This window comes from Urocitellus parryii, chromosome Y (genome assembly GCF_045843805.1).
Source record: "Urocitellus parryii isolate mUroPar1 chromosome Y, mUroPar1.hap1, whole genome shotgun sequence".
Classification (NCBI taxonomy): domain Eukaryota; kingdom Metazoa; phylum Chordata; class Mammalia; order Rodentia; family Sciuridae; genus Urocitellus; species Urocitellus parryii.
The window spans coordinates 22,186,538-22,258,626 of record NC_135548.1 but is presented as its reverse complement, the minus strand read 5'-3'; the positions used below and the strand labels follow the sequence as shown (position 1 = coordinate 22,258,626).

General features: G+C 42.3%; 1 pseudogene; it reads left to right on the top strand.

Moving 5' to 3' along the window:
• Positions 1 to 14,414: 14,414 nt before the first annotated feature.
• Positions 14,415 to 48,324, top strand: LOC144250977 (inactive hydroxysteroid dehydrogenase-like protein 1; annotated as a pseudogene).
• Positions 48,325 to 72,089: the final 23,765 nt, after the last annotated feature.

The following is a 72,089-nucleotide window of genomic DNA, read 5'->3' as shown; positions in this document are numbered from 1 at the left end:
GTCTCACTTACTCTGACGGTGAGAGATGATTTGGCCCAGCTCATAATCCTCTGGATTCTGCTCAGTAAGGAAGTGTAGGTCGAGGGCGCTGCGGATGACGACAGGAGCCCTATCATGGCAGGTCACCTGGAGCAGCATGGGAGACAGGCCTTCAGGAAATGGGCCATGAAGTGACTACTCAAGGACAGTGGGAAGGGGCATTCTGGAGGCATCTCCACTCTAAATACAAGGGAAACATCCATGACCCTACTACCTCAGGCTGACCTCCTGCTCATCATGTGGGCTCTTCCCATAGGCTACTAGCCCAATCCTTGTATATAGGACTTCCTGGGCTTGCCATTGCTCTTTGTGGAGCTGCACTCCTCTTGGAGTGAAAGGACCCCACTACCTGCATACAGATGCAATCTCATCCCACAAGTTGGGAGGAATGGGACAATAGCCTCCAAGATCCCAGGTCTGCCCGAGGATGCAGGCAGAATTGGGAATGGCCTAGGCACAAAACCTAGAGGCTTTGGTCTGGATTGCCAGGGCCAAGAACAGACCCAGGAACATGACCACACACAGGAGTGCTGAAAGATAGCCACGAGAGCTCCTGGCCTCCAGAGGCTCAGTGCTGGCTGGGATGAAGGAGAGCACCTCATCCGGCAAGGGTGGTCATTGGGTTACCTGGACATTTAGTGTGCTTGCTCCACATCCATATCAACTCTGAAGAGAGACTCTCTCAGCTCCTTGTTCAAGGAACATGGAGAACCTCACACTGCTGTCCTCCTCCATAGATGTCAGCATCCCATACAGGGGAACCTGCAAACTAGGTCCTATCCTATTCTCATCTGTCACCCATACCTGCCCCTGCCCTTCTGGACTACATGCTGCCACCTGACACACAGACTCCCTCAGACATGGCAGTGGACAAGCTGCTGCTCTGCCTCATCTCAGCTCCAGCCCTTCACACTGCCCTCTCCCTTCTTGATTCCCCTCTATCCTCCTGATCATCCAGAAGCTCCAAATTCAAGAGGGCATGAGTAGTTCATGGTATTGGACCAGTGTCTGCTCCTCACCCAGGTGTAAGCACCAGGGGACACCCCTGCTCCCAGGCTTACCAGAACACTCTTGGCCATCTTTGGACTTTGTGTTTCTAAGTGGACACGAATTAAGCAGGTGTCTCCCACCTGCTTGTGGGAAAGCGGCCTGGAGGACTTGCAGTTTGATTCTGAGAACTGAGGGGGATGGAACATCAGCAAACCCAGAAACAGAAAGCCACCCCAGCCTGTCAGTTGGCTCTATGGGCTTCTAGCACATATGTCCAGGTGCTGAGGCTTCTTATTTCCTCAGGTGGGAGTGGAATGGCAGCACAAGTACAGCTTGAATAAGGTAGGTGTTTACCTCCTTTCCCTTGACCTGGGGGCATTTCATCACGATGAAATATTTTATTCCTGGATTCATGGACAGACACACGAGTGAGTGGTCAGAGACCTTGATTTCTGCAGAGTGAAGTGGAGAGAATTGTTAGGTGGCACTCAAGGATTATACCACAAAACACCCACAACCCCTGAGAGTCTCCCAGGCCCATCACACTTTGGTATTTTGGGGCTAAGGCCCACCTTCTCTTGGCTGTGAGTTATCCTGAGCCCACTGTGGATCATGTCTCCCCACTGTCTGATTGTCCTACTTACTCTCATCCTCAGACATCATACTCAGCAGCTCAAAGTTGTCCACATCCTCATGCTGCAACAAATTTTGGTCCAAGGCCCTGCGGATGAGGCTTGTCACCGTCTCCTGACAGGTCATCTGGATCAGGGTGGGACAAATGTCATCAGAGAATGGCTTTTAGAGGAGCTACCCAGAAGCCTGTGGTCAAACATTCAGGAGAAATCTCAGCTACATATACAAGGGCACAATCTTGTTATCCTGCTACCCGAGTGTGTCCTCCATATACCCTCTGGGTTCTTGCAATGTGCTAGTAGAACAATCCTGGTACAAATATCTGCCTGTACCTGCCATCTCCCCTCCCCCTTGGGAGCCACATTCCACTCAGGTCAAAGGACCAAACTGTCTATGCACAGGCACACTCTCATCTCACTGAGATGAGAGCAATGGGCCAGGGATCTGCACACCAAGTGTACTCTGGGATGCAGGCTGCCTTTGTGGGTGGAAGAGGCAGATGCACTGAAAATTTGGGTCCTGACTGCCACGACACAAAACAGACTCAGATACAAGAGTGTGCACTTGAGTGCTTCATGATAGCTTTGAGAGGCCCTGGCCTCTGGAAGCTCGGTGCGGGTCTGGTTGTAATGATGTACTTGACTCAGCACTGGCAGTCACTGAACATGTCTCCTCTGCAGCTGGACACCTGCAGCATTAGCGTGTCTACTGCACATCCATAGAAATTCTGCCAAGAACCCCTTTAGCCCCGAATTTACATACATGCTGAAGCTTTGGCATGACCCCCCAGGTGATCCCGACCCCAAATTCCTACTCCTAGTCATGCTAAGGAGGTTCTCTTCCCTGCCACCAGGAACACATCCCCTCTTACACATGTGACAAGTCACTGCCACCTCCTCTGCTCCAACTTCACTCATTGAGAATACAAAGTTCTAGGCACTGCAGCCTGCACCCTGGACATATCTCTGCCTTCATCTGTCCACAGCACTTCCGTCTGTACTTCTGGCCTGCAAAACCCACAATACACAGGCCCACTCACCACTGGAGCTGGGCATGCTGATGCTCTCCCTCCTCAGGTCAAGCCCTTAAGATGGACCTCTCTCTTCTTTATTTCCCACCACAGCCCCTGGGTTGGCTGTGTCTCCTGCCTTCCACTGTGTGGACACTCAGGAGGCAGCCCTGCTGTCGGGCTTACCAGGATGCACTTCGTCTCCCTCAGGCTCTGTCCCTCTAGGAGGACGTGAACAAAGCGGCTGTCTTCCAACTGCTCGCTGGAGTGAAGCAGTGAGGAGCTGCTCCTGGTGACTTTTCTCATGCACCACTCATTGCTTTGGGTGGCGTGGGGCAATGATCCTGCAGCCACTGCAGAGCTGCTGCTCACAGCTGCTGGGGTCCTGGATGCCACTGCCACAGAAGGCTCCAAGAACTGTGGGGGATGACAACATCAGCAAAGCCCAGCAACTGCACCCCACCCAGCCTGGCAGTTGGTTCTGTGGGCGTTCTACAACATCCATCCAGAACCTGAGGTTCTTGTCCCCTTGGAGGATGTGGTGTGGCACCAGGAGTAAAGAGTGAAGAAGGTGGCTGTTTACCTCATTTGGCTTGATCTTCAACGACTTGCTGGCAGCTGTTTCCCGAAGAAGAAAGTTATAATCCACTCCTCCATCCAGGGCGTAATATACTTTCCCATCAGCAGGGATCCTTAGCTCTGGAGAGGCAGGGGCAGAGGCATGGTAGCTGACACTGAAGGAATACAATACCCAACATCCCCCACAACTGAGAGCCTCTGCCAGCTCAGGTCTCACACACAGAACTGAGAGCCCCCGAATCCAGCTACTGTTCCACCAAAGACTCCCCACTGATTCCTCCCTGAGGACCCTCTATGCATAGGAGGTCCACTACAGGAACACCTTTGAAGGAAATAGCCCCTTGTACCCCAGAACCTCTTAGTTCATGTTGGACCCACCAAAGAGAAACAGCTAGACTTTGTATCTGGATTGGTCCCCAAAGACTCATGTGTTCAAGGTTTTCTCCCCACTGCAGCAATGATCACAAGTGGGTTTGGGGAAAAGCACTTGATGGTGGGTGCCTCCACCTTTCCAGTGGATTCATCCACTCATACAGGGCTACACTAATTTGAGGGGTGTGGTTTGGAGGTGTGTTGAGCTTGGGTGGAGGATGTCCACAGCAGGGCTGTGCCATCCAGAGCAATATATTTCTCTTGAGTTCCCCACTTCTGCATTTCCTCCTCATGAGTATAATTCTCATTCACATTTTTAATCAATTTATTGTTATACTTCTTGTTCGGCTTGTGCTTCTCCTTCTTGTTCTTGTTCTTCTTCATCTTCTCTTCATGCTTCTTATAGTCATCTTGACCTTCTTATTCATGGTCTCCTCCTTCAACTTATTTTCATTTTTCTACTCCTCCTTCTCCTCCTCCTCCTCCTCCTCCTCCTAATCCTCCTCCTTCTCCTCCTCCTCCTCCTCTCATCCTCCTCCTCCTCCTCCTCCTTCTTTTCTCTCTCTCTCTCTCTCCTCCTCCTCCTCCTTCTTTTTCTTTTATCTCTCTCTCTCTCTCTCTCTCTCTCTCTCTCTCTCTCTCTCTCTCTCTCTCTCTCAAGAGTTTACAAGCTGTGAAGGCTTCTATTCTACCACATACTTCTCTCTAGAAATGGCCTCTGGTCCTAAGTGGACTCAGTTTGCAATGAATAGAAAGATTGGAAGCCAGAAATGATTCTTCATTGAACTGCTTTTCTCATGTACTCGTCTAGGTCAGGAAAGGCTGCCAAAGTAGGCACCCTGTGGTTGTCTGTCTTCTTTGACACAAGACAAAGAAACCTCTCTTCTTGGCCCCACGTGGATAATAGCTTTGCAATGCCTCCTCAGGCCAAGGAAAGAAAACATGATAGGCAGGTCCACAGCCCCTGGGGAACATGAAGAACCTGTAGATTTATGCCCCATCATTACACTTTGTTTTGTGCACAAGTCCCACCATACTCTTCCTGGGCATTGGGTCAATGCACACTGTGTTTTCGCTCCCAGTTATCGTGAGCCCACTGTGACTCACTGCTCCCTACCCTCTGATGGTTCCACTTACTCTGATGGTTCGAGACAATTTGCAGAAGCTCATAGTTTTCTGGATCCTCCTGCTGGAGCAAGTGTGCATCTAAGGCCCTGCGGATGATGACTGGAGTGCTGTCCTGGCAGGTCACCTGAGCAGGGTTGGAGAAAGCTCATCAGAGAGGGAATTTGGGAGTAGCTACCCAGAGGACAGTGCTCAAGGACAATCAGAGACAAGAGAGCTCTCAACACAAGGGCACCATCTTGTTACCCTGCTACCTGAGGCCTTCATGTGATCATGTGGGGTCTTCCTATGAGCCTCTAGTCCAATCTTGGTACAAGAGTTTGCTTCAACCTGCTATGCCCTACAGGGACAAGGGAATAAGGACCAAAAGGCTTTGTACAGACACACTCTAGTCCCATCAAGATGGGAGGAATGGTCCAGTGGACTTCCATATCCTTGCTCTGGTCTAGGATGCAGCTGCATTTTTGTGTGGACCAGGCACAAACCCTAGGTGCTTTGGTCCTGACAGCCAGGGCACAACACACACTAGGACTCTTTAATGATAGGCATGGAAGTTGCTGGGCTTGAGAGTGTCAGTGCTTGCTGGGGTGTCAGGAGGTTTGGACCCAGCAGGTGCAGTGGTTCAACATGTCTCCCCTGGTGGTGGACACCAGAGTCTCATGATGGATACTCCACACCCAGGAAAATTCTGCAGAGAGACCCGCTAAATCTCTATTCACATACATGCAAACTAGGACACTAATGGGCCCCTCCAAGGTACCCAGTTGTCTGTGACCCACACCTACCCACCCTAATCATTCTACAATAGCTCCCTTCAACAACCAGCAACATATCCCCTCCCACACACAAGAAAATGACTGCCAACTCCTCTGCTTCAACCTCCACGGTTCAATATACTCCTCCTCAATACCAAAATCAGTAGAGGATGGCCTGTACCCTCGATATTTCTCTGACCTCCTCTGAACCCAGCACTCAATCCTGCACTTCTGACGTGCACACCCCAAAACACGCAGGCCCACTTGCACCCAGACCTGGCATGCTGCTGCTCTCCCACCTCTCTCTTCCTCATTTTATGCTCTCCTTCCTGACCTTCCAGAAGCTCCAGTTCAAGAAGACAGGCCTAGTCCAAGGTGTTTGCTGTGGTCTCGGTCTTCCCCACTGTGGGCTCCCAGGAGACTCCCCTGCTCGAAGACTCACCAGGATGCTCTTATACTGTGTCGTCCTTTCATTTTCCAGGTAGACGTGAATGAGGCACCTGCCTCTCACCCACCTGTTGTACTGGGGCCGTGGGGAGTACCCAGTGGAGACCCTTGATGTCCTGGACTCTGGCTCTGCCTCTTCCCAGGGAGAAGGCTCTGGCTCTGGAGTTGGCTGAGGAGCCATGGCAGGAACTGAGCTTGTAGCTAGAGGAGAAAAGATGCCAACATGACTGCCTTGCCCTGAGCTTCTCACAGACAGACAATACCCCTGCTGCCAGGAAGAACTCAGGCCCTTAGCCCACAAAGGACCTCTTTGCAGACTGGGGTCACTTCTTGAATGGACAAAGGTTTATCATAATTTCCAGCCCAACACCAGGCATACAGACTCCCCACAGTGGGACAAGAGTCTGACCTTTCCTCATATACCCTTAGGTACTCACCCCGGTCTGCCTGGCTCTCAGGCTCTGCCTGGCTTGATATGCCATCTTCAGTCGGGGCCAGGAGGTGGTGTGCTTGATGCTCCAGGTACAAGCCAACCAGCAAGAGCCCCATATATGGCAGCAGCTGCTGCAGACTCAGAGAGCCTGGAGGCTGATGGGAAGCCTCGGAGTACAAGTTCACACAGGTCCCCAGGAAGGAAGGTGAGGCACTGTGGGGAGGCAGGTGTGGAGTCAGCAAAACCCTGGCCTTGCCTTCGCCATGGCCTCCAGAGAGAACCTTTGACCCTACACTTCTGAACCGTCCCTGGTTCTGAACACACCAGTCCACCTCAGACAAGACACAGTGGCTGTACAGGCAGGGACAGGACAGGTCGCTACAGGCAAAGAACCTTCAACCAAGGAGCGCTAGATCCATGGTATGACCAGCTCTCCCCTCCTCTGGGCAGGCCTGACACTCTTCTTCCCCTTGGCTACATGCTATCCAACCTGGAATGCACCTTCCGGGAGTGTCTGTCCTCCTGCCCACTCTTCTCTGGGCTCAAGAGACACCTCCTCCCCTGGCGTGGGCTGCAATGCTACCTCATTCTCTGTGAGCTCTCACTGAGTCCCCCTGAGTAGCGGTGGACCTTTCTTTTCCCATGAGTGCAGACCACATCTCTGTGGCCCTGGGGGAGGACAGGGAGGTGTAGTGTGGGGGGATCCCTTGTCCCAGGGGCTTCCCAGAGGACCATGACTCCACCTACAACTCCCCGCCTTACCCCTCCTACTGTTGAAGCCCCACACCTTACACTGCAGGCAGAAAACTGATTTGGGGAGACCAGTCTTTCCTCAGCCTTCCCAAGTCAAATCACCTTGCAGGTCCCTATTCTGGAAACAGGAGCCCACCCTCCTGACCCCAAGCCCATTCCATGTTGAAGTTGGTCCAGGGGTCCACCATAGTCACTGAAGAGGACAACGTGCAGTTATGCCTCATGGAGTCAGGGATGCAGTCACATGTAGGATATGTACTCATGGCACCTGCAGTTTTAGGCTGACCCCCATGAAAAGGGACACAATGGCAGTAATTTGCACCCCATTTTTCACTGAATAATGAAACGTGACTGGAAATGTGTCTTCATACAGTGGGTGCTTTCTCCATGTTCATCAGTGAATGAGCCCAAACTGCTGATTCCCACATATCTCTGGGGATGGGAGCTGCCATGTCCAAAGCCCCTGTCCAGCTATGTCCCAGCTAGGACGCTCTGTCCCACTATGTATACTAACATGTCTTTATTAACCCAAAAGTGCTTTTCCCAAGGCCTGAGTTTTGAGACGCCTCTGGCACAGATCTACATTCTTCACAAAGCCAACATCAACCAGAAAGGCACCTGGCCTCGCTGAGTCCACCTGGGAATGAGCTCAGTGTGGTGCCCAGTGTGTGGGGACTGCTCCACGGACCTCTGTGGATCAGCTGGAGTCAGGATGGTTTCTCTGCCTGAGAGGGAAAGTTCACTCCCCTTGCAAGGCTGTGGCAGGCACCTCCAGGACTCGTCCCATTCGGGGCTGACATTCCACTATGAGTGTGGTCCTCTATATCATTAGTTAAAACAAACCTTTGGGTCCCTGAGAAGTACATGGCAGCCCCAAGACCCAGGCATGAGGGGGCTGCACACTTGGGCTTGGTGGTCTGGTGCTTACCTTGGGAACAAGAGATCCAGCACCTGCTGGGTGGGGATGGAATCCCAGGAGATTAACACCATGTTGCTGTTGAAATGTATGTTCCTCCCACCAATGACAGGCAGGAACTCATTCCTAAGCTGGTCCTGCCTGTAAGGTTCAAGGCTCTGTACCCTGAAGGGCTCCTCCGTGTTCTGATCATTTTCTCCCTGGGTTGGAACCAAGAATGGTGGGTTCAAAATGGAAATGGTGACAAACAGAAAAATGACTTGTGCCAATACACTAGAGTCAAAGCACAATGGGACAGTTCCCATCAGTACAAACACACACACACACACACACACACACACACACAAACACACACACAGAGTAAGAATAGGAGTCCTTTGCCATTCATCAGGGATCAGACTAGAGGGCCTGCTGGGCTCACCTGCCCTGGGGTACTCACTGTTACTCTTGAGCTCCTCTGCGACAATTGCCAGAGGATCTGGCGTCTAAGATGAAGCCTCACCCAGTGTAACCACAAAAGGGCTAGTTGCCCCCCCTGAGATTCCTGGGAGCCTGAGGCTCGGCATTGTTTGCAAGGACAGGGGAACATCCTTCTCACTCCAGTGTCTCCAACCAAGTGAGCTCGAATGGCTTGGTCAGTGAAGTGGGTGCCTGGATACCAGGGTTCCATGTTCTGTTTGATCCATTGTCAAGGCAATGATGTCATTTCCTGTGCCCATACCTGAGCCTCTTTTCACATAAGACCACTTTCAAAAGCCCTATGGGCTGCTGATTTCTCCTCCATGCCTACCCATCTCAGGTGCGCAGGTGTTCACCAACAACTACCCAAATACCCCCACCAGCATCTGCCCTGCTTGGTACCACTAGAGTTCCAGCTTGGAACCTTCAAATATGCATTCACAACCAGTCCTTCCCTCTCAGCAGCTTTTGGACCCTGGTCCCATCATTGTGCAACTCATGGTGTGCCCAGTCTTTTCTGGAAAGTAGGGTAGCATCTAATCAGGGATTGGTGTCCCTGATTCATACATAGCATATGGTTTCTATGAAATCCAGTGAGGGAGCAGGAGTAATGAAGCTGATTGCACAGATGACCTCAGGGAATACTGACAGGCCAAATGAAAAATATGTTCCAGCTAACCATTGGTATTTGGGCTTCTCAGCCCAGTCCTGTTTTTAAAAAAGGTGCAGATAGGCAGTGTTCATTAAAAAATGTCTGCCATTTAAAAGTGCGTAATTTAAATGGCATCTAGTTACACATCTGATAGAATGGTCTGGCAACATATGAATTTCATTCTAACAACAACAACAAAACATAGAAAAAAACATAGACATAAAGATGAAACCTTGTCTTCACCAGGATGCCTAGAAATAGGTTTTATTTGGCTCATGCAAATATCTTTCAATAGCACTTCTAATTTCTGCATGAACTCATTCAATTTTATAATGTCTGAAACCCTCTGTGAGCATGGGAAGCACTGTTGACAAGACACCAGAGGTCCAGAGCACTTGTGCCCCCTGTATGGGTGTCTCTTGGCTATCACCAAAGACCGTTCCCCTCCCGGGGCAGCTGAGAGCAAGCTGGGCCTTTGAGCAAGGATTAGTGCTTCAGGTATAGACTATGCAAGCAAGGGACAATGTCTTTAATAAAACTAAAATTAAAAAGTCACTTCGAAAAAAAATTTAAAAAGAAGAAGAAAATAAGGTCAAGTAGAGGAATGGGCAGAGGCATCCAGAGGTAGCCCATTTTCACAGGAGAAAATCCCCCAGTGAAAAACATCAGAATAGATACCAAGAAAAATACCAACAAAAACAGTGTGCTCCCACTATGTATCTACTCCACATGCAAAAGTTAGAAAGCTAGATAATACAATCCTGGCCACAGGTAGAGCTATTCAGAAGAGCCACCTGGCAGTGCTTAGTCAAAGAAGTAAACATGCACACTTTGACCTAGAAATTCCACCTGTGTGTAAACCAGGTGGTGCTTAAGCAGTTTCACAAGGGGACATGCACAGGGAAATTTATCCTCAGGTTCCTTATAGAGTTGTCTGTGCTTACAGAAGGTTGAGGGCTGTCAGGGTGCCCACAATTGGGAAAGTGAAATGCTTAAAAGGTAATGGATGCCAACCTGAATATATTAATAGAAATCAATGAAAAACAATAGATTTACATGACAGTAAAATCCCTGAGTTCAAGTTCTTGCTAGCCTACCTCCCAACAATCATGCTTGGTTAAGACACTGACATACTTCAAGGCAAAAAAAAGGAGAAAATATAATGTCATTATTACTTTTCTTAAATGCAAAAAAGAAATGGTAATATTTACCCAGCCATGACCTGTTATGCATAATATGTGAGATTATTGTGGACATATTGGTAAATGATTATCTACTCAGATACGTTCCATGACTCACCAAATGCAAAGGTCCATGAAGAATTACCATCTCCACACATGAATTCATCGTCAAAAGCCTTGAGACAACAGGGGCTTCACAAAATGACTTCTTGGCCAACTTGATGAGTGTGTCCTTGGACAATGCTTCCACCTGAAAGATGTCACCAACTTGTTCTCATTCACATTTCCACAGTGCCCCCCAAAAGAAACAAAGTCTGATACTCTATTGAGTGAATCCTCAAGTGGACCAAACACCATACTTCCTTCCATATTTTAGAATTAACAAATGCAACTTCAACTCAATAACTTGCATTAGGCAACATGCAACCACAACCTCTTACACATACTCTTTTACACACTCACGTGTCCTACGTTCTGATCTAACTGTCCATTGAGCATTCAGAACACGTGCTACTTCACATTTCTTACAGGCGACCATCCCATTCTCTGCCAAGCTGAATACAAATCCCTGGTCACAGGAGAATGGATGCCTAGCTCCCACAACAACATGCATCAGGAAACATTGGGGTTTTTAATAAAAACTCCGGGGAAACCCTTTTGAAAATCACTTAACCCCTGAAAAGGCGCCTGCCATTCTTCTTGCTGTGGGGGGCGGCGTATTTCAGTCGATTTTCAAACACCTCTTCACAGTTGAGAACATCACTGCACACACTCAAAATAACAACAACAATTATTATTATTATTATTATTATTATTATTATTATTATTATTATATTATTATTATTATTTAAAAAAAATCACTGCAGGATGGCACAGAGTAGGGAAGCAGCTCAGGACAGGACACCTAGGAAGCTGAGAGAGTGCTCCCCTCACCAGGACAGAGTAGCAACCCCAGGGGCAGTCCCCAGAGACCCACCTCCTCAGCCACACCCTACTGCCTACAGTTACCACCCAGTTAGTCCTCACCAGGGGTTCAATGCACTAATTAGGTTAAGGCTCTCCTCACTTGCACTGTCTCACACGGGAACTTTTGAGGGACAGTAACAAACCATCACATCTGTGAGCTACAAACATCTGTACCCTCACCCTTTCTCATAGGATGTATTCCTGAGCTGTCAGCCCTCAGGCCTTCTGTAGTTTCATGGATTGGAAATCTCACTTATAAATGGTGCATCCAACTGAACACACTGCTCTACAGGGAGCCAGGTATTTCTGGTCCTATATACACTGGACAGAGAGATGTTGAGGTCCTACTAGGTGTCAGGTACTGTTCAACATTCCGGGATACAGCACAGACCTGGCCTTGGCCTCCCAGAGTCTGTCATTTAGCTACTTGTTTATGTGTAGCCTGAGATTAAGCAAGCTTTGAGGGGAAGGTAGGGGTGTGTGTGTGTGTGTGTGTGTGTGTGTGTGTGTGTGTGAAGATTGTCACCATTCACAGATTACATTTAACTAATTAGTGTTGGGAGCATCAAAGGCAAATGAAACAAAACCTCTTCCCCAGGGCAAAAGAGGGGAGATAGGGTGCATACTCAAATTTTAGTAATTGTATAGGTTACTTCCGATACACTGTTATAATTTTCCTTGGGTCTCTATGGTTCTACCCCTCATAAAAGAAGTCTGTATTTGTTGTAGAGGGATCTTTAAATAATATATTATGGAAAACATCAAAAGATTATGCCTTGCTTAAGAAAACAGCAGGCATACTAAAAACATTGGGGTTTTTAAAGTCAGCATCCTGTTTTATACACAGTCTACTGCTAAGAATTACGCTTCCCACCTGGTGTGGTGGTGCAAAAAATATGTGGTTGGCCACTATTTTTCACATCCAATGGACTTTTTTTTTTAGTGGATTGATGTTATATTTTTATGAACAAAACTTCAGTTTTCATGAAGTCCAATATTTCTATTTTTTTCTAGTTGCCTGTGCTTTTGGCATCTTATCAAAAGAAAAAAAAAATCATTGTCAACTCCGGTGTCCTAAATCTACTGCCCTATGTTTTCTTTTGTAGGTGTTGTATTAGGTAAGAGTTCAACTTCATTCTTTTGCATGTGCATGTCCAGTTTTCCCCAAAATGATATGCTGAAAAGACTGTTCTTTTCCTCACTGAATGGTCTTGTGTCCCTTATCAAGAGTCATTTGATCACATACACCAGGACTTACTTCTGGGCATTCTATTCTGTCCCTTTGGTCTCTGTTTGGCTTCCTGTCAACACCGCCCAAGGAGCGGAGGCCACACAGTCGGCACTGTGGGCCAGCCTTGTGACTGGAGAATGATGTGAGCTCTGAGCCGCAGGCCAGCGTTCTGCCAGGTTTCCACCTTAACACACTGAGAAGACTGAAGTACTTTCTCACACAGCCTGCATTGCCAGAGGTCCATGAGGCGAGGCCGAATCCTCTGAGTGGGGTCTCACAGGCCCCCATAAATGCACGGGCTGAGCCCTGCTCCTTCCTGGAGGCCTGGGGCTGCCCCTGCAGGTGGAGGTAACAGCTTTCCAACCTGCCCAGGGTCCTTGGTGGGCTTGGAGCGGTTCACCTCCTCTTCTGTCCTCTGTTGACATTAAGAGCCCTTGGGATTCCATGGGGCCAACACAGGTCATCTAGGGTGACCTCCCTATTTTTAAAGTCACTTGATTAGGAACCTGAATTACATCTGTAAACTCCTCATTTGTCTGAAAAGAAATAGATTATACACTTCCAGGGATAAGGGATAGAATCCTTGGGGCTGTAATTCTGCCCATATTTCTCTCTCTGACCTTGACCTTGCCAACCATCAGGACCTAGAAGATTCCTGCTGAACCATCCAGAAGGACAGTATGTGCCTACAAACCAACCATCAGACAGACAGACGAAGCAGCTGTCTCCTGACAGAGCATCACTCAGAGAGGGAAAAGGCAGACTTGCTGTTTAATCATATTTATTGTACAAGCATTGAAGGATATAAAATTTGACAGTAATGGTAGCCTAAATTTAGATGGGTTCTTTTAAAATGGAAAGCTACAAGAGGTATTTCTAGATATTCTGCTCTTAAGTATTGGAACCCACTTTCTATTCTGGAATCTTCTCTGAGTCTTGATTTAAGGGCCTGCTCTGTCTTTGGTGGGGGGGGGAGCCGTGGTGGGTTCTCCCAAGCATGCTTGTCATGGTTTGGCCGCAGGAAACAGGAGAGGCAGGTGAACAGCAGTTGGCATTGCCGTACCCTCCACGTGCCAGTTCTCTGCCTGTGTGGATGCTGCAGGGGAGGAAATCCTGTGTTTCTTTCTGGTGTTCTGTTTGTTATGGATCTGCCTGGTTCCTGGGGCTGAAGTGATGGAGCCATGCTGCTCTGAGCAGAAAGCCCTTCCAGAGTGTGGGCGGGGCTCTCCCTGCACAAATCCCTGAAGTGCGTGGGGAAGGGGGAGGCATCTGTCATGGAGTGATGGGCAGGACCCTCAGTGTGGCTCTCGCTCCTTCTGGGGCTGGCCCTGGTGAAAACATAAGCCAGGGAAGTCCCTGTCCTGCTGTGTTCTTGTGGGTCTTTTCTTCCAGCCCTCCAATCCCTCCTGTAGGAAATCCAGTTTCCATGGAAGTGGTTTAACTGTCGCGTCTCCTCCTGGCCAGGCGTTCACTGTGGGTGCCCCTTTCATTCTTGCTGATGTCAGGGGAATCTATCTGCGCCATGCAGCGTGACCACGTGTCCGGTTCCCTCCATCGCTCAGGGCAGGTGGCTCGCCTCCTAGGTCTCCATAACTGCATGCGAGGGAGAGAGTTGGACAGCGACATGGCTCAGGTCCTGTCCATGTTGAATGCTGGCGCCTTCCTAAGGCACCGAGAATGTCAGAAGGGCAGGTTTGGAGCGAGCTTCAGCATTAGGGACGGGGATGGCTCTGAGGACCCTTCGCAGCCCACAGGGGAGAGGGAAAGTGGGCAGGTTTTCCAGGGCCTGTGGGAGGGGGGATGTTGCCTGAGGCCAGCCTGAAAGGCCACAGAAGCAGGATGGGCACTGGGAAACATGACAGAATCCTCCTAGGATGCCTCCCTACAACTTGCAATGGTTGTTCTCTTCGTACTTCATGACCTGCATCATCATCAACAGCCACATCTTCATGTCCGTCTTCCTGGCCATGGTCTACAACAACAACCTGCAGGTAAGTGCCTGAACCTGGAGCTGGGGGCCGGGAGGTGGGAGCGCCTCTGCTGACCCTTTGGAGGCGTCCCCTATTGTTTACTTGGGTGGAGCTGAGGGCTCCTTTGACGTCTTGCTCCTTTCTGCTCCACGGAAGTCTCTTACCAGTCTTCCTGGTGGGGCTCAGGATGTATCCGAGGAGATCCAAAGGACAGTGGTTAGCCAGGATACCCACCCTTGTGTGGCAAAGCTCCTGGCTCTGCTTGTTGCTTTTAATGCCTCCCGAAGCTCATGGCTCTTTGCAGTGTGCAAGTGCAATGGGACTGGGGATGTTCTCCAATCTTCCACCCCTTCCCCCTCAAACAGAATGCAACACTCTAGAGCCAGCCCTGTGTGCTCTGCTTGTGACCACTGGCCTCCTGGGGGCAGAGGCTGGGCAGAGGTTTCTGAGTGCCCGGATGGTAGGGAGCTGCATTTGCCTGGAGCTGCCCAATGCCCAGCAGTCCCACTCCCTCGCTGCACGGACCTTCTTTTACTGTAAAACTTACTGCACAGAGAAACCTTTCCTGAAAGGTCAGTTTTCCTTCTGGCTCTTGACTTTTTGGTCCTGTTTTGAATTTCCTGTTGCTGAGGGGTGTCCCCACTGGGGGCAGGTAGAAAGCTGGGGAGAAAGACAGGGCTTGCAGTAGAGGGCAAGAGAGCAGTGGAACTGAGTCTCAGAGCTGGACTTTGAAGACATTTGGCTCTATCAGGGTGGCAAGGAACCTCGGGGCCTCCTGGCGCCAAGGCCAGGCCTCTCCTGGTGGAAGAGGCTGCTCCTCAAGGTCTGGGTCTCTCTTGGCTTGAACTGCTGGACAAACAGCTGATGTGCCTCCTATGCCTCGAAACCAGCCTTCCTTAACATGCATCATCCAGCACACATGTCTTAGATGTGCTTTTTGTGCCTGGAAACACCCAAGGTTCTGCGGAATCCACAGTGACTGAGACCCTTTAAGCTGGTACCGTCCAGCTGTGGGAGCCCATCACCTGGTTGCCGTGTTGCGGAACAGCCTCAGGGAGCAGTAGGACTGAGCGCGGAAGCTGGACGGCTGGTTCTAACCTGAGGGGCATTGTTGAGTTTCCTCCCCTTCTGGAAAGTTCCCTGTGGTCAGACCAGATGGCAGCTGTAGGAGTCCAGCTCCCACAGGGGGTCTCAGGAGACGAACGGATGGTGAGGAGTCGTCGAAAGGGGGTGGAGAGACAACGCAGACACCAAGATGAAGGTGCTGAACCCAATCGTTACTTGTGAAGTTAATCATATATACTTTTCATTTTGGCAGGCTCACAGTACTTTGTGGTTACAAAACAGAAATCATTATTCAAAGAAACAAAGTATTACATAGCTACAATTAGAATAGAAGAATGTATCTTGACTTATGCATAAGCAAGCATTTTTTACTTTCAGTTCACTTTGCTTTGAGCTGTTTCCACTTAGTTTTTAATAATAGTTAGAAATGTCCCAGACTAGTGGCCTACACCTTGACTATTCTTTCTTGACTAGAATTGGTGCCACTGTTATGGTAAGCGGTTAACTTTGAAAGAGAGGCTACTAATTTTAATCAAACAAGAGCAAGAGCACAAACCATTGTGCACAGGAACAAGAGCAAGTTGCCCAGTACTAAGCACTAATCTGTCTTCATAACATTAATTCTTCTTCTTTAGATTTTAATTTAATTTCTCAAAAACATCCTCGACTGTTTTTCCTACAGGGGGTTTCTCATTAAACATTAACAATTTACGTTCCACAGTTGAATCATTGCATTTAGAGCAAACAGATCTATTCTTTAGAAGTAGTTGCATTAATTGGGAAATTCATGCTTTTTCCTTCATACTTAATGGTCATATGAGAAGTCTCAACTAGACTTATTAAAGGAATATAAAAACAAACCAGCCCATTCCCAGAAACATACTGCGCTCCTTCAGAGGATGGACGCCTGGCGCCATCCACCTCAGTACGGCCTTGCCATTGCCTGAGTCAGGGGAGGCGGGCAGCAGGCAGCCTCGGCTGTCTCCTTGTCTCTCTGGCTGTCTTAATGGAGCCCTGTGTCCCTCTCCCTGTGTCTCTCTCCCCTCAGTGGTGCCCCAGCCCCTTCCTTTCTGGAATCCTTCCTCTGGGGCTGAGTGGAGTCTGGAGCCTTCTGCTGTCGGTCTGTTTCTCACCACAGATTGTCCTCCATGGGTTCCCTCATTGACACTTGGTAAGATGAGTCTGTGACTGCAGGCATGGTCAGCAAAATTGACGTGGAGCAGGGAAGGTGACGTCCTGCTCATTGGCTGACCCTTCAGTGACTCTCCCTGAACTCCTCCTTGACCTCCACGTGTTTGGTGTTGAAGAAATGGACATCTTCTTGAATCTTCTCTTAAAATACCCAACTCTGCTTTTCTAAAAACGGGGTTCGAAAACTTGCCTCCCTGAAATGTCCCCAGGTGCTGGAGGCATTCCGCCTTCTGAAGGTCAAGGTGGGCACCAAGGTTGCAGTGAAGGAGGCTGCGTGGAAGCAGCTGGTGAAAGTGGTGGTGCCCGACATCAGCACCTCCCACCTGGAGCTACTTCTGAGGACCTCAGACAAGGGACAGAGGGACAAGTGGGTAAGGAGCCATCACCTCTGATGGCCCTCTTCACTGTGCTTCCCAAAGTGATGGGAAGCTGGGGATGTGGCTCAGTGGTCGAGCGCCTGCCGAGCGTGGGTGAGATGCTGGGTTCGAGTCTCAGCACCACATAAAAATAAATAAATAAAATAGGGATATTGTGTCCATCTACAACTTAAAAAATAAAATTAAAAAAGCGATAGAAAAAGCAGCAGTGCTGTGCAGTCACTCAGGATCTGAGGTGTTGGTCCCAGGATCCCTGTAGACACCAAATCCCAGGATGTAAAGCCCCATGGGGGTATGGCAGAGCAACTGCACAGAACCCAACACATCTTCCTGTACCCTCAGATCATCTCTAGATTTCTTCTAGTAGTAAATGCTGCGAAAATTCTTGTTACACCAGTAGTGACAGGAGAAAAAGTCTGCAAGTGTTCAGTGCAGACACATTTTTTTTTCCCTGAATATTTTTGACTTGAGGTTGGTTGAGTCTGGGAATGTGGAACCCACAAGACAGAGGGATGACTGTTATTTTATTTAAAAAAATTATTAAAAAATGGTAGTGAGGATTGAACCCTGGGGTACTTAATCACTGAGCCACATCCTCAGCCCTTTATCTTTTTAATTTTAAGATGAGATAGGCAGAGTTGCTGGAGCTTCACCATGATGCTGACCCTGGCCTCGGCCTTGTGATCCTCCTGAGTAACTGGGATCACAGGTGTGAGTCAGCAAGACAGGTCCTCAGGAGTTAGCCAGCTCTATTTTGTCACTTGAATCATGATTATAAGTTAAATGAGACCAAGGTTCATCTGATTTGCAAAAGGAATTAGTCATGGCATTTTTTATAAAGATCCATCCATGTGTGAGGAGAAGATGCCAGCAAGCCGCTGGGTTGAACAGACTCCTCAGTATTTTGCCTTAAACAAACAGCTGCCTCAATTTAAACATCACTCCTGGGCCAACCTGTTTTTGAGGAAGATAACCAGTCAAATTTGCTGGCTTGCGGGTGGTTGATTATGTTTCTCAGGATACAGCAGAGCTTTCTGCTGACTGGTGGCTCCTTCCTTAAGTGCTACTTTCAAAAGACAGTTTTAATAATACAGGTCTTCAATTACACACCTCACAGGGTCTCACCTCGGAACAGGTGAAGGAGGGAAAGGGTGCTGTGGAGCGTTCCACGTCCCCACTGGGTCAGCAGATGTGAGGACTTGTGGATTCCAAGGCTGACACAGGAATCCTGTTAGCACCCAGAGTGTTGGAACTTGAATCCAGTGTTAAACAGAGAAGCATAAAATATAAGGGCAGAAAAAACGGGTGGAGTAGAATTATATTTTTTTTTCCTTAGTGATATCTACTTTTTGTGGTCTCAAATGTTTTCTTAATATTTCCTTTTTTAAAAAAATTGATTTTTTTAGTTATAGGTGGACATAGTACCTTTATTTTATTTTCATGTGGTGCTGAGGATCAGACCCAGTGGGTGGTGCTGATGATCCGACCCAGTGCCTCATGCATGCGCTCTACCTCTGAGCCACACCCTCAGCCACCAGCTTAATCTTTACTTGTTAACTGATACATACATAATAACATAAAATTGTGTATATTTATGGGGTACCCTGTGATGTCTTGACACATGTGTACAATGTGTAATGTCTTATACTTGTTAATAAAGAGAGTATGAGGCAGGCAGTGTGGTCTCTGTCACAGATGCATATTGATGGACTAAAAGGAGCCCCCTGCTGGGTCATTCTGACAGAAATGGAGCTCCAATGTGGTGGTGGTTTTAATGTCTCTGAGATTAGAGCAAAAACCATCTGGGGACTGCTTCTGGTTTTAGAACAACAGAAAAGAATTTTATCTTTTATCTAAGATAAAAAAAATTATTTTACTTACTTATGATTGCTGGATGAGATTCTATATATGCCAGGAATAATAATGGTAAGGAATTATTTCATACATTCCTCTGTTCATTCATGAAAAATAAGGACATTCAGAGATAAAGATAAGTGAAAAAGAACACCCATCTCTCTCTCTTTGAATCTTCTGTCCCATCACATCCTTCAGTCATTTCTCAGTTCTGATCTCTGGTATCATGATTGCAACTTACTTTCTGATTCATTTATGGCTGAACAAACATTTACTGAGTACCTGTTATGGGCCCTAGGCTCAACACCGAGGCTGATTAGAGAACAAACACACGCAGAGGCCTTGCTCTCGTGGAATGCAATCAAGTCAGAGAGACTTGTCCCATCTCTAGGCTGCCTAGGATGATCCCCGGACACCTGCTTTATTCTTCTGATAATCATCAGCTGAGCTCAACTTTTTCAATGGAAAAATTATTTTCTTTGCTTTGTTAATCTTGTCTCCTTATCACCTGTATGATATTCATTTTTGAGGTCTATATCCAACCTCATGGAAATAGATCCAGGATGCCTTTCTTAATGATTGGGCAGCACTGACATACCCACAAATAAATTGGAGTAACTAGATGCACCTGGACACCAACATCCACCCTTGCATTGAATTCCATAGGACTTGGCATCTAGGTGTTTTGGTGAGTGCTGCCGACTCACAAACACATCCTGTCTTCATCTAGCTGTGATATTTCACCTTAAGGACCCCAACTGTGCTGGACCCACGAGGATGTCATGAATGATTTCATCAGCAGGTCAATGTCCCAGAGCTAAATGAACAGCCTTAAGGAAGAGCCAGTTTCATTCCTCGTCTTCACACTTCACATTGTTCTTACTCCTGCCACATGAGATGAGAGGATGAACACTAGTGCCCAGTGACCATGGAGGCACATGACAAGGACGTCGGGGAATGTGTGGTTGCAAGGAATGTGTTTTCCTTGTCCATAAATTTGCTTTGGTACCAGGGCTACAGAGAGTGGATTGTCCAGCAGGCTTCTAGAACAATAGCTTAGGGCAGGTTGGGGTTAGAGCCTGCCCTAGAGAAGACCTCCTGCTCTTTTATTTCCTTTTCTAGAATTCACAGTAGTTGACCTCTTTCGAGAAACTCCCAAGTTTGCCACTGCCCAGATGAAGTCCCAGTATTTGGCAAATTTCATGCCAAGCCTCCTTGGAATGTATTGGCTTCTATCATACCTAGTTGTTTGTAATTTTGCAGGGCACATGTCAGTCCTTACCTGGGCAGCTGTGGTCAGAGCTATAGAGCTGCTTCCACTCAAACTGCACAGCACAAGACAAAGCCCCTGATACAGGAAGGAATTGGCTCAGGTCACTTTCCTGATGAGGCAGTCATGGCATGGCAGACACCATGGGCTTCCTGGACTCCACTGCTGCCAGGCCAGCACACAAAGTGAGATCCAGGGATCTGCTTGGTCTACGTAGATTTCCCCACATTGGGCACACATGGTTCATCAGTCACCTGAACACTTGTCATAGTCTTACTGGTAGCCTACCAACTGGCAGGCTCTGTAAAGACAGGTGCCAGACACCATGAGTGAAAAACAGACCCATCCCTGTCCACACAGAAAATGGGCAATAATCAAATAATCACACTGTATCAAAAGAGCACAGGCCATAAGGGCACACAGCCAGGGGCAGGACAGGCTGCTCTAATCAATGGGTGTTAGGGGAGACCTGAAAGATGAACAGGAGTGAATTAAATGATGGGGGATGTTTGGGTGGGGTTAAAGGTGAGCAGAGCATTCTAGGCAGACGGACTGGTGTGTATCAAGACCCCAGCAACATGGGACAGCATGGTGGTGACAATGAGAAACTAAAGAAAGACCAATGTATTGGACAGAGGAAAAAACAAGGAGAGATAGGCCTGGAGAGGTGGGCAGGACAGTCCAGGGCTTGGGAGGCCATGGTTGTGTTTTAGAGCTATGCTAACTGTGCACCACTAGATTGCCAGGTACTTCTGGGCCCCAGGGAGTTACCTTCATGATGAAGAGGAAGGCTGGAGGTATTAGAGAAGAGACAGATAGAAACGGGAAGATGGGATTTCTCTAAGGACAAGCCCTCCTACAACATTTCAGGAGCACCATCACTATCTTACCTGTGACTTCTACTTAAGCCCAGCCCAGGACCATTCTGCCACCCCACACCTACCCAGTTGGCACTCCCAAGGCTTTGCACATCTCCCCTTCTGTGGTGTAGTGTGATCAAGGTCCCCCCACCTGCACACCTGATAATGGACAGAGCAGGAAAACAGGAACAAGGTACAATGAGGACACACAGGCCCCAGGGACTGAGCCCCCACATGCTATTTTCACCGTTAAAGGAGGTGTCAAATATCACTTCCTCCCATGACTCCTAGATGACATGACACCCTGGAGCATCTGTGGCAAGACGCATTGCACCTGAACTATTTCTGTAATGTAGGGTAGGCATACGGAGCATCGAGTTCTTTACCATGGTGTCTGCCACATTGTGGTGCATAGTAGACCTACAGTAAATGTTTACCAATTGAATTATAATGCCAAACATGTAAAAATTTATTTTCTCTTTTTACCTTGAGGGGAAAATTTGGAGAAATACCCAAACTCACATTGAAAACAATTTTCTTATGCTCAGGAAAGGGAAGGGTGAGTTCATCAAATGTGTTGTTTGGGTACAGGGGAATAAATCCAGGAGTGCTTTACCACTGAGTTACATCCCCAGTCCTTTTTTATTTTTTAATTTGAGACAAGTCTAATTAAGTTGCAAGGCCAGCCTTGATCTTGTGATCCTCCTACCTCAGCCTTCTTAGTTGCTGGGATTACAGAAATGCACCACCACACCTGGCTCATTGTAAAAAATTTAAAAGGGCAGAAAAAAAATTCTTGGCCTAACTGGGGCTCCTGCAGACTTTGCTCTTATTGACTTAGAGGCCATTTTGTTGTTGTTGTTTATTTTCTTTTTGTTTTAATTATGGAGACTTTGTTTATTTTGTCCAAGTTGATACCCCAGTAAAGGACAGACTCCAAACAAGTAGAGTCTGTAGAGACTGATGTCTTAGCTGTGTGTGTGTGTGTGTGTGTGTGTGTGTGTGTGTGTGTGTGTGCACGCATGCATACCTATGTGTCTCTGTAGGTTCCTCTCTTCTCTAGTGACCCAGAAGGCCCCAGTTCTGGCTCATCAGTGAGTTGACAGCATATTTAGTCCAGGACATGGGGTGCAGCATGTAGACTTTTCCCTTATGAAACATCATATTTAGCACTTTACTCACCTCTGGACTTGAAGAGAAATTCTTGCTCTGGAGCCCCAATTTAAATGACAGGAGAGAGGAAGGGCCCCTGATTTGGGGGATTGCCTCCTAATAATACTCATTCACTGGCTATTTCTCTGCAACCAGGACCTGGGGACTGGACCCAAGAGGAGACTAGGATTCTCTCTCCACCGAGCATAGAGATGGGGGAACTGTGTACTCACCTGCCTGCCTATTGGAGCCAGAGCCCAGGCCCTTTGCCTGATAGAGTTCTGCTGATATATGCAGAGCTTTGTGCACTTTTCCACTCATAAATTTTTCTGGCGAAAGGACCCTTAGCTTGTCCTAAGGTTTTATGATCTCTCAAAAGCTAAGAACCTCTTATCTTTATAAAGGAAATTCTTCACATTTTATCTCATATTTCAGAATATCCACTGAGCCTGGCCTTGTTCCTGCTTGATCATCTCAGTTTCTGAACAAAGTGAATAGTGCATAGTGTCCCCCAGGACTCACCAAGAATAAAGGTGACCAACTAGGAAACTTCCTTTGGATTAGAAGGTGGCTTTGCCTAGAAGAACCAGTGCTCCCTTGAAAGGAGACTCAGTACTCAGAGCTTTCTCTCTGTGGACCAAGCCTCCATTTCTGTTCTGCTATACAGACCAACAAGCTCCAAAGACTGTAGTGCCAGGGTAGAACCTACCACTAATTACAGTCCCTTTCCCTGTTCTGGGCGGCACTATGGATCTTGCTTCTTTGGAAAGGGCTCAAGATTAAGGAAGAAGTGGGAGAAAGGAGAGGGTCTTGAGAGTCTGTCCCGTTCCTCTCCCTGTACTCACAGACTCCGGCCCAGGCAATCTAGCCAGAAGGGCCTTGAGGAGTTTGATAAAGTGGCAGAGTGAAGCATCAAGTCAAGGGCAAAGTTTGGAATCCATGGAGAGTTTGAGGAGGACTCTGCCTGGCCAAGAAGAGGCTGCAGGTTGGCTGGGGTGGGATCAGGGTGGGATCAGGTAGCAGGCATCAGAGTCAACAAGAGGGAAAGGAGTAAGAGTCGGTGAGGTGAGAGAAGGCTGGGTTCCCTGGTGGAGAGAGAAGCTCCAGGGCTTGAATCATGAGCTCTTTGGGTTGAAGAGGGGAGAGGTCCAGGAGCTGGAGCCCTTGGCAGCAGCCGGGGCTTCCTGAGGAAGGAAGAAGGCCCAGGAATCTGGATGAAAAGTGCACAGTATTGAACTAGACAGTCTGGAAGTATAGATTCCTGTCCAGGAAAAAGAATAAAGATTAAATGCTGTAGACCACCCAGTGTATATTTTTATTATGTTTATTTCAGCTCCTCTTTATCTTTGTTCCTCACTGTTTCTAAATTAGCAGGAACTTGATCAAATCAACTCAGTTTCTGCCTCTGTGAAGAATCGACTTGTTAGTAAAGAAAAGGATCTCCAAGAAATCTTTTGGCCTTGATAAGTGGAATTTACAGTTTCAAGTAAGACGTGCAGAGGCAGTATGTGGGCTTGTGTGTGTGTGTGTGTGTGTGTGTGTGTGTGTATGTGTGTGTGTGTGTTGGGATAGTGGTGATGGCAGTCATGTACCTCCAAAAGAATCCTTTGTGTTCCTCATCATCCTCCTTCTCATCCCTGCCCATACCTCTCCCTCTTCTCTGCTGTTCCCCCAACTCACAGCACCCATCCTCTGTCTAGGAGGTCAACAGGAATCTCCTCCATCCCTTCTTGACCTCCCCATGTATCTTCCACATAGTAGGTGGAGTAATATTGTCAAATGTAATATGACCTTGTCAAATACCCATCACCTTCCAGGTTTATACCCTTCAAAATGCTTTCCAGTGCTTTTAGAATGTGGTGCATCCAGGAACTGGGAATACGGCTCAGTGGTGAAACACATATCTGGCATGTGTGAGGTCCTAGGTTCAAGCCCAAGAATAGCAACAAAGAAAAGAAAAAATAGAATAAGGGGCATGCTCACTGCTCCCAGCTCCCATGCTTCTCTCCTTTAATTCTGCGTCCCTTCACACTGGACTTCACCTGGTTCCTTCCAAAGCACCTTCTCCCTCCCCCTCCTTGGACTGCATGCTCACTTCCCAAGTTTCCATGCCTGTCCATTTCTGATCATCCTTCAGCTTTTAGAGTTGCTTCCTTAGGAAGCTCTTCATGTCCTCTCAGTCCAGAGTGGCCCCCTCAGTCTAGATTGCCATAGAATTTATTTCTGTTTTCAGAGCATGTATTTCCCTTTGCTATTATAAACTAAGGATGGTAATTATTCGATCAAGAGGTGTTTTTTCACTCAGCTGTAAGCACCACAAAGTTGGACATGCCTGTCGATGTATACCAGTGTATCCCTGGAAGCTAGATGGGGACTGATCCCAGTAGTTACTCAAGAAAATATATGTTAAATATATAAATGAATGGAGGTGACTGGAAACTACTTATTTATTCATTCATTAGCCAACAGAAATATGAAAGAGGGACTACTATGTGACAGGAACCGTGTATTTCATAGCAAACCTAACATATGTCTGTCTTCCAAGAACTTAAACCTTAAGAAAAAGATCTATCTTCTCTAATGATGTCACATTTGAGATGACATCAAAGCTACAGTGGAAGTTTGCCAGGCCAAGAAAGGAGGGGAAGGGATTCCAGGAAAAGGTACAGCAGATAGGGAGGTTGGGGGAAGGGAAAAAATTAAGAGTATGAAGAAATCAAAGAATACCAAAGTGGCTGAAAAGTAAGGGTGAGCAAAGGAGAGTGCAGAGAGAGACGAGGTTGGACAAGGAACAAGGGACAGATCCTTCCTGTCTTAGAGGTCCTGGGGGAAATCTTGTGTTTTCTCCTGTGCACAGGAGAAAATCATCCAAGTACAGTGACATGGGGCAGGCTCTGCTCATGCATCTGCTGGCAGAGAATGCACTGCAAAGGGTGAGAATGGAAGGTGGTGACTAGTCAGGAGGCTATTGCATTTGTCCAGTCAAGAGAATGACCACTTGCTTTGCATCAGCTTGTGACAGTAGAGAGGGACAGGAAGGCAAAATAAAGAAAAGTGCTCATGGTAGAATTGAAAGAACTAAGTGACAGACTAGATGTGGGTTTGGGGTGGTGATGAAGAATAGTGAGCCATTAAAAATGACTCCTAGCAACTCAGCAAGTCCCTGTATCTAAATAAAATACATTAAAGAGAGGGCTGGAGTGTGCCTCAGTGGTTAACCACCCCCACCTGGGTTCAATCCCCAATACCAAAAAAAAAAAAAAAGAATAAAAGGATGACTCCTGAGGCCGGGTGCAGTGCACATGCCCGCAATCTCAGCAACTCGGGAGGCTGAGGCAGGAAGATTGCAAGTTTGAAGCCAGACTCAGCAATTTAATAAGACCTGTCTCAAAATAAAAAATAAAAATGGGTGGGGATGTGGCTCAGTGGTAAAATGCCAGTGGGTTTAATCCCTGGTACAAAAAAAGAAAAGACTCCTGTGTTTCTGGCTTGAGTAACTAAGTGGATAAAGTATGTACAGATGAGAACAATCAGTGAAAGAGTGAGTTTAGAAATAAAAGTCTGTTTCAAATACATTAACTGTGCATAGTTGTAAGATACCCAAGTGGTTTTAAGTAGATAGTATACATTTGGCATTCAAAGACTTGTCGGGTAATTTTTAGAAATTGTCAGTATAAAAATGATGCTTAAAGCTCTGTGTATCAATCAGGGTATGGTAGTATACACCTGTAATCTCATATACTCAGGAGGCTGAAGCAGGCGGATCACAAGTTTGAGGTCAACCTGGGCAACTTATTGAGACTCTGTCTCAAAATAAAAATTAAAAAGGCCTGGGGATGTAGACCGGTGGCAGAGTGCCACTGGGTTCCATCTACGACAAAAAAAAAAAAAAAAAAAAAAAAAAAAAAAAAAAAAAAAAAAAACCATCCATGTATATCAGGGAGCTTCTGCTGTGTAATAAATTACCCTAAAATTTAGTGACACAATACAACCATTTTTTTGTTTTGTTTTGTTAGTAGTACTGGGAATTAAACTCAGGGCCTTACATATCCTAGGTAAGCACCCTACTATTAAGCTACATCCCCAGTTCTTTTTAATTTATTTTGAGACAGATACTGCTGAATTGCCAAATTGGCCTTGAACTTGTACCTATTTCCTCAGCTATCCAGCTGGGATCACTGGTGTTTACCACCATATCAGGTACAACCATTGTTTACTAGCTTACAATTCTTTTGAGTTGGTAATTTGGTCTGGGATTAGCCTCCCATCTGTCCAAGGTGAGAATGGTCTGAAATAACTTCACTCACAAGTTTGTTAGGCTAGAGCATCTCAGTTTTCCTCCATGTGACCCCTTCTACAAGCTAGCTAAGGCTTCCTCACAAAGTGATTTTAGTATTTGATGTAAAGCAAGAACCAGCAAGTACCAATGTACAAATGGTTTGTAAGTCTTGGTTTATATCACTTTTATAAAATACTTATTAGCCAAAGCAAGCCCAGATCCTAGAAGTAGAAAAATACATTGCAAGGAGATCTCTACAGGAGTAGCAGTTCTTTGCAAGCTACCAGGCGTGGAAGTAAGATGAGCTCACTCAGAGTGACAGTGTAAACATAGAAGGGCAGTGTTCTGGGGGGCGCCACCATGTAATGGCAGAGATAGAAAGTGGGACCTGACAAGTAGGGAGAGGAGCAGCCAGACAAGAGAAATCCAGAACCATTGGTTTGTGCATCCTGCAGGAAGGGAGCATTTCAAGAAGGCAGGAGCGATCTACAGTGTGGCAGGAGGTAAACTTGGGTGAGGACAGGAAACTAGATGTGACTGATGGGGTAGGATTCATCAGTGGGAGGCAAAGCAGGAACAATGGACTGAATTCAGTTGGACAAGCAATCCAAGCTGCTTCCTAGTCCCCTGCCCCCAGCCCTACTTTACCCTAGTCCTGTATATTGCCAAAATAGTGGGTGAACAGAGATTATAGCTCCCTGGTATGCCTCCTATCCTTCCTGACCCTTGTAGCCACTGTTTACCTTCCATATATCCATGAAGCTCCTACTAGGGATCAATCATACCAGGTGCTGGCGGTATAGGCAGGGCCTGCTCAGGTCCTGGTAGGGGAGGAGGGGAGCTCAGAATCAAATCTATCTTTATTGTTCACCCCAATCCAGTGCAAACCTTCATTCTCTCACCTGGATGGCAGCCAGTTCCTTCAGACATCCCTGACTCTCTGTTTCATCCTCTGAAGTCCACAATTCACAAAATTTCCAGGCAGATCCTCATAAACCGCTAGTCTCAGTATGTTGCTTCCTGGGTTAAAAGCACTCAACAGCTGTCCACTGGCTGAGGGTTGAATTCAGAAGCACTAGCAAGGCTCCCACAATCAGGCACCAGACTGATCTTTGCAACCCCACCACCCACCCGTGCCTCCCCAGATCCCACACACTGGCTCACTCAGCTTCACCTCCACCATTGCTCTAACATGCCAGGCCCTCCTGTGCCTGGCCATGGGCCACCCACGCTACCTAATATGGAACATACATACATTTGCTAACCTAGTGGACAAATGGGTGTCTGTTCCTCTTTGTTTCCCCAAAATATAGCCTCAGGTCTCCTGACAGGTGAACAATCAATACGTGTTTATATTATTCCATGAACATGGTCCCATTACCCTCAACCCCAGAGCTTTCCAGGGTGCCCTCCTGTAGGGACAGGAATGAGAAAGAACAGACAGTGCACAAAAGTTGGCTAACCTGGCTGCTGGCCTCAGCTCCTACTCACAGCTCAGGTGATATTGAACACCCTTAAACCTTGCCTGGCCTCAGGGAGCTGGGATCATAGGGAGAAAGTCTGGCAGAAGGCAGCACAGTGCCAAGGGCTATGGTCCCTGAGCTATCTCCTTCCTAGAAGTTTCCATACCCCAAGAAGGTTCCCAACTCCTGTTAGACCGTACTCCTTACCAGGTGGCTTCCCTTACCTACTGGGTTCACAAAGATTGCCAGTTCTCTCCTCCCTCTCACTTCCCCAGGGACACCCCTGGGCCGACAGTTGCACGATCCCCACCTCGCATGGGAGAACATGTTCCTTTGGTTGTGTGGCCCATGTGAAGCTCGAAACAAGGCAGCCCTCACTCCCCACCATCTGACCCATGAAGGAGTTCAGAGCACAGACAATCCTGTGCCCCACCTCCATCAACTTCCTAAATTGTTCCCTTGTGTGTGGCAGCTTTGTTCCCCAGTAGCCCATCAGCCTTCATGGCTTGACAACAGCCTGATGCACTCAGACTCTTCCCAAGCTCTTTCTCTAAGTCCCCAGTTTGAGCTGCCACCATGCTCTGAGCCCCGAAAGCGCAGTTTAGGGACAACCAGCCTAGACTGGAGAGCCCACTATCTGTGAGACCAGCCCATGAAATAGCAATTTAATAAGGATTTGAGTGTACTATGATTGTCCCCATTTTACAGGTGAGGAAACTGAGGTTGTGAGCAATGTGAGGAGGCCACTTGCTCAAGGTTACACTTTTTAAAAAGTTTAACTGACACTTCAACTTCACTCCTTAACATATTTGACACATTGTGTATGTGTGTGTATAAATATATGTGTATATATATATATATATATATATATATATATATATATATATATATATATATATATTTACAATATTTACAATACTGAGTATGGAACTCAGGGGTGTTCTACTACTGATTTATCCCTGGCCCTTTAACTTTTTATTTTGAGAAAGGGTCTTGCTAGTTGTCCAAATAACCTTGAACTTGCAATTATCCTGCCTCAATCTCCCAAGTCTCCGGGACTACTCTTGGCTAAGGCCACACTTTTTTTTGTATTGAGGATTGAATCCAGGGGTGGTTAACCACTGAGCCACCTCTCCAGTTCTCCTCCTCCTCCTCCTCCTCCTCCTTCTTTTAATTTTGAAACAGGGTCTTGCTATGTTGCTTGTTGAGTTGCTGAGGCTGGCTTTGAAATTGCATTCCTCCTGCCTCAGCCTCCTTAGCCACTGGAATTATAGGCATGTGCCATCATTCCCATCTAAGGTTATCTTTTTAAATTAGCGTCATCTGTCAAATTCCAAAGCCCAGAACTTTAATTCCTTATTATGCTGCTATATGTCCCCAAAACAGCCCAGATCTGATTTTTTATAAGGCTTAGTTTATCCATAGGTCAAAGAGTCATTTCTGGAAGTCAGACAGATTTGAATGACTCTGAGGATCACAGAGGATTTAAATTTCTAGATGGTTGAAATGTTAGCTTGACTTATGGAAAATAAAAATATTCCTGATGGTTCAAGTAGATACTCTGAGAGTTCTGTGGCTCTGAAACAGGATGTGTGCTTGGCAAATCATACATTCAATTTACTTCCTACTCTCATCCTTTTACTATCCTATTAAAAAAAAAACACACATGTAAGGGTCATCCCCTGCATAACACTGCCCTGGTACTTGTTGTATGGCCATGAACAGGCAGATGTAGTACTTAGCCTCATGAAGTCCACATTCTAATGTAATGCTGGGAGGGAGCAGCACTCTCTAGGTAGTCTCCACCAACCTCTAAAAAGTCTGGCAAACAACCATCAGCTCTCTGGTTACACACTTCCTCTAACAGGGAGCTCATTGCTGTAGGAAATGATTACTTTCTTGACTAAGTTTCCTAAGTAGGCAATTCCTTATTGCAACTAAAAAATGTTCTCCTTTCCCCTGTAACTCACACCCATTATTGACTGGGCTGCATATTCTCTGGCAATCCACAGGCTAGTTCTGATGCTTTTTTTCCCATGAATTTTTAGTTAAAATATATTCAAGAATGTTTTATTCAACATCTTCTAGGTCCTAACCATGTTGGAAGGCCTCCAGTGAGTGTCCGGGACCTATTTTCAGAAACAACATTACTGTTGGAAGAAGCTCTCAGTTGAGAAAGGGTTAAGGGAACCAGACAATTCCCACCCAATACCGCTTTTGTCATAGGCCCAAGTGCCCTTCCTAAATCAAGAGAGGCACGTTTGTTACTCAAACTCAAGACACAGTGATGGTCCAAAGTTACAGATGTTGTTTCTGGGGAGCAGGACTCCACCCCACCACCCATCTATAGGCAGAATGTTTGTGTCCCTACAAAATCCTGGTTTATTCCTACCTTCCCTGGTAATGTTATTCAGAGGTGGGGCCTCTGGGAGGTGCTTAGGTCTTTCGAGCTCCACCCTCATGAACAGGATTAATGGTTTTAACAAAGGGGCCCAAGAGAACTTGTTTATTCCTTTTGCTGCATGAGGACACAGAGGAAGCACCTTGATGAGCAATAGACCCTCACCAGATGCTAAATCTTCTAGGGCCTAGAACATGGACTTCTCCAGGTCCCAGAATTGATATCAATGAATTTCTAAACCAGCCACTCTAAAGGTATTTTGTTACTGCACCTGGGATGCCCTGAGACAGGGAAACACCAGGAGCTGTGAATAGTCTGCTCAGCCATCTGCTTCTCAGAATTGATGGCCCCTGGTGTGCAATAAAATTCTTCTTGTATAGTTCATTCTACATCAAATCGTCAAGAATTAGAGGGTCGTAAGGGGAAACAGTTTTTCTAGGAACTCTGGGTGGAAGGGAAGAAGGGAAACTTGCTGTGTGGTGTTCCCAGTCTGGGAGAGGGGTGGAGGCCACTGTAGAAACCTTTTCTCCCTTGCTCGCTCAGACCCTAATCAGTTCCCATTAGGAACTAGGCTTGGACCATAGTATCCCTGCATTCCATCCCAACAGGAAGGAAAAAGAAGGGAGCTGTCCCTGCATCCAGAGGGATCACCTGACCAGCAAGCCCTCTGCTCTGCTCTGGAGCTTAGAGTTCCCTTACAGGTGAACAACGAAAAATGCCCAGTTGTAGCCCTCAGTGGGGACCAGATCCTTGTGCCTGTGCCCCAGGTCCTGGCAAACCATGGTCACTGCCTACAAAAGATCTACAAAAGAGCATCAATTCAGTCTCCTCCAAAGACCCTTAAAACTTTGTTCTAACCCAGCTCTATGCCCCTAGGGCTACACATGTGCCAATGTAGTCCCAGCCCTCAGTTTCTTTACTCTATTTTGTTCATGTGTGGTTTCTTAATCACCCTATTTAATATATATATATATATATATATATATATATATATATATATATATATATATATTTCAAAATTATTATATCCTCATCAAAAAATTTTAGCATTATAGAAATAAATAATGTAGAAAGAGAAAGAGTCCTGTAGTCTCCCTTCACTTCCTCACCAATATAACTATTAATAGTTCTTTGTCTAGTCATCCAGAGCTCATCTCTATGCTTATACTATCAAAAAGGATTTCACTACACTTGACATTTTGCAGTCTACCTTTTTCCACTTAATATATATTTGGAGCCATTCCATGCCAAAGAAGACTACGTACTAAATCACCTCAATGTTTAACCAGCTCCCATACATGAGTTTTGCATTGTCTCGCTCTCTGTTTTGCTATTACAAACCTGGCTTCTTCAGCATCCTCACATCTTTGTGCATTTGGATGAGCACTTGGGTTGCTTCCAGTTCTCTCCTATTACCGGCATGCTGCAATCAGCAGGCTTGTGTGAGGGCCTCCGTACATGCACATGCATGTTTCTGTGGGACAGAGTGCTTGAAGTAAAGGCTGGGTTAAAAGGTGGATGCATCTTGAGTTTTGAAAATTGCTGCCAAATGTACTCTCAAAGGCTCATACCAGTGTTCACTTCTAATGGCACTGTGTGAGTCACTCAGTTGTGCTTTCATGTTGTCCTTGGCTTTTATTGAAGGACTTGCTAAGACTCTGTCCCTGCACTTGCTGTGGGATTTAGGCTCAGCCCAGGATAGTTGACATCACTCTGCATCTGCCAGAAAGTTCCACTTAGGCCTCACAAGAATAATGATATGATCTAAAGGCACTTTTTGAGAAGGGCTTTTGGAGAAGCCCTAAGACATAACATGGGCAGAGGCAGGAAGGAGGTGGGTAGACAGATAGCCAGGAAGACCACTGTGCAAAGCATCCTTTGCCTTACAAAGGAGCATGTCATCTTTTTCTACTGGTTGTTCCACGTCCCTTCTCTAACACACACACATACACACTCACTCACACTCTTCAGTTTCCTGTGCTAGGGACTCATCAGTTGTGCAGATGAAGTCCTGCTCAATGAAAATGTCATTACAGCCCTCCTTGGCCCTGCAGGGAATGAACATGCAGGCCATGGGCCCCCAGTGTGGTGTGATTTTTAGGTCTATTGAAAATGGCATCTCAGCTGCATTGTCATTCATTTTGTCTTTAAAATCCTCCACTGCTCTGACAACTCAGCCTAATCCTTTTTGTATAATGCAAGACTGCTATAAGCAGAATGGGTGTTCTATTCAGGTGACCAGAGTGACTAGCAAAAGAAGCAAAGCAGAAGCCCCAAAGAAGCAAAGCAGAAGCCTCTGGGGATAAGCTTAGATTAGACACTGCAAGACAAGGACGTCCATGGGTCTGAGAATGCAGGTCAGTGGTAGAGCATTTGCAAAGCCCTGGGTGTGATCCCCAGCATCTCAGAAAGAAGTGTGTGTTGGGGTAAAACCACCCTGAGAATAGCCCTGATAATAAATTAGTAATAGTTTACATTTACTCAGTGCTTAGCATATGTGCTTACCATCCAAATACTTTATGTATCTATCATTTTACTTAATTCTCTTATCAATCTTAGGAGGTATGAGTTACTTTCTGAGTCTAACCTGAGTTAAGCAGACAGTTTGGTTCCTCAGTGTACTCTGCTGAATGCTGCTATTTTCACATTCCAAATAAATCATCTCATTTGATGCTCAAAGCCAATGCCAGGAACCATGGAGTATAGGTATTAATAATATACTCATTTGACAGGTAAATAAACTGAGTCCTGGAAGTGTGCTTTCCCCTCAAGCCCTACCCCCACTGGATTGGTGTGGCTGGAACATGAAGCAAGTCCCTTAGCTTGGGCTTTCACATGACACCCGAGTTGAGCATCTTGGATATGTGTCCTAAGGTGGTATGCATGTCCTAAAAGCATGGGACTTTCTTGAGGCTCGAAGCACTGGGCACTGGGCCAGCACAGGTGGCTCCCAGCCAGATGACCGATCTGCAACAAGCTTCATCCTTGCCTATGGCTTGGTGTTCCTTGGGCAATTTTTTTCAGAAACCATTGACATCTTGGTTGGCTAGGGAGCTTGGCTCTCCTGCTGCCCAGGAATTGAACTGCTCCTTGGCCTGTGGGTTTATGATCGTCAGCTGCTTTTTCTCATTACCACTTTCAATTAACTCATTGTTCTGAGCCCAAAGCTAACAGGTTCCCCTTAGGATTCATTAGCATTAAGGTTGAGACCCTGGTTCCTTTTTTCCTGTTTCCTTTCTTTCTTTGTTTAGAAGAAAAATTGAGGTTTGTGATAGAGCTAGAGCTCCTGGTTGTGTGCCTGGGACAGACGTACACACACTTTATGGTGACAGGTGCATTTTTTGTTACTGGCACAACATAACTGAGGTAGGCTTCTCTTGAAGAAAAGAGGTTCATTTAGCTGACAGTTTTGAAGGCTGCAAGTTCAAGATCCAGTGCCTCATTGGTCTAGCCTCTGGTAATGGCCATTGCACCTGCAGGAGCACATATGGTTAGAAGAAAAGCACCTAGCCAATCAGAAAACCAAAAAGTGATTCAGTGGCCATGTTCCCTCGTCTAAGAATTTGCTCTCTTAAGAGCTCAGAGGTCCAATGAAAGCCACATTCATCCCTTCTGAGGGCAGCCCCCCAATGACCTAAGGACTTCCCACTGGAAGACCAATCTCTTCCCACATCACCACACTGGGGAGCAAGCTTCCAACACATGAACCTTTGGGGCATACATTCAAACCACAGCACAGGATCAGGTGCCTTCTCAGTCTGGACAAATTCAATACATGCTTCAGGCCCAGATCAATCTTCCTTCATAGCAGCAGCTGCAGCTGCAGGACAGTCAAGTGGTGAGGAGGCAAGGTGCCATGGGGCTTGCTGAAGAGGGACCCTCCTATTCTGTGGAGACCTACTGATTAAGGGACATGTGTGCCTTCCATTATTGAAGAATTGGAAGGGCACTAAAGTTTTTTTTAAAATACCTACCATATGCTAAGTGTGATCACTCTCATTTCACCTCATCTCTAGGACAACAATATCAGGTAAGAACTATTATTATTGCTTTACAGGTGAGGAAACAGAGGCACACAGAGGGACAGCAAATTAACCAAAGCCATACATCTAGAAATGATGGGATGGAGATTTACACCATGGAGACCAATGGACGTGGGAACACTGGAAGGGAAGAAGTGAGGGAGAGAGGTACTGGACTTTGTGCAATTGAGTGACCATTTCCTAAATTCCATTTTCAAGGCTTCTTGTGACAGTTCATTTGCTTTTCATGAATTTCCTTGAGAAACAGTAGCTTTCTGATTGGCCCAGAGTACTGACTTGAGGAGTTGTTTCTGAGTATGTTTCCTCTTATTAAAAAAAGGGCAGGGGGCTGGGGTTGTGGCTCAGTGATAGAGCGCTTGCCTAGCATGTGTGAGGCACTGGGTTTGATTCTCAGCACCACATACAAATAATTAAAATAAAGGTCCATCAATAACTAAAAAATATTTTTAATAAAAGGGCAGGAGGGGGGCAGCTTCTGCTTCTCCCCTTTTTGGTGCTTATTAAATGGCTAGTGGGCACAGGAGAGACCATTTCCTAGTGGTAGCTACATCATGGTCAGACACTAGATCAGATGAGAAGAGCCTAGCCAGCCATCCCAACAGCAGAAGAACAGGAGGCTGAGAGAGCAGAGGAGCCAAGCTGGGCCTGTAACCACCATCCTGTAGAGACAAGAGTGGCCCTATCTGCCATCCAGCCAAAAACATGGGAAAGTCCTTTCAGCTTTAGTAGAGCCTCAGTTTCTCTATCTGGAAAGTGAAGGTATCTCACAAGTTGCCTTCTTGGGTCTCTCCCAGTTCTGAACTTTTGTCAGAGAAGATCTGGGTCTCCTTATTCCTGAGGCTGAAGGAGCTGCCTTACTTATTATTTTTTTAAACACTCAAATATTTTTATGGTAATAGAACCTGAATTTACTTTCCTAGTGTGTGAAACTATAAATTTATTTAATTATCTGGTCTTTGATTATAGCCTGTAGCCTCCATTGGATTTAAATTGTGTGATAGAACAAATCCATCTACATGTTGAGTTGCCACCTTCCCCTAGCCCAGCCCTCCAAAGTCCCCAGCCATTGACTGGTGGTGTAGGACTTATGGATCCTGCACACATCCACTGCACTTTGCAGACTACCTTTTGTTCCTTCTCTGGAGGGTGTTCATGTGTCTGAGTTCAAGGAGACGGAGCGTGAAGAGGCCGAAATATCTAACAGAGAGGAAGGGCCTGAAGTTTACAGGAAAGATGGCTAATCCCAGCCAATGGGGTGAAAAAGTCAGACATCTGGTTGCTGGTTGTATTTCCTGCTGAAATTCAGGGCAAAAGGTCCCCTAGAAGTTTGGTTCTGGGAGGGAAGAGAAGAAAGGGAGTAGGAGTGTGGATGTAAGACAGTAATCCTGCAGGCAGAGGAGGGAAGGGGTGGAAAGACAGCCACCCCATGATTTTGGCTCAGAGCTTTTGCCAAGAGTGGGAAGGGGATCTGGCAAAACATTCAACACCATCAGCTTCTGGGGAGTGAGCAGTATCTGAGAGGCCCTTGCAGGTTTGCCCTTGGCTTAAGTCTGGATTTTCAGGAGGAACCACAAGGCTTTGAATCCAAAATCCTGCCAGATAACAGAAACTGGGAGTTAACCTGGAATTTTTCATCTACAGCACAAATTAGCAAGAAGAAAAAAAAAAACAGATACCCGACGCTTTGTATATGCCCCTTGTTTCCAGAATCCTGTATATATTAATAGCACATTTCTTTCTTTCTTATTTTTTTGGGGGTGGTGGTGGGAGGCAGGGTACTGGGAATTGAGTATCCCGGATAGGGGCACTTGATGACTGAGCTACATCCTGGATCCATGAGGAAGTGTTTGCCCACCTATCTATCTGGCTTAAAGGGCTCACCCTACTTGTCCACCCATGCTTTTGCTAGATGACTGAGTCCAAGTCGTCAGCACTTAGATTCTTCTCCACTTCATCAAAATCATCCCTCATTTATCTGCTTAATATATTGAGGGACATTCAATCAATCAACAACAAAGGTTCTATTACCAAACACCAGGAAGAAAGAAATAGACAAAAAAGGGGGAGAGAATAGGGAAGAAAGGAAGGCTCAAACTCAGACCTAAGACCACAGCTCAGGTTCTCAGACAATTGCCCTAACTGCGGTGTGCGTGTGTGCATGCGTGCAGGCATGCGAGTGAATTCTGTATGATGGGACTTGTGGCCAATTAGAGGAGTACAGAAGCATCTCTATTCTATAAAACAGCATGCTGAATTCTTCTGATGCCCACTAGATGCAGATGCACAATAGAAAACCATCTTGCTTCCAGCTGCCTACTCCCATCTCTTTCTCCAAACTAGAAGCCCTTGCCTGGTACCAGCTGCCCTCACTCTGACAACTCCTGTCCATCTCTTTGTGAAAAAATGGAGATAACCCTGTCTTTGCTGGACTTCATTTTAAATAATTCCAGTGTGCTGGTAACTTCACTAAATCTTGTTCCCACCACTATCTATTTGGCATTTACAAAACAGTATATGGATTGGCAACATAATTTCCTTTGAACAACCAAGAAAGCAAGTTTGGACACTTGAGAGTGAATTCCTCAGAAGCCCCAATTTTGCTTTGTATCTTTATGGCAGAATGTGACCTCTTGAAATTAAGAGATGATTACCATGGAGAAAACTTTATCTTAATGAAGTCAACAAACACATGAAGGCGTTTTCTTTTTCTTTTTTTTATTGGTTGTTCATAACATTACATAGTTCTTAATACATCATATTACACGGTTTGATTCAAGTGGGTTATGAACTCCCGCTTTTACCCCGTATACAGATTGCTGTATCACATCAGTTACCCTTCCATTGATTGACATATTGCCTTTCTAGTGTCTGATGTATTCTGCTGTCTGTCCTATTCTCTACTACCCCCCTCCCCTCCCCTCCCCTCCCCTTTTCTCTCTCTACCCCTTCTACTGTAAATCATTTCTTCCATTTGTATTATCTTGTCTTACCCCTCCTTTCCTCTTATATGTCATTTTGTATAACCCTGAGGATCGCCTTCCATTTCCATGCAATTTCCCTTCTCAATCCCTTTCCCTCCCACCTCTCATCCCTGTTTAATGTAAATCATGAAGGCGTTTTCTAATGATAATTTTTTGCTACTTGCTTCACACCTTTGAGATACAACAGCAATTGGCATTGTAGACTCAGAAGATGTTGTGGTGCTGTGGGAAACCCAGAAAATGAAGGATCCAGTCCTTTCCTGCAGAGAAGGGGCTCTGCTTCTGATGGAGCAATCTGGATGGTAAAGGGCCAGCCCTGTTCCCTAGGAAGGGTGCTCTGTCTCCAAGCTCCGGTTCAAGACTGTATCATAAGGTTATTGGGAGGAGTCAGTGAAGTGAAAGCACTTAAATATGACCCCACACAAAGCACATTTTAAATACAAGTTTAATTATTATTACAGTTTCACTGGGATGCCATACAGTAAATAAATAAACCCATAAATCGTCACAAGGTAATCAAGATGAATGGCACCAAATGTGAGGTGCAATAAAAAATTGCAATAAGAGGTAATAAATAGTCTAGGAGGTCAGAGAAAACTCCCTGGAGGAAGTAAAGGTGAAAAAAAAACCCAGGAGATAAGGAGAATCTGTTGAGAGGGAGGGGGGCAGTTAGTTCTATTCAAACTGGGCTTCAAAAACCATCTATCACAGAATCACTCCAAGTGTTGTAACTTTTTTTAAAAAGTCTAAAAATTATGAAAAAAAAGCAAACATGTTATAGTGTTATTTCATACTTGGAATAACAATGAAGGTAAATTATGTTTTCACATATTTAATTATTTGATTTATAATTTTTTGTTCAAGTTTCTTATGGGAGATATCTGTTTTATTCTTCTTTATTTAAAAATGTTCTTTATATATTACATATATTAACCCTGTTTTATAATTATTATAGACTGTTTTAGCCAACTTTTTTGACTGCTGTGACCAAAAGACCTGCTAAGAACAAGTTTAGAGGAGGAAAAGTTTACCTGGGGACTCATGGTTTCAGAGGTCTCAGGCCATGGATGGCTGACTCCATTCCTCGGGGTTCGAGGTTAGGCAGAACATGGTGGAAGAATGAGGCAGAAAAAAGGGGCTCAGGACAAGTCCACCAGGAAGTAGAGAAATGGAGAGTGCCCTCACTACTGACAAACTAGATACCCCAAAGGCATGTCCCCAATGACTCACCTTCTCCAGCCACACCCACGTGTCTATAGTTAGCACCTATTCACTGATTAGGTTAAGACACTCATGACCCAAACAGTTCACCTCTAAACTTTCTTATATTGACTCACACATGAGCTTTGGAGGACACCTTAGACCTAAAAACATGACACAGGCATTTTTTCTGAATTTGCAGTTTACTTCAATTTTCTGAAGCTCTTTAAAAAACTTAAAAATATATCTATCCAATCATACATCATGTGTATATGTAATTTGCTCTCATTGGTGTTATTTGTCTGTTTAGAGAGTTTTTGATATCATGTAAACGATATCTATATTTTCTTTTTCATTTTTTGCAGTTTTATTTTTGATTTATGTACTCATAATTTCCAAAAAAATATTCTGCAATGTTTTATTCAGTTATGCTTAATTGGTTTTACACTGTTACTTTGATTCTTTTTTAGGATAGCCTACACTTCTTGAAATTTGTCTCCATTATTTATCCTCCAAGTGGATCATTTCCTTATAATCTCATAATCTTTATTGCTATTCCCATTTCCTCTCTATTTTGTAAAGACTGCTAAGGTTTATCCTCTATATCAAAGATTTAATTTTCTGGGCATTCATCTAGTTTTTTTATTGCTTCCAACTCGATGATCTTAATCTTAACATTATTACATGAGTTTCCTTTCCCTCCTGATATTCCTTTTTATCTCACCTTATTTTCTTCTCATGGCTTCATTTCATGAAAGTGATGGTTATTAAAAGTTGCCAGGTGGTTTTCTAAAATTTTCTTCTGGGTTTTGCCCTGTTTTGGTCGACTTTTTCACCGCTGTGACTTAAAGACCTGACCAGCATAAATTGTAGAGGAGGAAAAGTTTGAGAGCTCACGGTTTTAGAGGTTGTAGTCCATAGAAGGCCAGCTCCATTCTTTGGGCTCAAGGTGAGGCAGAACATCATGACAGAAGAGTGTGGCAGAGGGAACCAGCATACAACATGGTCAAGAAGCAGAGAAAGAGAGACTCCACTTGCCAGATTCAAAATATATACTCCATAGCCATGTCCTCAATGAACCACTTCCTCTAGCCACAACCGACCTGCCTATAGTTACCAGTTAATTCCATGAGAGGTTAATTCGATGATTAGGTTAAGGCTATAACCCAATCATTTCTCATCCAAACCTTTCATTGTCTCACACATGAGATCTGGGGGACACTACATCTAAACCCTAACATGCCCTGTGTAATTTTCATTGTTATAGTCTTCCTCTAAATTTCCAAGGTGTATGTCTCCCTGTATTCCTCACTAGGGTTTTAGTTGTCCCTTGTCAGGTTCCTGCACCCCACTGGATTCTGCACAAAGATAGAACTCCTGGAGCAGCTGTGTGGATGGATCTCCCAGCACCACTTCTCATGAATTCAGCAGGTGATCAGGCAGCTGGACTAGCTTAGGGTCCAATTTCAAATGTCCAGTAGGAAAAAATGTCATGGTTTTCAGTAGAACTTTTTTTCTTTTTCCCCAGGGGGGGGGGAATCTTACTTAGAACCTCACCATAAAAATCTATAAAATGGAGATTGAATGAAGGGAGGGACAAAGACCCAAACCATTACTCTGCTCATGTGCCTTTCTGGTCTCCTATTTCCCAGTTCCTGGCTTGTTGATGGGCTGCACAGATGAGACGCAGGAGAATCGCCCTCATTAGGTACTGCTATGAAGATCTCCTTCTCTCTCTCTTATCCCTAAAGCCTTGACCTTGGGATTATAGCCCTCAAAAATGCTACAACCACATTATTCTTTTTTCTCCATCCCAAATTCCTTACCCTCTTTCCTTCTGGGAACTGGAACTTCTAAAAGGATGTGGAAACGTGTGGTGTTGGCAGGGAGTAGGGAACGATAGCCCACAGAGTCCCTCAAAAGGCAGCCTCCTGAGATCCTAAAAAATGTCTGCCTGACTTCATGGTTGTTCCAGAATCTTCTAGAAGACTGAAAAGTGTAGGTTGCTGAAGGTTCTTTCCTCCTTCTTTTAGGAAGCAGGGTGCCCTGTTTCATGGATGAAGCATGGTTGCCACCATTTTTCTCCCTCAGTTCTACTCCATTTGGTGGAAACTCTTGCCAAATTCAGTTTCTAGGTATTTTCTGGGATTGTGAGTGACTCTTGGTCCCTTTCTTTACCTTCAATAATATTTGGTGGGAAATTAGGTATAAGAGTTAGTATGAGGTTGTTTGTGTTTAAAACTGCAAGTTCCAAGGATCATCGTATGTGTGAGCTGGAAACCACGGGGAATTGAAGCCTTGCTCCTGCCTCACTGCAGAAATGATCTTTATCTACATCTTTAAGTTTCATCCTTTAAGTTTTTGATACTTATTAGTTTTTCAGATATTCAAGATATCATTAGAAAATATATTGGAAGTATATGCTCAGACATTTTTTCCTCATATCAGTGCGACCAGAACAGCAAAGGGAAAACAATATGGAGAACATGGGGATATTCAGGTACATCTGGCCCAGGAGACTTAAGTGCCACCTTCTGTGCCTCCTTCATTTCTCCCTCCAGGCCCAGGTCCTAGCTCTTTGGGGCCTCATGTTAGGGAGGGGGAGAAGGCACCTGGGCCCTCCATCTGGCCCTAGACCCACCAGCCTGACTCCTTCCCTGCCCAGGGCTCAGACACAGGTGTGAGAGTCCCCTTTCTTCCAGGTTGCTGCAGCCATGACCTTGCTTTGGGATATTTTGTTCTGTTCCAGCGCCCAACAAAGTCAGCATTTAGCTAATGAGCACCACACAATTGAATGTTACTACATCCCATAACTGGAGTTATTCTTGTTCCTGGATTTGCGGACTGAAGACCACCAGCTGCAATGAATTATGCTCAAGTGAACAGTGGTTCTGTGACAATAATAAATGAGGTCCAGAATAACACCACAAAATATATATCCACTTGAAACCTGAGGTTAGATTTCAGGACTTGATGTTCAGCATGCTTGGAATCTGCAGCCTCCAGATGCAGTTGACAGATATGATTGCATCGGACAGATGCTGGCTGGCTTGGATATGCCATAGTCTCTCTGCTTTGGCAATCAATCCTCAGCCTGGGATGGTTTTCAGTTTTACCCCTGGAACATCTCAAAAAACTGTAACTGAATTCATTGATGATGGCACAAGTAGGTTTCAAAAAGTACGTGTGGTCTGTTTGATTTCTTAACATATAAAACCAACGGCACCATACTTCAGATAAATGATCTTAATCATTTATTTAACATTGATCTGATATCCAAGTCCACCAGGAAATGGTTTCGACATCCACACCTTTTGATACAGCAACAAGTCAGCCCTGCCCTCTACCTGAGCTCCTTTGACTTGAAAACACATGGTATGGATTACGATCCAATCCGTAAAAGGCATTCACTCACCTCACCCCCACACAACTTTTCTCAAAAGACTCTCACTCCAAATCAATCTCAAATACAGCTCAGGGTTGTTGCCTCCAGGCCATTCCTGTCTTCCCAGAAACCTGTTTTTCTTTCACTCTGTGTTCCCACTGAGCCATGAATGACCTTTATCTCTGATGAAAAACAAGACACAGCGTGTGTATCACTTCCAGGATTGAATGTCTTCAAATAGATAATACATATGCAATGTCTGTTCTGCAGAGATATAGAAGAGATTGCTAGACAAAAAGAAGGCTTCAGGTGGCCAGGCTCCAACCATCTGATAGCAATTCTACGATTTCTTCACATCTCCTTAAAATTTAAACCCACAGGTATTGTTTTAAAAATCAGGTTTATTTAGTTAGGTTTATTTACTGCATCCTAAAGCCTGAATAGTGTTCAAACGAAAAAACCCTAGCTCCCAATAGGACTGTTAGGAAATGCATCTATAAGGAGGTGTTACGGTTTATATAGGAGGTGACACCCAAAAATTCACGTGAGAGATGATTTGAGAAAGTTCAGAGGTGAAATGGTTGGAATATGAGCGTCTTAACCAGTGCATTAATCCCTCAATAGGGATTCACTGGGTAGTAACCAGAGGCAGGTAGGGTGTGGCTGGAGGAGGTGGGTCCCTGGGGTGGAGCCTTTGGGGGGGCTTAGTGATGGGAGCCGTTTCTCTCTCTGCTTCTCTCTGCTTCTCGGCGCCTGGTTCCCATCTGCTTTCCTCTGCTCAGCTCTTACACCAGGATGCGCTGCCTCACCTGGGACCCTCAGGGATGGAATGTGGGGTCTATGGACTGAGAACGCTGAAACTCTGATCCTCAAAATAAACTTTTCCTCTTCTAAAATCATTCTTGTCAGGTGTTTTGGTCATAGCAACAAAAAAAAAGCTGACTAAAACAGGAGGTGATTCCAGTTAAACGAAGTCATAAGGCGGGGGCCCAGTCTGATAGAACTGGTGTCATGATAGGAAGAGTTGCTAGAGTGTACAAGCTGAGAACAGACCCTGAGAGGACACAAAAGGTAGGTATCAGGAAAAAGCACACCTTCTGCAATCTTGACCTGGAATTTCCAATCTCCAGAATTGTGAGAAAGTACATTTTTACTATTTAACTAATTTGGCTTGTCGTATTTTGTTATGGCAACCCAAATAGTCCACATGGGGATTTAATTAAGGTTTTCAGTTCTTGGTTTGGGTTTAAAATAAGTTGCAGTGTTCTACAATACAGCAGGGTGATTATAATTTAAAACAATCGTGTTCTTTGTAAAGAACTAGAAAACAGAAGATTGTGAATCAACTGTATGAAATATGATATGTCAAGAGCTTTGTAATGTTTTGAACAACTAATAATAAAAAACATTTTTAAAAATTGAAAAAATAAAATAATTTCACTTAAAAAATTCATTAGAATGACAAAACTGAAGATTATATCAAGAATTATAATTACATGACAAACATAAATATTATTTCCTGACAAACATAAAATTTCTAATGTTGAATATTTACATATAAACCAAAAAGAAAACAGAGGATTGAAGGTTCCTATTGCAAAGAAATGTTTAAGGAGATGGAAATGTTTATTGCCTGATTTAATCGTTACACATTACATACACATATGCGATTATAACACTACCCCATAAATAAATGTTTATACACCGAGCAACATGAAACTTCATTTAAAAATAAATTTTAAAAAATGCAATAAAATCTTTAGCTTGAAAATATTTTCTACTCCTGATTATTAACAATAATTCTGGATTGGTAATAAGGTAGCAACAATTTTCTAAGGTTTCTTGTTTGTTTTTGTTTTCGGTGTTTGGGGTACTGGTAATCAAACCCAAGGGTGCTTAACTACTGAGCAACATCCCCAGCCTTTTTTATATTTTATTTTGAGATGGGGTCTTACTGAGTTGCTTGGGGCTTTGTTAAATTGCTGAGGCTGGCCTAGAACTTGAGATTCTCCTGCCTCAGCCTCCTGAGTTGTTGGATTTACACTATGCCCAGCTAAAGTTCCCTCTTAAGCCGGTACTAGCTGTCTTTTGATAACAATACCTGGTCAATATAGAAAGCAATACATCTCACCAAAGAGATTTATACAAGCTCACAGAACACTGATGCCAACAGGCAGCTCAGACCTCCTGTGCAGTTCCATTCAGATGTCAATGCCAGGCAGAGGAAGCTTGCAATTCATCTGCCCACTTTCTTTAGGTTTGGAAGCAGAGGAATAAAGTTGCTGGTAGCCTGCTGCTTAGGTTCCAAGGCAGGGAGCAAAGACAAAGCCAGGGGCTATGACAGGTGAGAGCTCTGGTCAGAAACCCTGGCTCACAATGAGACTCTTCAAAGCAATTTGTTCTGTTTGTCCTCTAGGAAGAAATGCCCCACTCCCAGGACCATGCTGTGAGAAGGCATTCCCTCCCCTGATCTGGACTCTAGGTAGGAGAGGGAGAGAAGCCTTCTGTGGAAGTTCCTCACTTCAAGTTCAATCCCACATTAATATATACTGAGTAAATATTACCTCTATGGCTCAAAATAACTCAACCCCAAATCTTCAGTTTAATAAGTTTCAGGTTTGCAGTGCCTCAAGTGGCTTCCAAAAGCAAACCATCTCTGAAACCTCTGTGGATCTCCCATGGTCTCTTAATCAGGGTCCAAAATAATTCCCATCAACAATGCGTCAAAAAAATAATGATTTATAGAAAAATCACAAAACATTTGAGGAAACAAGACACAGTGAGCAAAAGTCAGAGAAATATTGGAGAACTGGAATTGCAAAGTTTGCAGATATTAAAATTAACATTTATAGAATTTAAATGCTCAACTGTTTATCAACCTAATGAGGTTAGCAAAAGGATAATAGGACAAAGCCAGAAAGATGAGAATAAAAGCCAAATCGAGCTCCAGAAATGAATATATGAGTACAATTAAAATCCCAGTGAAAAAAGACAGTACAATAGATTTCAAATGGCAGGAAACAAAATGAATGAGTTGTATAATGTATCAAAAGGAATATAACATAACACAATCCAGGGTAGGAAAGTATGGAACTATGAAAGTGAGGTAAACAGATATAGAGGTTGGGTAGAAGGGTTTACAGCGCAACTAATATGATTCCATCAAGTGAGGAGGGAGATAATGGAAAAATAAATAACAGGTGAGAATTCTGCAGAACTAATGAAGGACTCCACTATTCAGATTTAGAGAGTGCCCCCCCCCAGGCAAATAAACAAATACCCACCCACAAACAGGCAAACTAAAGATAGGTTATTATAGGGAATGACTTCTCAAAGCAGCAAGGAAGGACCAAAATTTAAAAACATATAGTACAAATGAAGTAAGGAGAAAAAATAACTGTCAACTTTAAATTGTAAATTTAAAAACATGTTAGTACCTGTTTTGTGAATTAGTGTGACTCAAAAATGTATGCGAATTGACCAAAAAATGAAGGTTTTCTTCTTTTCAAAAGATGCTCATTCATGAAGTTTTTAAAGGATACACCTCAGGGAGACTGAGAATGATATAATTGAAAGGTCTCAGATTCTTGCAAGAAAAAAAAGCAAAAACAAACAAACAAAGAAAAAACCAAAAAAAAAAAAAAAACCAAAAAACAAGTGCCAAACTGTTGAACATGAATAAATGTGATAGAGATTGAATATAAAACAATAACTGCTCAAAAGGGGTAGATGCAAAGTTAAAGTTGAATATCAGACATCATGGTATATACTGTGGGCAGAAAGCAGAAATTAGGGATCTACAAGTCCATGTATTTTTAAAGACAGGGTGTGGATACCTGTTTAATTATTAAAATGTGTAAAGTACCTGGCAAACAATAAAAGCAAGATTGCAGCAAAGAGAAAAGAGATGTGCACTAAATGAAGCAGTCCAATAAGTACTCTAGGTTTAGAAAATATATAGAATATATCAAAACTAGGGGAAATAGAATCCACAAAAGCTAAAATAGAAATATAATCTGATATCTTAGAAATTACATTGCATATTCTGTGGCTCCACATTTCCATTATAATATGAAGATTGTCAGATAAAATTCCAGCATGATAAGAGAATGAAAATTCAAATCAAGCCCAAAATTAATTAAAAGAGGAAGGCTTGACTACATTAAAATCAGACAAACTAGACTTAAAGAAAATAGACTTAGGAAAATACATTCTGATAAACTTACTAACTGATCAGGATGATATAATAATAAACATGTAAGTGCTGACAGAACTGAAGGAGAATTTGTGATTTTCACCTTGTGACAAAGATGGTTACACATTGATGACAGTACCTGAAGTTTTTGTTGACAAAAACTAAATGAGGCATGGGAGATTTGGGTCATGTTACTAACAAACATGATCTGACATCTGGTAGAAATGTATGAAGTCCTCCATCCAATAATGAGAAATTTCACACCCACTTCAATTTAAAAAAGGAACATAAATATTGATCATACTACACCATGAATCAAGTATGAATACATTTTAGAGTTTCATCATTACGAAGTAAATGGTCTTTAAAGTGAAAATAAATTAGAAATCTACTACAAAATATTTAAAATAAATTACATTTGCATATTTAAAACAGTAGTCAACAATGCATCATTGATAAGAATCATAATGAAAACATAAAACACTCCAAAATACACATGAAAATTCAAACACCTAGGCAAAAACACAATATGTCAAAAGAAAGCAAATTAGAAAAGCCTAATGAATGAAACAAATTGCATGTGAAATAATGGAAAGAACTTTGAGCTTCTTCAGTGGGAAAGTGCGAAATCTGAACAGTGTTAATGTTATTATTCCTCATAAATTTAACTCTCTCCTATCAAAATATCTGTGCGTATATATGTATGTATGTATGTATTTATAGTGAGGATTGAACCCAGGGGTGCTGTACCGCTGAACCACATGCCCAGTCTAGTATTATTATTATTATTATTATTATTATTATTATTGTTAATTTGAGACAGGCTCTCACTGAGTTGCTTAAGGTCTCACTAATATGCTGAGGCTGGCCTGGAACTTGCGATTCTCCTGCCTCAGCTTCTGAGTCACTGAAATTACATGGGCAACCACACCTAGGTCAAAATATTTTCATCTTCTTCTTTTTCCTCTCCCTTCCTTCCTCTTCCTCTTCCTTTTTCTGGTGCTAAAATTTTCATTGCAGATTTTATCTGGACAAAATGAAGTCCTTTAGAATTCAGAAATGAGGAAAACTTGCGTAACAGTAACAAAATTCAGACACAAGAAAAGGCATTCTTAATATCAGGAAATAGATTTCAAATATTTAATATCTGAAAAAATAGAGCCTTTTGGTGCTGGTCACATGGGGCGGCGGCCGCAGGGGTGGAGGGGGTGGGGTGTTGTGCAGCAGGGTGGGCTCTGGAGACTGCGCTGCTGCAGGTTGCCAGGGCTGCTGTGGACAGTCTCTACCTGTTGCACAGGTAAGACCACCAGGTCTTGCAAGTGCTACATGGAAGCGCTAGGTTTGGCTGGAGCCTGGTACACAGCCAGGAAAACATCACCATCGTCTATGACTTCTAAGGCCTGATCAGGCTGCACTTTATCCTTCTCTGGGGAGCAGGGCAGAGGAACCAAGCAGTACCAAAGATGGGCCGGTTCAGTGGTGCAACAGATGGAAGTGGAGAATCCTACGCTGAAGAGTCCACAAGCCGAGGTCTCCACACTATCCCGACGAGGCAGAGCAGAGAAGCTGTGGACAGTTGTCAAAGACGGCCGACAACTACGTGGTGGAAAAGGATGTCATAGTTGCAGAATTTAGCAGGGGACTCTTTTACTCTCTGAGGACAAGCTCTGGGACAAAATAAAGGTGAAGGTTGCCACCGCCAGTTGGCATGATGATCCATGGAGTGTCACCAGGAGTTTTGGAGGGAAAGAAAGGTATCATCGTCATCATCTCCCCCGGCTCCTGCTGCAGACCCACTGCAAACCCGGATAGCTGTGTTTTCTGCTTCTAAGACTTACTTAGACCACCTCAGAGACTTGCCCACCCACAGGGATACACCTAGCAGCTTCTGCACAGATGCCTGTGATGGTTGTCTTCACCAAAAGTAGATGTACATCACACCGTCTCGACCCTGGGGGTTTCAAAAAGGACCACAGGATGCTGGTTCCACTCTATTCAGTTCCTTTTTGCACAGTATATGCTCGAGTGGCTCTGGGTGTGGGGAGCAAGCATTCTCAACCCCTGGTTAGGCAAGGGGGCCTTAGCCTGCAAAGCCTGAATCCCAGCGGTCAGTCAAGTTTTGCCAACTCATGGTCACGTACAGCATTCTGACATTTGGAGACACGTTTCATTTATCTGATGTATTTTCTTTTTGACAGATGATCCAGTGTGCTGTCAGATTCATCCTTTGCAATGCAAACTTAAAAAGCCTGTGATAAACCTCTGGGGCCAAGTGGAGGGCCCAGAGTAAATCACCACCAAGGTGTGTGGCCGGACCGGTGAAATCGCCCGCATATCCTTGCTTTGCTCCCAGGCTGTTGAAGAGTGGCGTTGACTTCAGAGCCATGGCAACCTAACTTGTCAGCTCTTAAATTTCAGATGTTGTGTTTAAAGGGAAATTGCCTGTTTTCCCCTTAACAGATGACATACAGTCTTGGTTTTAAAGGGTTCACTAGGAAGATGGTTGAAGATTGTTATTTTGTAACTGAGATCACTGGTGTCAGCTTAGAAATCTGTGGCTGGGCTGCCCCAGACAGAGATGCTGTTCTTCATGAGGTCTCCCTAGACAACCCGAGTGCTGTGCTCTTTGCTGTTTGTGACTCAGTGGCTTTACATATGGTTAAGTTACAGAAGAGTCTGGTCAGGGGTATAGAACGCAGAAGACCTAGGCTCTTCCTTTTCAAACTAGACAAGCCTGCTGGCTTCTGTCCTGTGGGTTTGCCGTGTCGGATGCTGCTTCCTCCATAATATTTTTGTTCTTCCAGCTCTGGTGGTGAGTGCGTTTCTAGATTTGGATATCTAATGAGTCACCTTTTAGTCACTATCTTTTGATTTGTAATTGTGGGTAAGTAGTGATTTCTTAACCCATGATCCATTTTATAACTGAAATTTTCCCCTTTAGAGATTGTTATAGCTGGTTTTCATACACCTTGCTATGTGATATGATTCTATTCCAGTAGTATTATTGACAGAAGCACCAAATATCTGTGGAATAGCACTTAAAATATGGACAAATTATGTGTGTCATATATCTGTTGAAATAATGTTGAAAGTTCACTTTTGGTTCATGGAATCAATTAATACTTTGATTGATGTGATGATAATTATGCACAAACCCCACAATATGGATCAGCATCAAAACCTACAGTGAAAATGTCTTTGATTCAGATTCTAAAAAGACAACCATTTTTTGGGGGGGTGACATACCGTACACTCAAAATTCATGTAAGTTTCTGTTCATACAGAACAATGTACAGATTTAAAATTCAGAGCTTAGTATTGGGCACTGCAGACACTGGTGTGAAATGATTCTCTCGCCTGGCGTGCTTCTGTACTTCAGCCTAAGCACATTTCTGTGTTGAACACATGGGTTTTTGCCTGTGATGTTGCTTGGCAGCATTTCCAGATGTGACATGGACTCAAGAAGATCAGTACCTAAATTCCGAAGCTCCTCTGCTCCTAATCATGTCTTCTCTTCCAAACAGAAGATGTGGAGAGCTTTGCACTTGGAGGCACTGTGTAGCAAAGGTTCTGGGGGAGGTGGCTAGGAGGCCTCTTGACTTCATGCCTCACTGATGGAATCTGCGGGACTTGGGATCAGCTGCAGTGCTTTCTCTAGCCACATGGTCAGATGATTCTGTGTCAGGCTGTGTGCCCAGGGCTTCTGAGGCTTCTGGATCACGTGCATAGGTGCTGCATGATGAGAACTGGAGAACTCACCTGGCAGCGAGGCTCTGAGTTCTACCCTTGGCAGGATGTGCTGAGACATGCCGACTGTGTGGATATGGTGCAGAGCCGTCCATAGCTTCAGGGAAAGAGCAAGACCCAGAGTGTCCTTTGGTTTTCTAGCTTTCATAAAATACCACCATCGAAGCTCAAAATTGAGAGTTGATGGGGCCACTGTGGATGGGATCTCTTATAAAGGATGTGCAAAATCTGAACTTTTGAAACGTGATCTATGAGTTGAAAATGTAACAATAAAAGCATTTGTTCTGTTTCCTCTGGGGGGAAAATAGAAGCTTTTATTTTGTCAGAGATTCTATTTGATACTACATCATCAGTGTTCTCTTTAATTTTTACAAAAACCATAATAGGTTTAATATTGCCCACATTTTACAGATAAGGAAGCAGAACGAGAGTTTATGTAATTTTGCCCAAGGTTCAGGGCCAATAAATACTCTGTGCTAGTATGTTTTTTTCCCTGGAATTTATTTACTCAGACAGTGAACTTGTATGATTTTTACCAATAGCCTAAGAAATTGGCTATACAGAGTGAAGAAGGGGAATAGAGAATTTTATTACTTTAGAAGTAAAATTGCCTACAGCCTTCAGTGAAATATAGCACAGTGAAAATATTGCTTCCCTGTTTTATTGGTTTAAATAAACTGAAAATCTTGGTAAGAATAACCAAACAAGCAAAATCTTAAAGACAAAGTTTGAACCACAACAAAATGAAAAGACAGTACCAGAAACTAAACACAACCCGGAGGAAAGGCCTCAGTTGCAGTGAAAATAAATAGGATGTTGGAAGAGGGAGGTATTCAAAGCAGACTCAGACTCATGCAGATCTCACAAAGGACAGAAATAGCCAAAGGCAGTCAAGGCTGAGATACTTTGAAAAGTTCTGGACATTCAGTGTTCTTGTAGCTTTATGCAGCATCCCTGAGTGGTGGAGTGAGTCAGGTGAAAGAAGGAAATGGAACATAGAACAAGCAGCTGCCTCTTGGTGCATGGGAAAAAGGGAAAAGGTAGCAATCATCTACCCAACTGCTACTCTTGCTTTTCTGCAAAGAATTAAATCTTAATCATCCAAGGAAAAATGCATCAAGGATCCTCAGAATGAGGTTGGAAAACAAATGATGAAATGATGTGCAGCCTGAAGGGCTTAGACAGAAGGGTACGCATGTCACAACATGCTTGGGCACGCATCTAAAATAATCTGGAGCAACTGGATATCAGGATGGATAAATCAAGAGGTATGAGATGAATTGAATGGCAACCATAGACTCTAGGTGGTAGATACACAGGGGTTAACTGTACTTTGTTTTAAAAAACATTTTGATATATATCTCAATGTTTTTATAATAAAATGTCCAGTACAGAAATATATTAAAGAAGTCTTTCTTTTTAAAAAATACTCAAAAGGCAATAAGTAGACAGAAAACTGTTTATAAATAATTTTTAAAATCTCCAGCAACAATTGGCTTCAGAGCTCTCGATTTTCAGTTGAGATGGCCTCCCTCCAAGCCCCCAAAACTCACATTTAATGACAAATCCTAACCAGAGGCAGTTGTTATGCAACCTGTGGGAAGTTATTGAAAATATAAAAAGAAGGAAATGAACAGAGAAAACCAAAGAGAAATGAAGAAAATCCACAAGGAGAGCTGTGTTCTGATGAAAACATGCAAACAAACAAAACCAACAGCAAGAGCATCATTTCTCCATGTGAAAAAACACTGAAATTATAAAAAGTCCTATTTAATGTTACATTAACATATAATATTATTTAAAGAGAATTTTCAAAAAAAATTGTTATTGGTTACTCTGATAACTACAATATATTTAAATTATAAAGTTTCTTTCAAACAATGGCTACAACATGATAATCAATGAACACAATTTTTTTTTCTTAGAGAGAGAGAGAGAGAGAGAGAGAGAGAGAGAGAGAGAGAGAGAAGTTTTTAATATTCATTTTTTAGTTTTCGGTGGACACAACATCTTTATTTTATTTTTATGTGGTGCTGAGGATCGAACCCAGCACCCTGAGCATGCCAGGTGAGTGCACTACCGCCTGAGCCACATCCCCAGCCCCAAGAACACATTTTTTTTAAAAGATGAAAATCCAAGTAGCACAGATCAGAGAAGAAACAGAAGAAAAACAGAAAATCATTCCAGGAATAAAATAAGTATTAAAAGAAGCAATTGGGAGAACAAACTTTTGAGAACAGTCAAGACAGTTAACAGAAATGGCTTGAGAAAAATGTGTGTCATAAAGTGGAATGCGATCATAAAATATTTCAGGATAAAAGATAAAGTGATAGTTCTAGGAGACAGACAAATGATCCTTTTAAAAGTCCAATCATTTCCATGAACAATGGGAAAGAACGTTTATTCCCACATGCAATAGAATACGATTTTTCTAACATTAAGACAGCCTCGAGTCTGCAGGGAGAAAGTTCAGACTTGCTCAAGGAAAAAATGATACAGAATCACCAACAGTCAGTTGGCCACACACTAGTTTAAAATATAAACACAGAACTCCTTCATCCTAAGAGAATATACATCCTTTTAGTCATTTGGTTTTCATTTTAAAAAAAAAAACTCATAAAGGAAAATTTGATATTTTGTTCACACTCAGAAATCACTTTCAAGGTCTACAAAATGCTACAAAAATCAGAGCATGCAAACAAGTCAAAAGAAAATGTCATTTCTATGATTAAATCCCTTTATCACATTTTTTTATTGTATTAGCCATCTACATTATTTAATTGTGCTATTTAATTACATGATGTGTGGAGTTATTAAAATCATTTTTTACTTACAGTGATTCGTGTGTGTAGGTAAAATATGAAAGAATTATGGAGAGACAGTGTTTCCTGAGAGCCACAGACACACAGATGTGCGGTTTGCTCCTGGAGTCGCCCTCTGGTGTCTGGTCCTTCTAACTGCACCACAGGAGTGATTGGAGGACTCTTCTTCTGTTCTTAACTGAAGATTGGGCTTCTTTCTCACCCACCTGAGGTCCTGGCCCTTCAGTTCTCCATGTGTGTCTACCTTCCAGCTGCTTTTCTCCTTCTTCAGAAGCTGCTGCAAGACTTTGGTTAAATGATACGATCATTTATATATTTATTCTTCATATAGTTGGCATCCATATGCAATATTTATGAAAGTTATAAAGCATGACTAAGACATATCCACAGAGGGAGGCAATTTTTCCTGTGGTTATTTTTCAGAAGTTTGAAAAGTATTCATTAAATCTGAGAGAGAGAGAGAGAGAGAGAGAGAGAGACCTAAACACTCCATGTAAAGGAAACATTGATTTTAATTTTTTTTAAATCACAAATGTAAATATGTCTCCATAGAAAGTTATTCTTTTCAACCATATGTGGAACACATTTATCCTAAAAAAGTGAAAAAAAAAAAGAATGCTATAATGAAAGCTCAATATCTAAGTGAAAATTAAAAAAAAAATAGATTAAGTATTAGGAATGGAGAATTCTCACATTTTAAGAAATGGAAAATTACACCAATTTTTAATAATTCTCATTAATATAAAAATTAATCTAAAAGACAGAAAAACTTAAGTAGTTGTTCAAAGCTTGACAATTTTTAAATTAATTTTAACTGATAAATAAAAAGATATTAATCATACATTTTAATGGGGTACCATGTAATCTTTTGATACACATATACTTCTGCAACATTGAAACGAAGTTAAACGCATTTATCACTTGTATGTGGTGAAAATTTTCAGTCCTTTCTTCTAGTTCTCTGAAATGTATGGTACTTCATCATCATCTATAATCACGTATTATGCAACAGCACATCAGACTTCCTACAGTCATCCAGATGTAACCAATGATCCATCTTTCCTCATTCCCCCTACTCTCCTTCAATGTCTGCTAACTACCATTCTATGTTCAATTTCTATGAAATCAATTTCTTTATATTCTACATATGAATGAGATCATGCAGTATCTATTTTTCTTTGCCTAGATTATTTTCCTTAACATAATGACTTTCAGTTCCATCTTGTTGCCACAAATGAAAGGATTCCATTCCTTTTTCGGGGCAAATAGTATTCCATTATGTATCTGTAATTCATTTTCTTTATCCATTCATTAATTTATGGAAAGCCAAGGTTGATTCTGTTTCTTGGCTATTAAAACTAGTGCTTCAATTAATTTGGGAGAGTAAATGTGTCTTTCACATACTGACTTCATTCCCTTGGTATATATGCCCAGAGTTGAGATTGTTGAATCATATGGCAATTATATTTTTAAAATCATCACAATTGTAAATATTTAGAAGCAATATAAATTTATATCCATGAAAGAATGATTAAATTTTACACATCAATCAGAAAGCATATTATACCGTCTTTAAAAACAAAACTCCAAAATGTAGAAAATATGTGAAATACATATGGTGTGATACTGATATGATATTGTATAACTGGATCCCAAATTCTCAATGTCTGCTAGAAAGTAAATCTAAATAAAAAGGACAATGGAACAAAGGGGAGCTATCTCAGAAATTAAAAGATGGTCTAATAATGAGAATTCTGCAATCAGGTCTAGAATGTACAGGAAAAACTGCCCAAAGATGACGGAATAAACACAAAGGGCTAGTCGTGTTGACATGCATAACAACAAGCCCCAAAGAAGGCACACGCTGTGTTCAGGACCAAAGTGAGCTCAGGAGCAGATTATCCTTATTATTAGGCCTGTCTTTGTGCCCTGGCGTTTTGAAATCTGGGGTGCTTGCCAATCCTGGAAGGACTGACTTCCCACAGCCAGTTAATCTCTGGAGATCTGAAGCCCTCACCTGCAAGCCTGGCCTTGATATGTACAACAACTCTCCAGAACCCCCAGCCACAACCACCTCCAGGCCACCACAGCCAGCCCTGATCTCTCAGGGCCAGCACTAGAGAGCTAAGCACAGACCCTGTCACCCAGAGCCTGCTGAAATGATCCAAACCAGCCTCCTGTTCACCCACTGCTTCTGGTAGAAACCATCATAAAGTCTATGGCCCCGTTTTCCTTCTCCTTCTGCCCCTTGAGTGACCTTTGTGCACACTCCATGGTGTGCTATGTAGATTCCTTGCACAAGTATAAACCTGTCCCTTCATGACAGTCATTTCCATGTCTGTCCATTTTATCATAACTGGCTTAAATGAATTCTAAGCTCCTTTTCCAACAACCACCTGTATGGAGGAGTAAATTCATAATAGAACAGATTTCATGCAGTTAGCAACTATAATTATGAGCAAAATAAACAAAGAAGTAAGCATAGATGAAATCTGCTTTTAGTGTTCTGAAGAATAAATAAAATGTAGGATGATGTTTGAGGGGTATAAACATTTGAAGTAAGCAAGGAAACCACACAGAATTAATTCCCTATATCTAGGGCTTCAATATGGAGATGATTACAGTCACCATATGGCACAGATGATTTAAAGAGTAGGGAAACATTATTTTCCTGGCTAGAAAGACCAGAGCCACTAAAGAGTGATAGGGCAAATTTGAAAAGGAAAAAATTTTTTAAAAAAGGATAATTCCAAATTCTGTATGAGTTTTGGGTGTATCTGTATATAACACTAAATCTCTGACTGGTTCTACAAGTGCAGATTACAAAAATATCTAAACTGTTAGTCATGTTGCTATTTAATAAGATAGAGTTTTCAATTTGAATCTAACCAGGTAAATTGGCTCTTAAAACAAATAGATCAATGATCTTTGAAGGAATATAACAAAATCCAGAGCTTCTACAACAAAATACTCCTAATGTCTGGAAAATAATCCAAAATAACTCAATATATGTACAAGCAAGAAAATGTGATCCTATCTTAAAGGGAAATTCACAATTCACCTTAAAAATAATGTCTTGTGAAACAATTGTTTTCCTAAGCAGTTAAATAATAGCATACATTGGAAAATATATTCATTGTATTTGTGAGATGTGAAAACAACATATATCTTTTCTTGAACTAAAAGCTCTCGGTGTGTGAATGTTTGCACATATGTGTATATGCATGACACAAAATCAGAACTAAGATTTCCTAGCCCTAAGTTTCAAGGTCATAGTCATTTATAAAATAACAGTGATACCTACAAGTTGTATGGATAACTTTATGTTTTGGGTAAGTACACAGGAAAATCAAAAACCCAATGTGCTTTTAACAAATAAGTTAGATATTCTTTTCTGTTGAAAATCCCACTTACAGAATGATATCATGTGATCTGAAATACCAAGGATCTGCTAAACTTCCAGTTTTCTACTTTTGAAGATGAGCTATTCCTGCTTTTCAAAGCAAGGTGAGGTGAGATGGCACCAGGATCCATCCCCAAAGTGTTACTTTAATGGAACTCTCCAAATCACCCAGTAAAAATGTCTACAGTTCATACATTTCTCCACCAAATTATATATTGAAGATATGTGTTGACATAAGTTTGAGTAAACTACTCACAAAGCCATCTTTACAATTGAACATAATAAACAAAGTTATTTTACTTGCAATATAAATCTGCCATAGGTCCTATTGTATGTACCACAAATTCTATATAAAAAAATAGCAACTGAAAAATATCTTGTTTTCAAATTCCCTGTTTCTCTTAAAATATTATGATTCCCATTACAGTATTCCCATATTACTTACATACAATAAATGTTTTATTATACCTTAAAAATTTATACAGATTTCAAAAGCAATTCAATTTCTGAGAAAAAATACCTCATTCTACTTTCTATGTTTCCTAATTAGAATACTGATTTCATTCTAATATTTTTGTTAATATAAAAATGGGACAACTCATCTCTAGTTATTATCTTCAAAAAGATAATTCATTGAACCGCAAATTAATTCAGCATTTTTTAGGGTTGGAAAAATTATGTCAAAGATCCTCATAAAGGCATAGACTATAAAAGCTTATTATTTTTTCTAAAGTTAGCATTATGGTAGCAACTTAAGAGGACCATTTTCTGTTAAATACTACTCATGTGTCCTGGGAAAGTTAATACTCTGGATCTAACTCAAAATGGTAATCTGGTGTGTGGTAGGATGACCATTAACAGGACTGACTTAAGGTGTAAGTGAAAATCATAGCTATCATTTCTGGGCGACTTTCTTTTATGCCTCTCACTTTCAAAAAAGGTAGATGAACTTTGAGAATGACCTCCACTGAGGCCTGAAGGAGAGTGGACACTGTGGTATTTGGAACTTCCTCTGTCCCCAAAGCTATAGCCGTAGGTAGAGAAAGCCCAGGGTATCTGGGCATGGAGTCCTTGGGCTCCCCTCCCAGATGGGCTTCTGGCTTCATTTCAGGGCGGACTTGGCCTGAAATCTGGCTGACTGGACCCCAGCTCTCCTGGCCTGGTCCCTGACAGCATCTTTGCTCTAACCTCTGCTGTTGTTTGTTGGTTGGTTTAAGAATTTCTGACTGCAGCTTTGTGGATCTCTGCTGTAAGACCTGATGTGATTTCCCACCATTGCTTCCTAGAAACTTTGGCCCCTCTGTTCTTCCCCCATCCTCCTGGATGCTGATGTCTACCGTGCTGGGTAGGTCGGGAGTTGGCTGTGGCCTTTGAACAGGTCATCCTCCTGCCTGGAAAGCCTTCCAGCTAACTGTGCTGTGTCGCGACCCCTTGCCCGCAAGGAAGACGCAACTCAGGAATCTTCTTTCAGCAGTTTATTCAGGTCCTTGATACTTTTTCTTCTTTCAGCAGTTTATTCAGGCCTTTGTTTTGACATGTCTTTTAGCTTCTACTGCTACTCCTACTACTACTTCTACTGCTACTCCTACTACTACTTCTACTGCTACTCCTACTGCCACTACTACCACTTCCGTGTGCCCCAGCCTTAATAAAGCAGATAAAGCCCCAATGCACAACTGCCACGTGGACCCTTCCCATAGGGTGCCAAGTCACAACGTGCCAACTCATTCTGATAAGGAGTTGTTTGTCACAGACTACAGGGGAAACCAGCGCCATCTTGTAATGGCGGCCACAGTACACAGAAACGGCTCACCACAGTGCTGGGTTGGGGTGTCTTCATCCCTCCCAGTTCACTGAGCACCGGGTTCACGTGGATCACCACACTTTACTTACACAGTAGGTGGGGTTTGGGAAGACTGGTCCACTATCACCCATATCCTCATAGACGACTCACCTTATCTGAAATTCTAGCAAATCAAATTGCTGCTTAGATTGATGCCACATTTTCAGGTTTGCTCCCACAGTATTCATTAAGAGAAATAAGATACTTGTTAACATTGATGCTAACATTCAGAAGAGTCCTGAGGAGATGAGACAAAGGGTGGTAGATCTGATTTACGCATTCCAAATATGTATCTTGAATGTATGCGACATAAAGTCTCTGGGGCTAGAAATGGTGAAGGGAACACTGAGGAGCAGTGGTTACAAATGAGCCAAAGTTTGAAAGAGCACACACTTGATGAAGCATGCTAAAGGTAAGGATGTAACCTGAGGACGGGACTTGTGCAGCTACCTCCCAGTTCAACACACAGACACTTCCAATTCCAGAAAGACTTACTACACAGCACATTCCACCTCACCTTGATTTTTATTTCTGTCATCATATTTTGCCTGTCCTTGGGTTTCACATAGGTGGAATTTCTCCATAGATATTCTTTTGTTTCTGGCTTCTTTTACTCGATACTAGGCCTATGAAATTCATGTATGTCCTTATGTCTAGAAGTAGTTTTTTTTTTTTCCCCTGTTTCAATGCTGTTTAGTTTTCCATCATGTGACTATGCCATAATTAAGTTCTTTTGACATTGATAGAGGTGTGGGCTATTTCCAGTTTGGGGCTTTTGTAAATAAAACTGCAATGTATATTCTTACGAATGTCATCCAAATATTTCTCTTTTACTTTCTCAGGAGTGACAACAAAAATTATTTAGGACCACTTTTTAAATATTGATTCACTTGTCCTACTGTTCTTTGGAAGAGTAGATATAAATTGTTGCAAGGTGATGTGTTACTAACTACAATTAATGTTTAAACCACTTTAATTTCAAAGAGCTAAATCTAACAGCTGAAGAAGACATGCCCATCAGTTTGCTCCTTCGCTCCTCCCTCCCTCCTCCTTAACTTTCTGAGAGTAGGATGCCCAGTCACTCCCTCTGCTCACACAACCTCAGCCTGAACCTTCTGACCTCAAGAACATCTCTTTGCACAATCACAGTGCAGTTACAAACTTTAGATAACACAGATGCCATGCTATTATCTAATATGCAGTCCATTTTCAAATGTTGCTGATGGTCCCATGCTCCTTTTACAAAACACTTCCCTATTTTTCCCCCAGGATGCAGCCCAGTATCACAGAGTTCATCAGGCTTCCTTGTATTTTGGAACACCGGGGTTTTGGGAGAGTGTAAACCCATTGCATTTTAGAATGTTGCCCTTTTGTTTCTCTGATTTTTGTCTCATGGCTCAATTTAGGTTATGCCTTTTTAACACGAATAGTTCCACAGTATGGTAGGGTTTTTCTCCATGCATCACACCAAGTGGTATTTGATATCATTAACATCAATATACTCAGCCAATAACTAAAATTACTGATCGCTTGGTTAAGAAGCTATCTTGTAGCTTAATAATCCACATATTATAACATTCACATGCTAAAATTGTTTCAGTGTGGATGTGGGGTGCTCCCCCAAAACACACGGGTAAGATGATGCAAGAAGACTCAGAGATGAAATGATTGTGTTAGACAGCCTTAACCCAATCAGCAAATCAAACCCTGATAGGGATTAACTGAGTAGAACTAAAGGCAGGTAGGACGTGGCTGGAGGAGATGGGTCATTGGGGCTGTGCCTTTAAGGTCTATATTTTGTCTCTGCTGAGCCCATCTCCCTGCCTCTCTGCCCCACGCTTCCTGGTGCGATGCCTTCAGCTGCTTCTCTCCACCACACTCTTCTCCCATGATGTTCTGCCTCACCTCAAGCCCCAAGGAATGGAGTCGGCTTTTCATGGACAGAGACGCCTGAAATTCTGAGTCCCCAAATTAACTTTTCTTTCTTAAAATTGTTCCTGTCACATCTTTTAGTCACTGCAGCAAAACAGCTGACTAAAACGATAATATAGCAATATAATTTTTAAAAACAGAGTAAAATAAAAATTCTGTAGTGGAAATTACTTCATATCCAGATAACATTTCCTAGTAAGATTTGAAAATGAACAAGGGCATGAGAAATATCACGCTTCTTGAAAATAGATACCCATTGTTACCATTCTGACATAGAGGTATATCCTCTGGAAATTTTTTCTTCCCTATAGATTTTTAGTCATTATAAAAATAGGATTGCATTTTATGAAATCTGTTTTATTAATGCATACAGTAAATATATGTCCAAAGTAATAATAAAACACGGGCAAGATCTTTAAAAGGCAGCATAAAACATGTAAAAAAGGAAGGAATTTGAGACATTATTTATGAGGCACATAGGTATAATATCATTGTTGCTTATGCTTATTTGTTCACATCTTTTTCATCCTTTATGAGATTTAACTGGATCTTGACCAAGTCTTTCCCTGTCTTTTGGTGACTCAGTTTTTCTGTAGATGTCCATTTATCAGTGAAACTGATATGATTGATCAGGAGGTACATCTGAATATTTTGGTGGAAAAGATGATAAGTCTTAGCAGATACTAGAATGTCTTGGTGAAGTGCTCAATAATCTGACCCGAGACAGCCTGGCTCACAGGAAATCAAGACAAAAATAGAAAAAGTATTACTTCAAATCAGAGCAGTTGAGCATGGGTGTATCAGAGGGGAGAGAAGAGCCAACCCACATATTAGCAATATTCCTCCAGAAATTCAGGCACTTTTGAAGGGATATTATTGGAGAAGGAAAACATCATAGTAAGTAGGGAAACCATAAGCACATGGCCCACCCGAGAGTCCCCAGAGAGACTCAGTCTCCCAGTACATATATAATGGGGCTTGAGTCAATTTCAGTGACTCTAACAGCCTGGGCCACCTCACGTTGACTTCAGTCCTGAGCCGTGGGAGAAAACAGTGAGGAGCAGTGGTCAGTAGAGGTCTGAGGAAAGACATGGGATATTCTGGTTGTCAGTGATCTCATCTATCATCTAGGCGCTTGTGGAGAAAAGTGATAACCTTGTTCTTAAAGTTTTCCATCTACAAAGTAGACATAAGACCACCAGACTCATCTAAACTACAGAGTTGTATAAAGGCCAAACAACTACATTAGAAAAGTGTGGACTTGTTTAGAGTGAAGGGCCTCTGGGATCGACTGCAACTGGAGCCAGAGGTGATCTGGGTTCTAATCTCTCTTTGTCTTTACAGCCAACGGTTTGGTTCTTATTCATATTAAGGCAGGTTCACACCAGAGTGCAGGAAAAGAATTCATCCTTCCTCCCTGAAACTGTGTGAGGATGACAATATCTTTCATCTAACTGTGCAAGCAGAAACTCAGGAGTACCCCTAAGCTGACCCCCCCACCTCCACATCCATCCTATCAATCGCAAGGCCAATTAGCATACATATCTCCTTTCCAGTCACCACAAGAACTTTATTATGCACCATGACACTTTCACTTTGAATAATGCTGCCGCTGCTCATGATGATAATGAAAGTGATAAGCCAGAACTTTTGGACAAAGTGCTGAACCAAACACTTTCCCTATTCAATCCTCAAAAGAACTCTTGTTGATGTTTAATTTTCTCCATTTCCCAAATGAGACAACTGGGATAATGATATATATATATATATATATATATATATATATATATATATATATATATATATATATATATATATTTTTTTTTTTTTTTTTCCAAATTTAAGTACTTAGTAAGTGGTGAGGCAGGAGCTTACATCCAAGCAAATTAACAGTAGATCTTATTCTCCTAGACACCACATTACAATTAGGATGACTGTCCTTGATCTTGTCATCCCTTCAAACAATTTTTCACACTAAGGCTAGAATATAATAATATTTCCTCTTGCCCGCAGGGCAAAGCATACAAAAGGTGTGGGTCTAGCTTAGCCGCTGGTTGAATTCCTGGATACTCTCATCATTCTCTACCTGTATTAGACAACATTCATTTATCTGAACACAGCTGTGTGTGACCTTGCCTCTAGCAGATCTTTGCATTTTCTTTTCCATCCTCTGGGGGCACATCCTTCACCAATTTTGCTTGGCTATTTTCTACTTATCCTTCAAGTAAATATTAAAGCATGCTTCTCTGGCAAGTCTATTTTTACTTGGCTCCCAAAGCCATGAGAAGTATCCTAATGGTGGATTCCTGTTGCAGTTTGTGCTTTCTCTCTTTTCATTCTGTTATAATTGAATGCTTGATTTACTGTGTCTTCCAATGGACCACAAGTTCCTTCATGGTCAAGAACATGTTTAATTTCATATGATTTTGGAAAAAGAACACTTAATTAGCACTTCTCAACATGAGGTCATTATAGGAAATTCAGAAGTTCCCATGGAATCTTTGCCATGTGTCACAAATATATTGCTATGTATTTGGTTGTGTGTGGAAAAGGGTAGTATTTGATGCTTGTTCCTAGATGAGGGCTTGTCCGTAAGGGAAATAAATTGGAGATCCTGCAATAACTTATAGCACCTTTATTCCTGGAAGAATCCCATATATTCCCAATATTTTCCAGGGTTTGTTTTTCCTATAACATTGACACCTCACTGCCTCCTCATGTGGCAGGCTGGGCACACTTCCATTCCATGTTTCCATTTACACCAAGGAACTGAGTGCTTTAATCTGGAAGTTCAAATCATTAAAGTTCCTATATAAATGAAATGTGATCATCAAGCCCGACTAGAAAATAGAATTATCTTAGTCAGCCAAGTATTCTAATTAATGCAGAGTGATCACAGGTGACGTGACTATATGGCAATGAGATGGATTTGTATCAGTGGTGGGTGAATCGGGCCAAGCACATCATAATGGCAACTACACATAGATTTTTCAGTTTCAAAGCAGCAGCAGAAGGTAAACATATGCTTCTGAACAGAGTAAAATCTTTGATGACTTGGCAGAATCCCCCAATGCTTCCGTCTAGGGGGTAGAGACATCGCTCATCACTGCTATCAGGGTACAAGGAATAAAGATTCCTGGTGGGAGGGTTAGTCTACCCTCCTCTCATTTAGGCCTGGAAAAGGTCGTCAGGAAGTGAAGAGAAGGTATTAGAAATCTTAGTGAATGACTTCAAGAAGAATAAAGGAAATCTGTATTCATGGATTGTGGTGGTTGAATTGTTTTCTCGTCTCTAACATGCATTAACCTTCCACCCTCTTTCTGTGGCCTCATAAGGAATTCATTATTCCTTTTTTAATGTTTGGACCAAGTTTTTCATTAAAAGGACAAGCTTGAGCAAGTCCCCAGCACAAAGCCTCCAGCTCTATAAAGTAGTCAGTTAATGTTCAAAGGAATTCTCATGTCCTTTGTATCCAACTGAAGGACAATAGCACATTAGTCATTTTTTTTTCAACCTCATTTGAGTTGGGGATGTGTAGGAAACAGAAGGAAAATAAAAGAAGCAAGCCCTGCCCTCTTTCAAGGCAATCCGTGGGGTTCTTGGAGCAAATATTATGTTCAGTCTAGCCTTCATCCATCTTCTCCAACACCTCATGATTGAGTCTGCATAATAATAGAAGTGTCAAAGAAATCCAGGACTGGAAACACATTGGAATGAGAAACCTGGAGCTCACAAAGAACTCAAGCTGTCTTTAATAACTTCAGGCTTCCCTTCCTATCTGCCTGATGGTCATCTCCGAAAGGGTTTTAAATCTATCACGACACAAAGGAGATTTATCATCTTCTTCCCAAATGTGACCCTCCTCTTTTCTGCCTCTTTCACCCCAGAGGAAAGAATTAATCAACCCATCCCCTGAGCCACCTCTACACTTTGTTTAATGCACTAATTCTTTCTTTCGCTGATCTCCTTGTTACTTGTAAATAATGTATAGTACAGATTGCACCTTAGCCTCCCCCACCATAGTGATCAGCTGAAACCTGAGAGCAGGGCTACCATTCATTATTGCATGTGCGGCATCTTGCAGAGTGCTGAACTTTAGGTAATAATTCAACATAAGAATAACTGAGATATAGTCAAAGTACATTGCAAACACTCTTCTAAGCAAGTTACTCATACTGATCCACTTATTGTATATTAAAGCTCTAAGAAATAGGCACAAATATTATGTCAGTTTTACAGGTGAAAAACTGAAGCACAGAAAGTTTAATTCACTTTCCTAGACCACATGCCTACTATTGGGAGGTTCCAAGATTCAAATCCATGCACTTGGTGTGATTTAACTAAATTTTGACAGATTTTTCTTATTTGATAATACACTTTTTTTCCCTTCCAATACTTGAGTCCCTGACTAACTGTAGATAATATAACATAGTCTCAAACATCACAGACATATATGATCAGGTGCCACATAACTAGATGTTAGTCAGTGATGGAAGGCATATACCATGGTGCTCCTACAAGATTAAAATATAGCCCAGTTGTATAAAGATCTGCACCCTATAGGTTTGAGTAGGTCCACTTGGGGTTCACATAATAACAAAATCCCCTAATGATGGCTGAATTTTCAGGACATATTCCTATTGTTGAGCAACACATGACCATGTTGAATTAGACTTTATTTTTGGCAACATAGAAAATATTATATCTTGATTTGCATTTATCTGATGGCTAGAGATGATGAGCATTTTTTCATATATTTATTGATTGATTGCATATCCTCTTCTGAGAAGTGTCTGTTCAGGTCCTTGGTCCATTTGGTGACTTGGTTTTCAGTGGTTAGCTTTTTGAGTTCTTTGTTTACCTTAGAGATTAGTGCTCTATCTGATGTGTGAGGGGTTAAAATTTTCTCCCAGGATGTAGGCTCTCTGTTCACCTCACAAATTGTTTCTTTTGCTGAAAAAGAAACTTTTTAGTTTTATTCCATCCCATTTATTGATTCTTAGTTTTAATTCTTGCACTATAGGAAGCAAACAACAATAAGTGTTGGCGAGGATGTGGGGTAAAAGGTAACACTCATACACTGCTGGTGGGACTGCAAATTGGTGCAGCCAATTTGGAAAGCAGTATGGAGATTCCTTGGAAAATTGGGTATGGAACCATCATTTGACCCAGCTATCCCTCTCCTCAAACTATACCCAAATGACTTAAAAATAGCATACTACAGGGACACAGCCATATCAATGTTTATAGCAGCACAATTCACAATAGCTAAACTGTAGAGCCAACCTAGATGCCCTTCAGTGGATGAATGGATAAAAAAAAATGTGGCATATATACACAATGGAATTTTACTCAGCATTAAAAAAAGAACAAAACCATGGCATTTGCAGGTAAATGGGTGACGTTGGAGAAGATAATGCTAAGTGATGTCAGCCAATCCCAAGAAAACAAATACCGAATGTTTTCTCTGATATAAGAGGGTTGTCTCATAGTGGGATTGGGAGGGAGAGCATGAGAGGAATAGATGAATTCTAGATAGGGAAGAGGGGTGGGAGGGAAAGGGAGGAGGCAAGGATGGTGGAATGTGATGGTCATCACTATACAAAGTGCATGTATGAAGACTTGAATTGGGTGTCAACATACTTTATATTCAAACAGAGATTCAAAAATTGTGGTATATATGTGTATTAAAAATTGTAATGCAAAAAAAAAGGATTACCTTAGATTAGGTAGAGGGAAGTGAAACGAGGGGAAGGCAGGGGATGTGGGGATAAGAAAGATAATAGAATGAAACAGACATTATTACTTTATATATGTATGTGTCTGTAGGACCAATGTGATTCTACAATATGTATGACCCAGAAAAATGAGAAATTATATCCCATCTATGTATGATATAAAAAAGTATATAAGTGTATTCTACTATCATGTATAACTAATTAAAACAAATAAATTTTTTTTAAAAGAAAATATTGTATCTTAATAAAGTTTCTGTCACAGACATGATGGAAAAATTAAAAGCAAACCTGAAGTGGAAGCACAAACTATAAACTCTAGGCATAGCTAACAAGGAGTTAATATTAGTCTTCAGGAGCTAAAAACAAAGAAAGAACAGGCAAGATGAATTTTTTCAAAAGAGCAGTAAGGGTTACAGCTGCTATAGAGGGTGTTTGCCAATTTTAGCTAATTCAAATATTGGATTTTACCAATCACAAGAGGTATAAGAGACATGGGATTGAGCCCAAGAAAGTGAAAGAATGAGAACTGAAATAAATAAATAAATACACACACACACACACACACACACACACACACACACGTACATGTAATTGGCATCCTTCAGAAACCAAAGTAACAATGATAAAGTAAAAGGACAGGAAAAATAAAACTATATATAAAAAAAGACCTGTGTAGCTTTTCTATGGTTTCAAGATCACAGATCTGCCCTTATGAATATTTGAGGTTTGAATTTGCAATTTCAAATTACAAATTTGAAACATGACATTGAATGATTATGTTCAGTGGACTAAGGAAGACATAATGACTGAGATACATAAACAAACTGTCTTTTTTTGTTCATACTGAAATATGCTCCATATCCAAAATTATAAAATACCATAAATAGTTGATGGTCAAAAGAATAAAGAGCAAAGAGGGCCTCCCCAAGATACCCTGTATTAGGATCTTATCTACAAAGGAAATAAGTGCGAATAAGCTTTTATAAGGATTAAACTACAGAACTGATAACATGGTTCAAAGTAAGATGCTACCCAAGAAAGGCAGAAAGGTTTTCTAAAGTTGAAAAAAAAGACATAATAAGTAAATTATAAAACTGTAGGTAGATTAAGTGACAGATCGGGCACCGGTGAAGGAAGAAAGAGCAACTGTGCTACAAGACAGGAAGAATATACTTGAGGACTAGAGGAATTTTAAAACAATCTCTCTGTGTGAATACATGCATACATATATATGTCTATAAATATGAAGAAGAAACTAAGAAACACAGTGAATAGAATGAGAAGGTAGAATGTAGGCTACAGAAGATGGGAAGAAGTTAAATATGGGGGAAACATTTAAAGAAACATTAGTGAGACAGTTCCAGATTTGAAGAAATTCATGTAATCTCAGATTTAATAGGAACCACAGTCATACAAAGAATTAATTAATGAATTTAAAAGTACAGAACATATTAGAAATATTATACTACAACAGCTCAAAAATAAGGGTAAATAGATGAGCTCAAGCTGCCTGGGATAGAAGGCATATTATGTGCAAAAGATAGACTGAAAGTTGACTTCTTAATAAATTACAGAAGCCCCAAGATGGTGGAATGACGCATCCAAAGGGGGGAAATGAAAGTGCTCCTCAGCCAAAGTGTATCAAAGAGATAATAGTGACTCAAGAATGATGATTATATTTTATTTGGATATGTGTGTGTGAGTGTATTTGGAAATATATATATTTCCAACAAAACCGAACTTTACTAATAACTGTTTCTTATGAAACAAGTTCATATGAGTACTAGCAGAAGGAAGGAAATAAATCCTGAACGAAGACCTGAAATACACAAAGAAATAACAAGAAATTATCCAGTATATTGGAAGATCACCACTTACATAAGAAGTAGTGTTCCCTAATTTTCAGAATAAACAATAATACTTAAAATATATGTCAATAATCGTGTCAGTTGGAAAGGCACAAAGTAATAAAACCAAAGCATTTGGATGGCTCAAGATGAGAGTAAACACTTAATTTTATATTCTACTGGTTATGTAACTTACATTTAGAAGAGGAACAAATAAAATAATAGAACAGCTGTATGATTCCAAACAAGAGTGGAAAAATGTAGAATAACAATAAAAATTCAAGCAAGTATTTCCCAACAACAACAAAAATAAAATCAAGAGCACAATATTCAGGGCTCACATTATAGCTCAGTGGTAGAGTGCTTGCTTGCCTAGCATGTATAAGGCACTGGGTTTGATGCTCAGCACCACATAAATTAAATAAATAAAATATTGTGTCCATCTACAACTAAAGAAATTATTTAAAAAGAGCATAATAATCAAATGAAAATTCAAGAAATGAGACAAAAAATAATTTCAAATATGTAATTATATTGCATTTAAACAGGTAAATATTCAATAAAGGGTAGTCATTGTAATATTATTTATTTTTTAAATCTATGGTTGTATACTAGACTATTAAACTATTACAAGGAGATAAATACTCATCACAGGAAACTTCAAGTCAAACAGATACTCTGGAAAAACATGAGAGAAAAATGAGGATAACTGTAGATAAGAGGTTGCTATGGACTAAACTGCATCCCTACAAAATTTATCCATTAAAGCAGTATCGCCAAATGTGATGGTGTTGGGGAGACGTGGTCTTGGGGAAGTAGAAGGATTGAAAGCAACAAAACTGTCCTCATTGACAGATCCAATTTTCTCATAAAATTGCTAGGAGAATTAGTAGGAAAAAAATAGAAATAATGAGGGAATTTGTCAAGTTTGCTATAAGTATGATCTACATATAAAAATCAGTGGCATTTCTATATTCTGAAAACAAAATAAAATTCATTTTTTAGGACAAGAGGAGGTAATGAGGTGGGGTTTTCATGATGGAATCATTGGCTCTACCAGAAAGCCATCACAGTACTCAAGCCCCACTATGTAAGGACCCAGGGGGAAGGTGGCCTGCCACCTGCAGGCCAGGAAGACAGCTTCACCACAACCCTGCAAGAGCCCTGATCCTGGAATCCCAACTTTCAGAAAGAGAGAAATTAATCTCTGCTGTTTAAGTCAACCAGTCTATTATATTTTGTTATGACAGCCCAAAATGACTAATACGGAATTTTAATAGCTCAAGAAGATATGAAACAGTGTTAAAATAGACAAAAATGTGTAGAATAAAAATTGACAGAAACTCAGGGAAGAATGAAAAATGCAGTACCTTGATGGAAGTCACCTCACACGTAAGCGAAACAGTCAGTGAGGACATGGAAGAGTTGGAAAGATCAATTTAAAAAGTTGGTCTTACAAACACATGCAATAAGCCAGTAAATGGACTTTGGATCCGGCACACAGGGAACATTGGAATAAAATGTCTAGGCATCAGCCACAAAACAAGCCCAATGGACCAGGAAACTATAGCTCATCCTCTAACTCAAATTTACTGTTCTACAGTCATCTCCACAGAAAGGTTTCTAAAAGGCAACAAAAATCCAAATGTATAAGGATTGAAAGCAACAAAACTGTCCTCATTGACAGATCCGATTTTCTCATAAAATTGCTAGGAGAATTGGTAGGAAAAAAAATAGAAATAATGAGAATTTGGCAAGTTTGCTATAAATGTGATCTACATATAAAAATCAGTGGCATTTTTATATTCTAAAAGCAAAATAAAATGCATTTTTTAAAGAAAATGCCATGTACAATAACAAAAACATATGTAATTATTAGGTACAAATTAGAGAGAGAAGTTGTATAAAATTTCAAGGCTTTATTAAAATAAATTAGAGTAGGCCTAGATAAATGGAGCAAGATGGCGTTTCTAGATGAAAAAAGGTGTCCTAAAGTTGTTCATTTTCCCCAAATTAATGTGAAACATCTACATGAATCTAGAAGAGAGAATTTTGTATGGTACAAACACAAAGAAATAATAACTGTTTAAGAATATGAAATGTTAACCACCCTAGTTTGGTAATTACACATTCTCTAGCTATATTTAATTAAACCAGAGACCTTGCACCCAAATCTTCATCATGTCAAATTAGGCCCCACAACTTCCTTAATAAGGCTCCTATAGTGCAAGAATTAAAACCAAAAATCAATAAATGGGATGGATTCAAACTAAAAAGCTTCTTCTCAGCAAAAGAAAAACAACCAGTGAAGTGAATAGAGAACCTACAGAAGGGGAGCAAATCTTTACCACAAGCACATCAGATAGAGCACTGATCTCTAGGACATATAAAGCACTCAAAAACCCTAACACACACAAAAAAAATCCAATCAATATATAGGCCAAGGAACTGAACAGATACTTTTCAAAAGAGGATATACAATCAATCAACAAACATATAAAAAATGTTCAACAGCTCTAGGAATGAGAGAAATGCAAATCAAAACTCCTCTAAGATTTCTTCTCACTTCACTCAGAATGGCAGCTATCAAGAATGCAAACAACTGAGACACTGGAGTTATGCCTCGCAAGTGTGAGTCACTGGGTTCGATCCTAACACCACATAAAAACAAATAAAGGCATTGAGTCCATACACAACTAAAAAATAAAAATAAAAAAAAAGAAGACAAACAACAATGAGTGTTGGGGATGATGTGAGGAAAAAGGCACATCATACACTGCTGGTGGGACTGCAAATTGGTGCAGCCAGTATGGAAAGCAGTATGGAAAGCAGTATGGAGATTCCTTGGAAAATTGGGAATGGAACCACCATTTGACCCAGCTATCCCTCTCCTCAGTCCATACCAAAGGACTTAAAAACAGCATACTACAGGGACACAGCCACATCAATGTTTACAGCAGCACAATTCACAAGAGCTAAATTGTGGAACCAACCCAGATGCCTGGCAGTAGATGAATGGACAGGGAAACTTTGGTATATATACCCAATGGAAAATTACTCAGCATTAAAAGAGAATAAAATCATGGCATTTGCAGGTAAATGGAAATGCTAAGGGAAGTAAGCCAATCTCCCCAAATCAAAGGCTGAATGTTTTCTCACATGGGAGATGGGAGTGGGCATGGGAGTATGAATGACGGTGGAATGAGTTGGATATCATTATCCTAAGTACATGTATGAAGACACAAATGGTGTGAAAATACTTTGTGTACAACCAGTGACTTGAAAAACTATGCTGTATAGGTGTAATAGGAAATGAATTGCATTCTGCCATCATATATAACAAATTAGAATGAATAATTTAATTTAAAAAGGGAAAAAATAAAGGCTTTATTTAAAACAAAAATAAAAACATAGCAGTTTGTAAGCTATGGAGTCACAGTCTTAAATTATTAAACCCTATCTCATATGTATGTACAATTACTATCATCCATTAAAAAGAAATTTTTAAAAAACAATGCAAATAAAAATTCTAAGAGCAATTTATTTTTAATTTACTGAAACCTCACATATTGATTCTACTGCATGTGGAAGAATCAGCTTAGAAACTTTTGAAGAAGAGCAATGTGGTCAGGGAACTGCCCCACAGATAGGAAGTCTTACCATAAAGCTTTGATATGGCCACGGAAACAGATGCAGAAGATGTGGAGAGAGAAAAACGAAAAGGTCAGAAATATACCTGACTTTTACAATACTTGTCAGGAGCACATTATCATGGAGGGAAGATAGACAATTCAGTAAAAGGTGCTAGGGCATTTGCTCATTCATATGGCCAAATGAGGAACTGGAGCCTTCATTTATGAAATAAACTAAAAGATCAATTTTTAAAACTTTTGATTTTGTGGGTAATCAGAGAAGTGAAATTAAAATCTAAGGAGATACAATTTCATACATACCGAATGGGCAAAAAAAAATGATCAAACATTTGATAATGACAAGCATTTATTGCATGGGAACTCACCATTTACACAGAATTACAATGTTAGGTCCCCAAGTTTTGTGAAGGTATTTTGTCTAAACACATTAATGTCAATGGTGGATACATCTTTGAATTAGCTATTCTAACTCTTGGGATATACCAAAAAAAAAAAATCATACTTGTACAGAAGGATACAAAGGAGTTATAAAAGAAGTACTACATACATGTAAAAAGAATAAAACATCCTAAATATCAAGAAGTAAATGCATAAAGAAGTTTGATTGTGTTTCACAGTAAATATGCATCAGTGAAAAAGAAATGATATATGTATCTATCATCAGGGATTGATCTCCACATAAAATGTGTAGAGAAAAAGCAAGTTTAAAATTGCAAAGTATCAAAACATACAGAAGGTTAAGCATATTTATGAAAATTTGTAGTTAACATTATTCTTAAAAATTAAATGTTGAATCTTTCCTTTAAGGGTGTAGACAGGGAAAGAATTTCTACTTTCCCCATCTGATTCAGAATGCATCACAGGTGCTAGTCAGCACC